Source organism: Ambystoma mexicanum, chromosome 2p, assembly GCF_040938575.1.
Source record: "Ambystoma mexicanum isolate Mex_15411 chromosome 2p, UKY_AmexF1_1, whole genome shotgun sequence".
Lineage (NCBI taxonomy): Eukaryota > Metazoa > Chordata > Amphibia > Caudata > Ambystomatidae > Ambystoma > Ambystoma mexicanum.
Genome location: NC_090923.1, coordinates 296,476,376 through 296,548,464, shown reverse-complemented (window position 1 = coordinate 296,548,464; position 72,089 = coordinate 296,476,376).

Here is a 72,089-nt window from a genome sequence, read left to right as displayed (position 1 = left end):
GTGTAGTGAGAAAATAGTAGAGTGTCAGAGACAGTGAGAAGGGCAGTTTCAGTGGAGTGTTGGGTTGGAAAGCAAGACTGACATGGGGGCAGAAGGGACTGCAAATGACAAAGTTAGAGACCAGTGAAAATACAACAGATTCAAGTAGTTTAGAAATAAATGGGCACAACTTTGAGCTGAGGGAGCCCCACTTGATGGATGTGAAAGTTCTCTTTGAAATTATATATTAGCCAGCAATATAGCAATGGATGTTTGGCCTAACCTTTATCAGTAAGTAGTATTTAATTAACTTAGTCTTCACTTCTGTATTGACTTGCACAACCTTGTGCTTAATCATTTTTTCAAGTTATGCTATCAATCATACAAACATTGGATATTTGAATATTTTCGGAATGCAACCTCCCTTTCACATGGATATATTTATATATTTTGTGTATGTATTTATACGTTTCACTATCTCTCTAGCATAGCTTCTCTCTTCGCTTTTGTCTTTTCATGCCAATAAAGGGTTAACTAGAAATACTAGATGTCTGAGATTTCAGTCATAAGACACTCAGCTATACTATCCTTGAGCATCTTACCTGAAATGTACAGAAATCATGAAGGGTACAGTGGGTAAATGGAGATATACAATGGACTTGGAATCATGGGATGGGTAGATAGTTTGAAAATCCAGCCAAATTAGATGCTACTTACCAAGTTATTTATAGTGCTGAGATTCACACATTTTTGCAGCCATGTAAACAAACTGGGGAAAATGCAGGCTTTCGTCTGTAGAAACAAATATTTATTGATTCCGCCAGGGTGGCAAAGCTATTCTCATACTACTGATGTACAATCCCACCACACAATTCTGTGTAAGAAAACTGAGTGCATTTAAAAACTCAAAATGTATTTAAAATAATTAAGTCAAAATCAAACAAAGGTGGTCTCCAACTTTATACCACGGAAATCACTACCATGCTATAGATTCAAACACTTGTCAACATAATGTATTTTTCCTTGCCCATATGAATCTTGCTCCTTCAATTCATGCATGCATTCATTTCCATAATAAATTCTGGGCATTTTTTGTATCATTTAAAAGATAATATACATTTTAAAAACACTCCTTCTATGATTGATTCTATCCAAGAAACACAGTTTACTTCAATGATACCATTGTCATTTCTCGGCCAGTATGTTCACATATAGATCCATTTCATAATTCTTAAAAAAAATACTAGATTTTTTGCAGTAGCAAAACAAGTATGGTACTATAGAAACGTTAATTGAACAAATGGTATTGGGTTAGGAAACTAAACCTCTCAGGGATTGTGCACTCTTCTCTGAACACGTATGTGTGAGGTAATTTCAGAATGTGTATGTGCACCTTTCGCTGAATATATTTATGTAACTTTCAATCTATATATGTGTATAATTTACGATCTATATATGTGTACAACTTTCCATATACATGTGTGTCACCCTCCATCTCTTCCTATTCATGTGCCTTCTAACCTGCAGGTTTTGAGTTGGAGATTTGATATTCTCCAATAAGGTACCATGTTAAATCACCCTTGCCCTTTTACATTACACCTATATCTGTCTGTGCATTTTGAGTTAAGGGACTGCAGGTAATTAGCATTGTGCATGATTTTTTGAGAATAGGATACATTCTCTGTGCTCATTTATGTTTGCTCAAACATATAATTTATGTCTGGACTCACACAGGATGAACATTTTGCAGTATATCACATTAGGACTAGTATGTCATGACACTACTATGTGCCACATGATTCTATGTTGTCATGAAATGCGGTCAGTGTTAAATTGTGCCTCTCAATACAAAATGCATTGAGTTTGAAGAAAGTTACACCTCTGTTTGTACTCAATGTGAATGGGAGAAACAGGTCACCATATTTAACACTGCACCTGTATCTTTGTCACATTAGCATTACCCTTGGCTCCCTGCTCTCCATTCTCTTTATCTACCAGGGATAGTTTAGAGTTATGTACGGGTTTCAATTTACATTTTAAATGTGGCTTCTCATTTTGGGGACATAGCTTAGTCTCTCAATCTGGATCTGCTGCCTCAACAAATTCCTTTTCAAATGGCCATCCGGGAACCCAGTTTCTAATATGGTCTAATCACCTTTCTCTGGAAGTGCTTCTGTTGCCAGCCTTCCTCAGTATCAGTCATCCAAATGGTGCCTCCTACCAGAAACCTCCTTGCATATACATTCCTAATATTCATAATAACCTCCATTTTGTGCCCAAACTATATTATAATCCCCAGCTACTCCCCACATCATGTGACATGAAAGGAGGGGCTCTACCCTCAGAGTCTTGTGACTGAAAATGTGGGAGAGAATTCCACTCCTCATCTTATGTGGAAACATTTTGTTTAGTTACAATAACTTTTGATTAGTATGACCTAGTTTAAGAAAATACAGACCAATGGAATTTACACATCAGGAGGGATAATTCAAAATTCAGAATATTTTTCCATTAGCCCTAGGGTGAATTTTACGTTAGGTGAAAGACAGACTTATCTACATTTTGCAATTAGTCTCATGCTTCTAAAAGCTTCTATTACAAAGTATGTTTTTTGTTATTAAATTATGGGGCTAAAATGCACACATCTACCTCTCCAATTCAAATTGTTAATGAAGAAATGCTGACTTGGTCCAATAGGAGTCACTAGTGATACATCCCGCATACACGCTCCTTCCTGATATGAATACATGCTAAGGCCAGTTTCTTTGACTTGTTCACCGAGATTAGATTCAGCCAAATGCTTTTTATTTTAATTTGTACGTTTTTGTATTTCATTTATGTAGCACCTAACACAGAACTGCTGTACAAAGAACAACGTTAAATCAGGATAAATGAAGATTAAAGAGAAGAAAGAAGGTTAGTCTTAAAAACAGGGAAGGAAGAGAGAGAGCGAAGTAAGAGAGAGAGAGAGAGTGCTCCAACATTTAGGAGCTTGAAAAGAGAATGATTGACAACAGGAGGAGGCACAAGGATGGTGATGCAGATAAAAGAAAAAGAGATTGTGAGCAGAGTGAGCAAGAGGGTAAGTAGAAAGAGATAAGAGAGGAAAGATAGGGAGGAGTAAGACCATGTAGAGATTTAAAGATAATACAAAGGGAATTAAAGAGGAGACACGTCTCAAAAGAGAGCCTACACAGATGTTTTAGAGAAGCAGACATGGAGTCACAGGGAGAAAGGACAAACTTAACACGTATAGAATCATGGTAAATAGAGCAGAGAGAAGCTAGGCACAAGTCATTAAGGCCAAGAAGAAGACAAGAGAAATAGAAAAGATTGGAAAATAATAAAGAAGAAAGGAGCAGCTTAATAGCCTCAAAAGTAATGAAACAACTGGCCTTGCAGAAATTTAAAAGCTGAAAGTGACAAGACTTTGAGATAGAGGCAATATGAGAAGTGAAAGAGAGGGCAGTGTCAAAGATAACACTCAGATTGTGGGCATAGGTAGAGATACAAAGACAAGACAATGGAAAGATGATAGAGAGGGTAGAAAGTGGAGGAGGAATTGTAGAGGCAGGGAAAAAAGGACTTCTGTTTTGGAGGGATTACTAAAAAGATAGTGAGACGACAACCAAGCTTGGATGGACCAGCTTCAGTTAGAAGATGTAGAACGAATGGTTTCAAAGAATAAGGGAACAGATAGAAGAATCTGCTTACGATATGATCTGATATGATATGATATGGCATTTATAATGTGTCTATAGGCAAGTGTTTCAAGGCGAGACTAGGCAAGGTAAAGGAAACAAAGGGAAGACAGACAACGATCCTACTAGGCCAGGTGACATTGATAGCGTGAAAGTGCGCGGGGGAGGGGAAGGGAAGAAGTACAGAGGGAAAGGGGAGGGGGCAGTGAGTACATAGGTTAATAGTTAAATAAATCTGTAAAAAACAGTAAAAATCATCTGCAGGAAGAGGATAGGTAAGACCAAAAGAACAAATAATAGAAGCAAGACGGAGAGTGTATAGAGAAAAGAGTAAAGCGTCCAACACGGAGCACTGAGACACATCATGAGAAAGAGGGAAAACAAGAAAGGGCTATCCAGCCCAAGAAACTGAGCAGGCACAGTTAGAAAGAATGAAACCAATCAAGCAGAGAGGAGAATAATCCAAGATGGTTAAGAGAAGAAATAAGAATAGCATGATCAACCATATCACAAGCGACTGATAGGTCGAGGAGAATCAGCAGTGAGGAACATTTTGAATAGTGAGGAGGTAGAAGTGTGTCAAAGACAGAGAGAAGAGCAGTTTAATTGGAGTGCTGGGCTGGAAAGCAAGATTGACATGGGGGCAGACGGGAGTGCAAAGAGACAAAGTTGGAGACCTGTGAGTAGATGACGCACTCAAGTAGTTCAGAAAGAAACAGGAGTAGGGATGTTTGGCGAAACTTTGAGGTGAGGGAGACTCACTTGATGGATGTGACATTTCTCTTTATTATGATATATAAGACAGCCATATAGCAATGGATAGTTGGCCTACCTTCTATGAACACGATGAATAACGGCCATACCATGGCCTCATATTTAATGATGTGGCTTGGGCTGTAGGAGGAGAGATGCATTCTATGTCAAATCCAGCTACATATACCGTGGAGATTAATACACAACTTTCCATTTTACAAGAGTCTGAACCAATTCAATATTATTTACATGGCTCATTTTGAGTAAAATATAATATACAGTCTTGTTCAAAGTGAAGTGAACTGCATGGCAAAATACAATGAATTTGGTTATGATGAACAAAATACACCTTTTCCCGATTTTAAAACTATGGCACTGTGGGGAAAACTCCAAACTGTTAATTTGAGTTCTACAACTCTTAATATATGTTCTCGAGGCATGCTAAATTCTTCTGGATGCAAACACAATCTTTTTACATGTGGCACAGTTTCAACTTCCCTGTGCATTTTTTGTTTTTTTGCATGTCTTCACAAACTGATAAGCCGAGTTGGATAAATGTACGATTTTATATTTGTGTATTTGAAGGTGAAATCAGGTCTGTTACATGTTTACTTGTAGAAGGTTCATGTTTAAATATATGCAGTTCCTTGCATGTCCTTAGCATTGACAGGCCATTCTCTGGATTCATTTTAAGGCCTTGGAAATAATTGCAATTGTCTCTTGGTGCAGATGCAGTTATTTTAAACTTGCATTTACAGGGTTCTCCTTTTTCATCACAGCATTGAGCAGTTCAAAAGAAGGCATGGTTTTGTGAATACTGCCTCTTTCACTCTAAACGAACATTTCTGTTGTCAGTTCACTTTAAGCACTGATCCTTTAGGTCCACAGTGCCTAACACATCCTTCGGAGGATGATCAAATGGTTGCCATTGAGCAGTGTGATAAGAACATCTCCAAACAAAAACATCATCTCTACCAATATGTCTGGGCATCATTGTCGTATTAGTGGCCATAGAAATATATTTGAAACCCATAGTCATTTATGAATTAATACAACTGTAGCCAGATTTCAGAACCTGGTGGAAGTGCAATTTTGCACAGCGTTATTGTTTTTGCACCAGGACAATGTTTGCCCTAATGCTAACATCTTCTGGAGTTGAGCAGGTGTTGAAATGGAGTGATTGATCCAGCGTGAGTCAGCATGGAATTAGTGTTGACGCACAGCTCTTTTTGGATCGAATTGGCACCCGTGGCACTGTGAGTTTATGGACACCAACAGGCTTGTTCCTTCACCTCCAGTGACAGGATCCTCGATCCAGTGCAGCCACAGTGAGGTTTTGGTCCAACACAAGTCATCCTCACTGTTCAATGGAGATGGTCAGTGGACACATCCATCCTCTTCTTTGAATGTCTTCTGTCCTCAACTGCATGGTTGAGACTTTGAGACAAACTGTACCTCTGACAGATGTCCAGCGGAATTATTAATGTTCTTGTGGAATTCTAGAGAAAAATTAAACAATGAGGTGGGTCATCAATCCTTTTAAAGGCAAACTGCCACAGGGGATTGGTCCAAAGAAAGCCTTTTGTGAGGGTACAATCATTGTTATATGTATTGCAATTGCCTTATGACATCCCACTCAGAGTACCTTACTTGCAGAAAATGGAGGGGGACAGAAAACAGAAGAGAATCCTAACATAAAGCAACAATATGGTCCCCTTCTCTAGTCTAATCTTCTCACTGTAGCCACTCACTCTAATGCTTCCCCTTACCATGACTGCTAGCTTCAAAGTAACTTCAATGGTTAGCACCCTAGTAAAAGTCTCACTTTGTTATGTCCATGCCGCATCTAAATCAATATTCCTGGGTGATGGTCCTATGCCCTGTGGGAAGGTGTGACCTTTCTTATTAGAGAATCAAAAGGTTAGCCTCCTATCGATTGATTGCTATGGCAGCTGTGGAAACAATCAGCCTGGGCACCAATATAGATCAGTCTGTCATAGTTAAGCCCTGCTCACAGGTGTGAAACTGGTGTGAAATCAAATTGATGTGGTTGTATAATTGTGGGTCCTTAGCAGTCATCATGCCACGTCAGGCATGCCTTATATTTAAAAATATGCCACCAGACTGCCTAAAGTAGGAATCTATATTCTTTGGTTAACCTGATGTTTTACACAGCACCTAACATGATCCCATAACATTGTGTTTACTGGCATGAGTTGATGGGAGAGTTGTCCAAAACATCTGCAGAAGCTGAAGTTGCAGACCCCTGCTCTAAGGCATACAACTATCAGAATTTAAGGTGCAGATGGTTGCAATGCCTCCTCTGCTCATAGCGACTTTATGTCACAGCAGCTGTGAGGCATGCACAGGTGACCTTTGAACATTCTCTATGCCATTGCAAGCTGGCACTGTAGATGTCAGTAGACTGGTTACAGCGAGGCACATGTGCGCATTATAATTATGGGATGGATCATTTTGAAACTGGGGTCTGATGTGCAGACCTTCCTTTCAGAAACATAATTATCTGCATCATTCAAACCAGCTCGGCTATCCAACCCTCACCAGATGGCATACTCGATTGTTCCGTACCAATTGTCTAGTTCGTGATTATCAGTTCAAGTGGGAAAGATGTAGGCGCATTGCCAATAAAATATGAATCCACAACTTTGGTAATTGCAGTAGTAATGTCCTGCCACAAGTACTGAAAAGCTGCTTACATTGGGGTCTAGGCAAAGACACAAAATATTGTCAAAGAACCATTCATAATGGCATACATAGTAACTGTGGTACTATGTTTACTCAGCCATTGGAACATAGCATTGGTTTCTATTTCAACAGACAAAGCCCTTAGCCGTTCTAGTGTGCACGACCATCCTCAGTCTTTCCCGGGTCTCCTATCTTTACTAGCAAATGGGGAAGCTCAGGATGTCCTGCTTAAACCTGCGTATCTCCACCATAGCAGACCATGGCAGGCAAGGCAATACGTATGGGGGCGGAATCCTTCAGATCAAAGGCTCTGCTCTCTTGAACACGCCATTGCGCTCTATTCGAATCCTAAAACATTCTCTTTCGGCTTGCCCTCGTCCTCCCCTTTTTTTACCCTTTGATCCTTTTCTCAATCCACCTCTTAAAAAGAGCGGTCGTTTCCACTCGACTGCAAAAAGCACCGTTTAAAGCACTGCACACAAATGAATAACGCTTGGCATATACATATAAATGATGTCTAAGCTACTTGGACAGTTTCCATGTGCCACCATTACAAGTGAGAAATTAAGGTCCATCTCACTTCTGCGTATTCATTTAACTCATGCCTTATTTTGGCGTGTGTGAGGTATATCTATCCCTGTGATAAATATCAAGATTTCAATGTACACTTGCCGGGAGGTTACTTTACAAAAGTCTTATGTATGTGTGTGAGATCTCTCTGTAATTATTCCTGCAAGTTGGTCTTTGTGCCGTTGCCAGGTTACACTTGTTTGCCAACACTCACAAGCAATGCTTCCCTTTTTTGTTGGTTCTGCATAGCATTACAATCTCAAACATATCATATCTGGTTTGTTTTCTTTTCCGCTGGCTTAACATAACAGCAGAGCACATTGAATATCAAACTGAGATGTTGCTTTTATGAATTATGATGCATATTTATTTAGTGCACGTTACATTATTCGACATCCACCTAGATGTCAACATTTTAAATGAAGCCTTCCTGCTGCAGCTCGAACGATAGACCATTCAGCAAAGTCTTCATGAAGCAAAAATAAAATTACAATACACATTTTAAAGATTTCACATGATAGTCAAATTCAATGTGTCCTTCTGTGTTACCAGATTTTGCTATTATATGCAGTGTTAATCATAGCATTTGTCATCGATTGCCATAATATGAACAGGTGCTGGCATCATTTTTCAGGTATTGCCATTATATGCTTAGCTCCTACTTCATGTGGTACGTGTTGCCACATGTAAACAAGTATTTCATCATATGGGCATGCAAGTACATAATTACCAGTTGCCATCTATTGCCATCACAGTCAGAGCTTTCAAGACAATATACCAGCTATTATCATCATATGCCCAGGTACATAGGACATTTGCCACATATTGCTCCGTTATGGTTTGTAGTTCAAAGCCTTTACCAAATATTGGCATTGCATGTCGCATTTTTTTCTACCTTGAACATTTCAATGTGTGCGTCTATAATCCAGTTTTGTGTCAGATGTGAACCACACAGATGTGTACCTCAACACAATGTCATATCCTGCCGCCCCTCATCAACGCCCATTACCTGTTTCCCCTCCCTTCTCATTATGTAATTCTTGGAGCTTGAAATACATAATTATTTGCAAAACTATGATGGTAGGTCTTGGTCGTCACCCTTAGAATATGAACAGGACGCCATGTTATATGGGCACAATCACTGGAGCAACGCTTTGAAGTTGGAGGAGTCTGTCATGGAACTATATATAAAACAATAATAAAAGGCCATGTTATAATTCACTCATAAGCAAATAAATACATAGACCTGCTCATGGCATAATATTTACAGCCTATTGACTGTTGACCCATACAACTTGTCAAGCCTTGCCGTAATTTGAATGGATTATTTTGTTCTGGTATTCACAAAATTGACCACGTTTTGCCATCATTTTCTCAGACCGTTTGCCTAGTATTTAGAGCAGGAATACTGTTCTCAACTGAATGAGACAGATAGCTTCCTTGGGAGGAGCAGCTGGTAACATGGAGCCAAACCCTCACTCTCATAGTGTTTCTCACATTCCCTTCACTACCAGTGCCTTCATGTGTCAAACAGCAAGAGACACACAGCACATACACAGCCTTGTATTGATAAGCACTTGGAATTGGACCTTTCTTTTCATAAAATCTTAGAGCAATCATGTCTTCATAGAACGCAATAGTGAAATTGATGTGCAGCCTAGGATGTGACACGCCCATGCAATCCTAATAAAAACAAGTACAATGCTTTGTGGTTCGTTTCCATCAAGAAGGCATTAGAAGACACATAATTAATGTCAATACTTTGTGTTGTGGGCTGTCATGCCCTATGCGTAGCCAGGAATGTCTGAAAAAGGGGTCCAGAAGCGAGTTGGGCCCACTGCAGTGACATTAACATCGGCAAATGCCCACACAGCGCTGCTGAGTGGGCATTTACATATTTTGAGTGGGCCTTGCCCGCTCAGGCCCTACCCTGTCTATGCCTCAGTGTGTGGTGCAGTCACAAGAACCACTTGGCTCAAGAAGTGTATTTGACCTCTTTCCACTTCTGAGCACAGTATATAGTTTGGATAAATGCCTATTACGATTAGGGGTTCACCCGAAACATAAAAAGAATATCAATCCTAGGACTGCTCTACATAAAGAGTGTCAGTATGGGCAAATAATAAAGTGTTACAGATTCTGTTTTCTAGGGTTACTGTTCTTTCCAAGGTTCTCCAGCGTACAACTTTTGTCTTTTTGAGAGGTTTGTATTTAATTTTTATTTTTTATTTATTTATTTTTATTTATTAATAGGGCCCTGAAAAACATGCATGTATCAGGGCACCAAACAAGAGATGGGACATCTGAGCACTACAACAAATACAACCAGACAAGACACATAAACCAAGAATAAGCAGGAGGAAGAAAATAATTAAACATTCAGTCAGTTACAATTCGCAAATTCGAAGTAGCCATCATCTTTCCCAGTTTGTGGTAGCGACTAAAAAAAGATGGGAGAGTACTACGCCCACATCTGATAACAATACAGTCTACATCATTCAATAAGGACCATTCCTTGATATGGACCCTCCACAGAAATCTAAAATCCTGGGTCCTGGTACAACTCTCTCCAGCTTTGGTGCGCAGCCAGGACTTTGCTCTGGGGAGCATCTCTGGGCCCATGTCTTTTGGATTTGTTAACATTCACAAGTACAACATTCCTTCGAACCACAACCAGAACTTTTGACCCATGTTGAATTATTAGGCGACAACAAAAACTAAATCAATAGACTGGGTAGATGTGGGGATGAGCTGTCGCCGCCCATCATTCTATCCCAGAACTAAACTAAATCAATAGATTGGGTAGATGTGGGGATTGAGCTGTCGCCGCCCATCATTCTATCCCAGAACCAGGAGAACTGTGCAGTTTTGCGCACACAAAAATGGTCGCCTAACCTGCCACCCACCAGTGCAAGCGTGATGGACCGGAAGCGCCAGGGGTGAAAGGTGGTGCCAAAGGAAAAATAGCAGTGCCTGTTAGATCAAAAGCGCCTTGAAATCACTGCTGTTTCTCTGAAGTGCAAGCTCAAAATGTCCATTTCAATTTGTTCAAAATCCGTTTTTAATTGATGTCAACAAGTTGCTAAAATATGGGGCACAAGACCACTCTAAAGATTCAACCTTCTTGAGGGGGGTTCCACATCACCACTCTACTGTAAGGATGCCCATCAAAACAATGGCAGCAAGGATTAGAGCTGTCAAGCAAAATCCTCCTGTCAAATTCAAGACAACTCCTAAACAAATTGATGCAGTACCAGCGTTGGACACAAACCGGCGCTAGCGGTCTAAACTCTGACAGTAGAACTGTACTTCAGGAGTTGCCAGCCTCCTGAGACAGCTGGAAACTTCAAAGCCTTTTTGGTTCATTAAAAATTTAAGCACCTGCTGCTCCCTGAAGACAGGCTGATTCAATTAACATTGCAAGAGGCTGGGAAACCTTCTCACCTCAGAACTACACACAAGAAGCCAGGAGATCACATGGACATGCTAACCAAATGCAGAGTGGCCCCCTGGCCTGATGACCTCAGCCGACATAATAGACTTTTGCAATTGAATGGGGTATGTTAATTTGGGTGTGGACTGTAAACAGAGCTCTGCCTGGCAGAAGAGACATTTGATCCCTGACTCCCAAGTTTCTGGGGGCGGACCCAAACACTGAAGTGAATTGAATTGAAGGCAAATATATGTTTTATAAAAACACTGATAACTAATTGTAACCAGATGACAGGAATGTACAATTTGGAGATCCTTAAAATGGAAATTGTACCTACAATTTGAGTCTAAACTCAATTCCGTACGATGTTCTGAGGCAAAACCCCATGAATTATGGAGATTGCAGACACGGGGTTCACGTTAGAAAAATGAAAATTTACTGGAATATGGGTAGAAAGGCGGTGTACATGTGTGCCATTTTTGGTAAACGTCCGATATTGGTAAATCAACTTAAAACGAAAATAAGTTGTCATTTTTTAATGCAAGCTCTTAGGAAGATCAGAGTTGAACAAGCATTGACCATAAGTAATCTGTAATATGTACATGTAATGTCAAACAACTGTGTATCTGGGAAATATGTGTAGTTATAAAAAATTATTTCTAAGGTAAAAGCAAAGGGGTGTTTCTTCAATAGATCGTAAATGGCTGACATCACTCTGACACACTATCCTTTCTCAAATCAGGGACCAAAGAATCCTTTGACCTATCAAATCTTGAGAGGGTTGGGCATGCAGAATTGGCCGACCCACCCATTTTCAAAACACATAAAAAGAGCCACTGGAAGCCAGGTAGGAATTTTCTTTTTCCATTTCCTTGCGGAGCACGCTGACAGACGTCTTCACATCCAGAGATCCAGACTTCAAATCCATCAATCTCCAGAGACCGGTGCCTGACAGACCCAGGGAGCAGAGCTGACCCAGATCGCTGTGACTTCAGAACCACCCGCCAGAAGTCCAGTCCAACCTGTTGACCAGATCCGTAAGGAGGCCCAGTCCTTACAAAATTAGGAGTGAGTATCCTTAGGACTGTGCAAAAACCCAATCTCTTAGTTTAAAATAATCTAATTCAAACTATTTTAACCTATTAGAACTGCATCATCAGAAATCGTGTCCATCCTGTTGATTCAAAACCTTCCAAAGCGCATCTGTCATTCTGAAACTGTAATTTCATTTCTGAAAAACTACCTTCACAAAATCGTCCGTATCTCTTGAACCGTTGGTAGGAGCGAGCTTTAACTGTCATTTCAAAGCTAAGATTCTAAGCTTTCCAACGAACCTAAAACCGACTTGCTACTCCTTATAGTTTTTCCGTAATCGTGCTCGACGCACTTGGAAAAATTGCCGCGATTTGCGATTTGGCTCAATTTCTTCACTTGCCAAAATAGCAGCTCCTTGCTTTCCTTTGCTGAAATTCGTTTGCAACCTGACAATCATTCATAGAGCATTGCTAAAGTGATCCTGAACTAATTTAAAGTAGCTATCACTCACCCTGAACCTCCTATAGGGAATTAAAAGCAATTTGAGTATATTATTCACTTCATTGCCACCACCTTTAAAAGGATTTTGCCTGTGTTTAAAATCATACCTGTTTTCCTCTAAGCTTGCTGGGGGGAACTGGAACTTTGTATTGCATTTGTGTGTATTCCTGAGAATTGTGTGTGTTACTTCCATCTCCTTACATTGCATAGGGGGGGAGTGAATTGTCAAAGAAAAAATGATCCCATTATCTTTTCATATCAAGTTTATTTCTGTACTGCCTTTTATTCATCTTTGCATCTCCTTGAAACCATAAGGCATTCTCTGATACCTTATTCTCCTGTTCCTAGTCATAAGTCACCAGAACTGTGCTATTGCAGGATTACCTATTTCTGATTACTGCTCATATTCACAAGTGTGATATCAATTATTAATTTATTATAAAAGTGTGATATATATATATATATATATATATATATATATATATATATATATATATATATATATATATATATTGTTTAATTCTCAATTAAACCTTTTAAATTTCCAAAACAAACTTACTTCTTGGCTCAGTGGGGTCAGGGGGATTGTAAGAGAGGGGTGTTATATAAGGGTGGTCATCCAGAGTACACAAACTGGACATAAAAATATATAAATAAGGGCTTCCCTTGAGCAATCCCAGACAAGGCACTGACTTAGTGGGACTGCTTGATTGGAGTCTTTAACAAAGTAGCTCTCTCTTCTCAGGAGGTCTAATGGAATAAGAGATAACCCCAATCGTTTAGCACTCCCCCCTGCAACACTCACCCTCACATAGCTACCTTGATTCCTTTGAATGGAAGGCAGTGGCATGGAGTAGGGATAGAGAGAGAAAATTGGATTTTGAGTAAATCCCACCACCCCACGATGGGAGGCCAGCAAAGAAAGTGAAAACCCATTTTTGGTGCAAAACGGCAGAATCGGGTTTTGATTATTACTCACACGGCTACTCACAACTGCTATGGGACAGAATAAAAGGACATTTGTGTTGTTGCACTTGAGGTGACAGGGAAGCTTAAAGGCTACTAATCAGCACACCAGGGCAACGTGGAAATAAAGTAGGACAATCGGTTTTGGGGAGAAAGCAAATGCAAAAGAAAAAAAATACAAACAGCAAATGGAAATTCGTTTTACACTGGATTTACAATGACAGGCAGCTCAGGGAAGGGGTTTAGCTCAGAATAGGAAAATCGGTTTCCATTGACACAGACAGAGACACATGACAGATTTGTAGGCAAAAGGGATTGATCTCAATGGGACTACGGTTTGGGTTTTTCAATGGGACAGATGCAAATAGGAATTCGTGGGGTAATGCACACAATGCACGGGCAAATTCGGTTTTCAAGGAGACTAATTCTTTTGAGGCAGTACATTAATGACTATAATTACTAGAGAAAGACACTAGGGACAAGGGGGTTAATTTCGAATTTTAACCATCTTTTAAAAGGAATTTCAATTGGGAATTAATTGATTTACTTAAGAATATGTTAGGATTTACACAGACACTGATAGGTTTTCCAAAGGGAATATGCTAACATAAACAGGCTAAACACATATTCTTCTATGGGAAGGTAACTGAATTACACTTGCAATGTGAGGTTTTCAATTGGGTTTTCAATGAATTGCCAATGTTTTTTAATGAGTTTTCCTATGGGTTTTCAATGGGTGCAATGCTACAAAAAGGAAGGGCGTATGCAATTAAGGGCTGGGGCTATTAGCTACTTACAAAGTAAGCCTTGGTTTGGGATTCTGGGAAGTCAGCTAGATCTCAGGACTCTCTGGACAGCTAGGCAAGGGGTCTAGTCACTGCACTCTCCTTGGTTTTGGATTCTGGAAGAGCCAGCTGGAACTCAGGACACCCTGGACAGCTAAGCAAGGGATCCGGTCACTGCACTCTCCTTGATATGGCTCAGCTGCCTCCTCTCCATCCTCCTTCTCCTGCCTACCCGTATTCTTGTGTGTTCCCTGACCTAGTACAGTCCCCCTTATGTAGCCCAAATGACATCACTCACTTTACAATCTAAGGGGAGTATTCTATAATTACCTCTATCCCTCGGATAGGACAGTTTACCATTCCTCTCTCCACCCACTGGCATGATTGGCCCAAGGGAAGAGAGCACCATCTGTTTATTGGCATTTTATTACCCATTTTTGTTCTATTAGCCACTTTTTGACAAAAAACAGTTATGTCTCATAACTCCATATTTCGACTAGCTCCTGACACATGCATTAGATATGCAGTTTGAGGGGGTAATAGGGAATGAGGTAAGCCAATCGCCAACTCCGTACGAGGTAGCATGGCCCTTTGGCACATTTTTGTCATTTTCATGAAGTGTATGATAGTTATGACTTTGCAAATGATCACGCATATTCCTAATTTCACCTTCCATCGTTCCATCAAATCTCATACTTGTCACATCTTCTGAGCAGCCAGAAACTAGTCTTAACTGACCATAATGCCTAAAAATTGACTCAGTCCTTTAATGTCAATTTGGAAGATCTGTCCCCCTCTGTGGGAAGAGCACTTTATCCCCCACAGCCGGTGACCAGAGATTTTGATTACCCCCTTTGAAGTTGTCCGTTTGCCCTTGTAGTGGGTGCAGGAGGAACTCACACCTCCCAGTTAAGTTTTTAGTCACACTTGTTTTTCTTGAAGTCGCTGCGCCCCTGCCTTCAAGTCTGGCAGAACAGGGAATTATAACGCCCTCCGTACATCACGTCCTTGCAGGCTGATTCACTAGTACGTGTGACATTCAGTGGAGAGCGGGGCTTTCAATTAAGAAGTTCCCTGCCTGAGCTCAAAAACTGTTTTTTCCGGTGTTGTGAACCTCTTCCAATGTGATTGAAGTCTTGTGGTGGGAACATAACGTCCATTATTTAGTCAACCCCCTCTTCACAGCATTTTTCACTGACATTTCTGTGCGAGCAAAGCTATTCTTTCACAGTGGCTTTTTTAAGTCATTTCTTTACTTTTTTTTTGCACATGTACAAGCCGTTTTTGTGTCTGATGTTTGAACTCCTATCTTGTATGTCACAGGATTCTTTAAATTGTTCTTTTTGAGTGAGTTGGCATTTGCTGTTGCTCCGTTGACAATGAGGGGTAGCCCCCCTTCTACAGGGTTCTTTGGTTTGACACTGAATAAAAGAAAAAGCCAAGCCGTTTTTAATTTGCGATGTTTTAAAGGGCAGATGTTCAAGTGAAATGAAAAGCAAAAGCTGTGTCTGGTTGTAGGATTGCAATTCTTGCCCCTCATGCAAATGAAAAGTACAATAAGGAAGTTTTTGATGCAGTGCATAACTTCATGTCATTCAAGTGAGACAAAAGCAATGCAGGGGCATTTTTGAATTGCAGGGTTCAACTGCTTGCCACTCATGTGAAAGGGAAAGACAAGCACAGCCGTTTTTGGTGCAGAGTTTCAATGCGGTTTTTCAAATGAAAGAGATTTCTGTTTAGGGCCTTTAAATGTACCCTACAGGTGCAATCAGAATGAGCAAGTGCACAGACGTTTACAGGGAAGTGGAAGGTGGAGGGTGGGAACAACCTCAGGGGTGGTCCAAGTACATCCAGTCAGTGGAGGCGGGGGTAAGTGAGAGAGATGCAACTCTCTAGGGTCATTCACCAAGTGCAGTGATAATGAGGCTAGTGCAGGTTACCGGAGGCAAGTGTACAGAGAACTGCTGTGGTTGCCATGGCCCTGTGAGACCCTGAGGTACATCAGGCGGCCAGTCATCGAGCTGTAAGGAAAAAAGTATGGAGAGAGGGTGAGAGTAGAGGGATAGGTTAGCTGGGAAAAGGGAGCGAGAAGGAAGAGTAGAAGAGGAAACTTCTGATGAGTTCCAGGAACTTAAGTATATGAGGCTCCATACAGGGGTTGGCAGGGAGGCTATTCCAGAGGGAGGCCCTGCTGATGATAAAGATCTTACTCCAAATCTCTTCACCAAGAACTGGCTTACTCAAAGAATGTTGGAGGTACATGAGGAGAGGGCTCAGGAGGGAGAGTATTGGGGTCTGAATAGTTGCATATAGGTAGTTCACAGGCCCCACAAAGCCTTCTGTACAATGCATAGTTTCTAAATCTTGACCCTTGCAGCCATGGGGAGCCAATGGAGGTATATCAGTGCCAGACATATGCGGTCCCTCTTCTTGAGGGCCAAGGATATTTTTTACGGTCCTATTCTGCATGAGTCATAGAGGGCGTGGATTAGAAGCACAGAGGTTGAGAAAGAGGCAGTTTCAGTAGTCCAGCCTGGAGATAAACAGGGCTGTGGAGACAGTGACCTGCTGGGGGAAAGTGAGAAAAGGTACAGTACCTCTGAGGAGGTGTAGCTGATAGTTGTACTTTCTAGAGATGACCGAAATGTGACATGAGAAAGAGAGAGTGGAGGCAAGATGACTTCAAATATTAATATCCATGCAGGTGGTTGTGGCTGAAGGGCCAAAGGAGTCTGGCCAGACAGAAAGTGGAAAAGCTGGAGCAGGGGTCTCAATGCAAATGAAATCAATCCTGCTGGCATTAAGGCAGAGGTTCTTTGCAGCACACCATGACTGAATCGTGGACATACAGTCAGATATGAGTGATGAAGGGGAGGCGGCTGAGGGTAGCCTGAAAGAAAGTTCAATGTCATCCACAGAACACTGCAATTCAGAGGTGAAAGTGCTAATCACACATGCAAAGTCAGCCATGTACACATAGAAGAACCAGGTGGATAGCTTACATCACTGTGGAACGCCACAGTTTGAAAGAGCCATAGTAGAAGGAAATGCGTTGAGTTCTACCAGGGATGGGTGGTCGGAACGAAAGGAGGTTACCCACGCCATAGCCTGATCCGTGAACCCTTTGCACCATACCCACTGTAGTGGACCCAATCTGCAGTTGTGGATGTGAATAACTAACATACTGGTCAAATGTGTAACATTGCATAACGATCAATGTAGAAGAAGATCCTACCTGTCCCCTTGCCATGCAGTTGACACTCAAATTTCATTACATGAAATAGCCATCATTACCTGATGTAAGGATCTGCATACAAAGAAAAACATGAAACATAGTTCATGTACCACAGAAATGAATACAAAAAGTTGCATAGCCACGAGCACCCCTGAGTGAAATCAAACACATGCAAAGCACAAGTCCCAATACAACCATCAACATGTGACCCTTCACACATGCACAGACACCTGCACACTGAATGTAATTCAAACACACAATGCACACACACTCACACCCAACAACATCACCCACACGCCTGTCCCTCTCAATGACATGCAGCAAATGTGCATTCAACACATCCACAATCATTACACGCCACATACACAATGCATACTTCAATCCAATGCTGCATGAAACTGTGAAGACAGCACATATGCATATTATTTATCCCATCCGAAAACTGGCCCACCCTTGGAAGACTACCAATGTCATGATAATGCTTGGCATCACTTGCGTAGTATATGCACAGTGCACTGCACAGAGTCATGGAAGCACATTATCAATAAACACATGTGTTGTTCATTGCTTAGACATTCATCCAATAACCCCAAAAGTTACACAGGGCAACAGGTTGGAGACAGGTAAATGTAGACAATAATTCACTAACAGAGATCAATCATACAATCAATATTACCATGAAATCATTACATAACTGAGAGGGGTGACAAGCCCACAATGCCTTCTGAGTGTTCACACACTGGGCAAGTGTACAGGTGATGTTATTAAGGTAAAAGTTCAGATTATTGCATGTACATCTTGTGGTGAAAAGGGCAGAAAATAATACACAACCGGAAGTGCTAAATCAGGTGGTGATGCTGATCGTGAGCAAGTCCAGTATATAAACAGTGTATTACATGATACATGTGGGGGGTCAGGGCACCAAGAACACATAAGGGCCATGGACATGAGGCACGCTACTGCATCAATACCATGGAAGAGAGTGGGAGAAGGAAGCAAGGAAGTAGAGAAGAGAAAGGATTTAAGGAGATCATGCCCAAAACGCAGAGGGAGAGTGAGTCAATTACACAGAAGGCATCACGCATAGGAAATGGACCAACCACCAGCCCTTTCAATACCGAAGTGCTTCACACACAGGGAGCAGTTGCCAAAGGAATGCAGGAGTATAGAAGGGGAGTATTTAATCAGAAATCATTCAAGTCGGTACAGAGACACAGACAGCCTTCTGGATGATATACAGGGAGTACAGTGTAATCCGTGCTGAGTCTGTGAGCCTCTGAAGCCTTTATATTGCAGGAGAGATGTGGTCCATGGCCCTGAGTCAAATGATGAGCCTTGCAGACCTAATCTGGGTAAGCTGTAGGGGTTGCAGGGTGGGCCAAGGAACAGTTAGGAGTAGCCTGTTGCAGTAGTGTAGCCTGGAGAGTACCAGAGCATGTGTAACATTGCACCACTGCCCGATGGTGTGGTAGGGTACAGTTACTTTGAGCATCAAGAGCTGAAAGTCGGTTTTCTTGCCAATCTCACGAATATGAGGCATGAAGGGAAGGGGGTAGTCAAAGATGAATCCAAGATTCCTGCCGGATGACGGGGCAGGGAGTGTGCCCATGTAGGAATGACAGATTCAATGCCAGAATTAGGCTGCAGGGGAGCCAATCAGGGCACTGTAAATTTTGAATGGCACACAAGCCAAGGTAATTTACAGTGCACCAGGACGGGATGGCTTAGGGGCAGTCATGATGAATGAGGGTGCAAGTGTGTCAGTAGGAACATTGCTGAAGATTAGTCTGTCATCAGCATAACACATGAATTTGTTGTACAAATAGTCAAAGAAGCATTGCAGCAGGGAAATGTATATGTCAAAGCTGCATGTCAAAAGAATGGACACATGCGTGATGCCACAGGTGGAGGATGAAGTAGGGTAGAAGAAAGGACACACAATGGTTTATTTGGAATGGTTGTTTAGGAATGAGCTATGCAAGTCCACTGGGTGTTCATGGAGAATCTTAATGAGGATGGAAAGCCTCACTGTGTGAAAAGCAGAAGAGATATCAAGGATGATGAGGACAGCGGAGGATTATGAATTGAGGGATGCTACCATTGATTCATGTGTGTCCTGGAGAGCAGTGGCTGTGGCTCCGGACCATTTCAATCCACACTGGTGTCCATGGACATCCCCAACACCGACCTCATGGGTGTCGATTTGTGGAAGGGCAAACCTGTCAAGCAGTTTCCCCAGGAAGGTGTTGAAAGAAATGTGCCAGCAGTTTGCTGGTCAGGAAGGCTCTGCATAGGGTATGGTAAGGATGGTGCGCACAAGGGAGTGCGTGATGGGGGATGGAAACTAAACAACAGGAAAGGAGTGGTTGCAGAGATCAGCAAGAGCAGTTGCGAGAGAGAAGATGTTGCCATTGATTGTTATGTAGGAGCACCGGAACATAAACTTCAGGGGAGACATGAGTGCATGAGGAGAATGAGGAATAATGACGGTTAGTGGTAGGGGGGGCAGGGGTGCGGAGGGTTGTGTTTGAAGAGCCGGTCACAAGCAGGTTTAGTCAGGGATGTGTATTTGCAAAACATATGGGATGCAATCGCATTTCAAAGGAACTGAGAAGGAGCTGTTGCAGAATATACAGTGGATGGGTTGCCAATTACTGAAATACTCACCTCTTGTACCTCCGCCAGAACCATGCTTGATGTCACAATGTACTGCTGCACACTGAGGGAGCCACAATGGAAGACATAAGCAGACAACACAAAGCAATGTGATATATCAATCAACGATAAAATCATGCTAAAAGTACACTGTTAACCACCAGCCCATTGTCAATGGAGACAGCATACCAATGGCCAAATACTGCATTGATTCAAATGCAGCATTACCAGCCGCTTTGCACTAGAAGCTGCAAAAACCATGGTGCAGAATGCATGTGAAATCCATGAAAAACCACAAACACCATTAACCCTAATGTGCTGGTACACAACTTATCCCACAAAATCATACATAGCAACATGTTTGTGGCTTTAACCTGCTGCTGCACACCATAATAGTTGATCCATAATCTAGACAAGCCAAATGTGACACACAGCCATAATCCCCAAACCCTGCTAGGGATCTGAAGTGCCACTCATTACACATGATACAAGTTCCATGAGACACACATCTGCCCAACCATCAGCGCCTGGCACCGGCCACAAACAGTTGACCATGCTACCCACTCCCAAACAACCATGAAAGGCCCACACAGTTAGAATGCACAGTTTTCATAATCAGTGAACAGTGGCCCCAGCAATGCATCTGAAGAACATGGCCATACCCATTACTAGAAGCACCCTGTCAAATATGTCTCCCCATGGACCACTTGCTAAGTCAATTCAAAGTTAACACACACAGTGCTACACTCACATGCAAACACCACACAAGTGTCAGCAAATGCCATTCACCTACCTGTCCAGGGAACCAACCTGCCTTGCATACGATGCACACCATCGGGAGACGCTTCCCCTAAATTGAATTCTATGCATAGTAACAGTAGAAACAACATGCACATACATGACATCACATGATTACATAAAGTAAATATGCAGACAACACCAACATCAGGAGCAACACAGGGTGCCACAGGGTGAACCGGAATAGATGGTGATTTTCCCAGGAGTACAGTGTACCACAAGAGAGTGAGAGCGAGGGAGTGACACAGAGAGGGAATCCCAAGGGAATGGCAGATCAAGGAGTACACTGCCTGGTTTTCTGATGTACAATGACATGCTGTACAGCACAGTAGGTGCTCCCATAGAGGAATACACATAGGTAGGTAACACTACTTATGAGTAGTGAGCACCACTTAAATTCCCATGCCGGCATGTCAGCATGCAAAGGACATATAAGATAAGCAAGACATGCAGCAAACATGCACACTAATGACGCTTGCTCAACATGCAAGACAGTGCTAAAGCTTACCCACTGACTGTGCTGGCATGGTGTCAATCCTGCATCAACTTCACCTGGAACTGTGTTTCCAAATCAGGTACATGAAGGACAGTACCTGGTGCAGGGCATGGGGAGCATGGACGTCAAAGGGTGCAGGGTGTCTCCCCCGGGACAGCAGTCACTTCCACATCACAGATTACTGAAACAACAGTAAGACATTAAAACATCCATTGTGAAGTACTATTGACAAAGCACACATGTGTAATGGAACACCAAACCCATAATTACCTGCACATGCCATCCTGTGAACCACCATGCAAACATGCCAGTTGACTTCACTATGCATGCCTGCATGTACACCACTGCACACGTCTTGGCGTTGAGATGTTGATGTCATACTACAAGTGAAATAAAGTAAAAAATGAAAAATAAAATAAAACCAGGAAAGAGAAAATCAAAATATGCAATGGCAACATACAGGCATGGGGGTGAAACAAATGGAAAAAATCAAAAATGTCCATAATGGACCGGGGTCAGAGGGTCCACTCAGGAGGGGGGAGGGGCAGGGTGCATGTCAACTCCCACATGGGTGGATGTTGAAAAAACAATTTCCTTCCATGTGCTCATGGACTGCATGGCTATGTTGGACCGGGAGGCATGTCTCTGCTGGCACCACCTTCCTGGATAGACACAGAAGGTGGTAGTGGTGCCAGAGGCTCACCACGCAGTGCCCTGGCCTGGTCCTCAGTGGCAGCAGCCAGCTGTGACACTGATGAATGCACCATCACCGTGAGGTTTTGAGGTCACCATGCATAACGTGATGGGATGCACAGAGTTCCTCCAAGATGGTCTGCCTCAATAGTTGCTTCTCCTGTTGGTGCAGTCTCCTGTGGGCTGCCTTTCCCTCTTTGATTGAAGCTCAGAGGCCCAACAACACTTGCCTCAGGGCTTCCCTGTGGGCTCGACCCTCTGCAAGCAGGGATGCCTGCAAAGACCTCAGATCAGCCTGTCGGCTCCTGCTGTTAGCCTTCATGTGCAGCTTGTGTGAGTGGCATGTGGACCACAATGCCTGCAGCTGGTGCTACACCTTTGTTGCATGGAACTGGCCATCCTATCCAAATATCATAGGAAGCACCTTGTTGATGTGCAGAACGTAACATCGACTGCTCCCACAATCTCTCCCCAGCATGCACACGTCCCCCACGTGTGCGGGCACCGTGCTTGCCTGACCCATGGGACCATGGCCCTTGATGTGATGCCACTGTCTCTGGCTGCAGTACTACATTCCTCCCTTGGACATCTGGCCCAGGACCAGAACACAATAATTGGGAGCATGGCCTTGCAGCTGTATGTGGGATGTTTTACCCATGCAGCCAAGCCCTACCATAAAACTGTGCAGTACTGGCATTGAAAACATCATGATGGCCAGAACTCCCCAGAGAGTGCACAGGAAAAACATGAAGAATAGGCTGCCACCCATTTTTGCCTATGTTGTGAGCACAGGAGGGCACTGCCTAAAACCACCATTGGGCTACACACACAGTAGCCGAAAGCCATTGGGAATGGCAATGCTGATTGCCAAAAGCAACCCAGGACTGTGGGGAATTCATTTTCTTAATGTCAAAAATGGATGCAGTACTTGTGCTCACCACTATCAGAAAGCCGGCGTTTTAAAACCACCAGACTTTTGTGTAAAACTGAACAAATGAACCGAAACCAGGCCAAGGAAAGACTTGCTAAGAGGTGGATACAATGTAAAACTTTATTCTGAAATGACTTGAAGGAAGTAATTATTTAATATATATATATAAAAAATAGCTGCATGTAAGTTGGATTTGAATGTAGAAAACTGGGAACTAAAGTGACATTTAGCTGAATTCTGCCTGACAACTACCCCCGACAGGAGAAACCTGCTCAGCACTCTTCCCAGGCTTGGCTGCATCCTGCTGCCTGCACCAAAAGGAGATGACACCTCTCTGAATGGGTTAGGGGAGGAGCAGCTGGGGACTGCAGGAATTTGAACAAAGCCTTGTCCTGGACTCAGGCAAATGTTATATTGGGGGGGTGTCAGGATTACAAAGGCAGCGAATATGGCAAGGGAAATGTGCACAAAATCGCACAGTGAATAACCTTGAATCAAACAACGTGCACACAAGAACCACGACTCATATATACTAAAACCCAGGAGTGCAGATAGAGTGAAACAAAAATACCAATATATGAAAAGGGATGTGGGGTAAGCACTTAGAACCTCCTTATGACTGAAAGGAAAGTCCGCAAACTCCTTACCCACTATGCTATTACAGATACTGACAGCGCTAAGCCCACGTAGAGGGCAAGCAAGGACAGGATCTGTGTGCTGACACTCTGGATGATACTGAATAAGGAACTTAGAAACAGTACTCATGAGAACCGGAAAGACCACTTGAATGTCAGTAAACCCACAAACCCAGTTGATCAAACAGGGACCCAGAAGGCTATAACAGCAATGGGTGGAGGATAACTAAATACCTAAGACCTAAGTCAAGGAGCAAGTAGGAATTGTGATTAAAGAAATAGTGAGGAAAACAAAAGGCATTCACACAGGGACTAGTTACAACAGCACCCCCCACCTAAATAATCAAATGGGAAATAAATGCAGAAGTGAAATGGAAAACATGGAATGGATCCCAATAGAAAGTAAGGATCAGGGGCAGGGAAAATGATATCACAAAAGGAAACCTTTCCCACCCATCCAAGGAGAAAAGGCAGGAAGCTAAATCTAAAAAAGGGAAGACTAATGCATCAAGTTTTTCAGTTGCAAAGGACAGCATCAAAGAAACAGAAAACACAGGCAAATTGGGCTGCATCAAAGGGTAAAGCACAGAGAAAGGCTGCCTGCAGACAGAGGAAGACAGAAAGGGAAATCCAGAAAGCAGAAATCAATTAAGCACATGAGTCTGAAATCCAGGGCGGAGGAACAAGAAACAGGAACTAGGAACTAGGCACAAAGGCTAGGAACAAGGAACAAGGGACTAGTCACAACAGGAACACTGCAACGATGACCAGCGCTGGACTTAAGCAAACTGAGGCTTTTAAAGCTGCTTAATGAGCACACCCCTCAGGTGTGCCGCCTGCTGCACCTGCAGCCCCAGGTGTTGCCTATCCTCCACCCAACCTTGTCCTGCAAGGGAGGAGGTGAAGCAGTGAGCCAGGCATTCTGGGAAGCATAGTCATTTGATTAAAGTAGCATGCTGGCTGCCAAAAACCTGGAATGGATCCGGAAGGGAAGTAACTCGGAAAATAAGGTTTTAGCACTCCCAATTCATCACAGCACTGTAGCATTAGGTTCGGAGGAAATGTCCAGTAGGGAATAAACCCCAAAACATGCCCCCAAGTGGCGGGAACGGGAGCGAAGGGAGCGAATTGTGACAGGGGGCCGTAAAGTGGCTTCCTCTTGGGAGAAACTGGGAGGGGCAGTGCCTCTGTGAGAGCCAGCTGAGCTTGGGGGAAGTGGATAAACCAGTTATTCCACCATGTGATGTGGGAAGCCACACCCCTTTTTGACCAGGGCATAAGTTAAAAAGATGGATAATTCATAGTACAGACTTGTCAGAATTATATAAGTAATATCATTATTCTTGTGATTTTTCTGTGCACGTTTTAAGAGGTGTTAGGACCCTGTGGTGTATTCTGGGGGGTTGCTAGCGGGAAATAGGGTCTTACTCCAAATCTCTGCATGTTAAAAATCTGACACTTCATCAATTAATGTCCATACGCCTTGCGCACATTTGTGTAATTTTGGGTAAATGTCCGATATTGGTAAACCGACCAAAAAGCGCAAAATGTTGTCATTTCTGAATCCCAGCTCACATGAACATGGGGCTTGAACAGAGACCTGTCTTAATTCATCTGTAATATGTACATTTAAAGTTAACCACTTGTGTATCTGGGAAATATGTATTTGAATCAAATATAGATTTGTGGGCAAACTGACCAGGGTAGGATCCTCTGACCCATAAACAGACCTCATCATGATGACAATCCATTTCCTTCCCCCAATCATGGGAGAGGGGAGAATTGGGCCAATGACAAGTAGAGAGGGGCAGGCTCAGTTATGCCAGGCACACACCCATTTTCAAAACACATAAAAAGAGACTGCTGGGACAGGTAGAGAGATTCAATTCCATTTTCTGCGGAACGCTCTGCCGGGAGACTCAGGACTTCACATCCATCAATCTTCAGAGACCAGAAATTTTCTTCAGAACTTAAAGCAAGGGCCTAAACCCACACACTGATAACTCTTCTCAGCAGGCCCCAGCATCCTTAAAATCATTTGCAAACTATTCAACAGCCGGGCGAGCTGTTTGAATTCACTGCCAAGAACTTTTGCCGTAACCGCAGACCAGACCCAGACCGCTGTGAGCAGAACCAGAGATCCGGATCACTGTGAGCAGAACCGGTGCCTGATTGACCCGCCGAGCAGAGAGAACTGCCGCTGGACGTGTTGACCAGATCCATGACGAGGCTCATTCATTTCAAAATTAGGAGTGAGTATCCGCCAGAACTGTGCAGAACCCAATCTCTTAGTTGAAATAATCTAATCCAAACTATTTTAACCTAATTAGAACAGCCTCCTAGAAATCATGTCATCTGTCATTTGTAAAGCTGCACAACTGTCACCTGTCAATTCTGCAGCTGCAAGCTGTCACCTGTAATTTGAGTTTTACTTTAAATCCGAAAATCTACCTTTATTAAATCGTCCGTATCTCTGTAACCGTTCTAGGAACGAGATTTAACTTTCCTCTGAAAGTTTTAACTTTCCCTCTGAAAGCTTAGAATCTAAGCTTTCCAACAAGCCAAGAACCGACTTCCTACTTTTACCGCAATCGCGATTCACGCACTCGCAAAATTTACCGCGATTTGCGATTTGGCTCAATTTCTCCACTTGTCAAAATAGCAGCTCCATTCTTTCCTTTGTTAAAATCCGTGTGCAACCTGACAATCTTTCATAGGGCATTGCTAAAGTGAGCCTGAACTAATATAAACTAGATCTCACTCACCCTGAATCTCTACAGGGAATTAAAATCAGTTAGCACATTTTCCCATCCATTGCCATCACATTTAAAAGCATTTTGGGCCTGTGTTTCAAACCTCTACCTGTTTTCCTCTAAGCTTGCTGGGGGGGAACTGCATTTCGTATTGCATTTTGTTGGGATTCTTGAAGACTGTGTGCTCTCCTTCCATTTCTTACATTGCATAAGGGGGGAGTGAATTGTCAAGGAAAACTGATTACATTGTCTTTTGTTGAAGCCATATCAAGTTATCTTCTGTACTGCATTTCATTCATCATTGCGTTTCCTTGAACCATATAAAGCATTCTTTCCCACCTTATTCTTCTGTTCCTATTCATAAGTTACCTCTTGCTGATTACTGATCATATTCACAAGTGTAATATCCATTATCAATTTATTTATAGAAGTGTGATATATATATATATATATATTGTTTACATTTTCAAACAACCCTTTTAATTTGCAAAACAAACCTACTTCTTGGCTCAGTGGAGTCAGGGGGATTCTAAGAGGGGGGTGTTATACAAGGGTTGTCATCCAGAGAACTGAACTGGACCTAAAAATACATCAATAAGGGTTTTCCTCAGCATCCCAGACTAGGCATTGATTTAGCTGTAGTGTTGATTGAATATCGCTTACATGTAACCACCACAGACTGCAGTGACAACACTAATTGGCCTTGTGAAGGCACCTGACCCCCTGCAGACTCACGGGCCCCAACTGCTTCAACACTTGGTGCACTCACCTCCACCAGCATTGATGATTGGACATCCGGTTCAGCACCAAAGCTTCTGGATTCATACGAGTTGGTGTCATATCTGGACATTCCCAGGATGGTCTGCAACACCAATGGATTCACCTGGGCTGCCACACCACATCCTCCACTGGTGGTCTGGACCAGTACAGACTCTTCTTCCTCCTCTTCATCTGCTGCCTCATCACCTATGCAAGGACATATAAAGACATGAGGATTCATGTGAATTGTGTTGACAGTAAACATCTGTATCACATTGCTGTCCTACAAAAAACACTGTATCACATTGCTGTTCGCCAAAAAACACTCCTCTCATCCCGCACACAGTCAAGCAAACTCCACTCAAACTTTGAACATCACCCAATCAGCCTCCTTGAGTACATCTGAACAACCACTAATCAAGGGCGCCCTTGTCAATGCCCGCTCCCTGGTCGCCCATGCGCTAGATATCGCAGACTTCATCTCTGTCAACAATCTACACTTCCTGGCTATCACGGAAACTTGGCTGCACCAAGCAGCAGGCCCAGCCTTATCCCTCGCCATCCCAGAAGGTTATTCAATACTAAGGAAAGACCGGGACACAGGCAAAGGAGGAGGAGTAGCCTTCATCGCTAAAACATCCCTTGGACTTAGATTAATCCCGCCGCCTAGCTTCCGATCTGCAGAACTTCTGTCAGCTAAGCTCCAACTCTCTGCCACACAAACCATACTATTACACCTCCTTTACAGACCTCCAGGCCCCATCACCACATTTGAGGAAGAGATATCTGACCTCTTGACCACCAACACCAAAACAGGATCTCAAATTATCCTTCTTGGCGACCTCAACCTCGGTCTCGGCGACCCAAACGATACCAATGCGCTCTCCCTGGAAAGCACCATCTCCCAACTAGGGTTCAAGCTCAGAATCACAGACCCTACCCACAACAAAGGCAGGACCCTGGACTGGCTAGCGGATCTCAACTGCTCTACGACCATTACAAAAAACGAGCAAACTGCTTGGTCTGACCACCACGCCATCTCCTTCTCCATTCAAGGGAAATCACAACCAAACTTTCCAACCCCTACCATCCCCCAAACCCTCACCAGAAACAACCGCAACATTACTTTACAAAACCTCTGCCCACTTATAGACAATATCTGTACCCCTACAAACTACGCCAACCTAGATGCAGAGAAACTCGCTGACCTCTACAACAAAACGTTAGAATCAGCAATAGACACCATCGCCCCACTCAAACTCACCAAAGCCAAACCGGCAGCCCATATGAACAAATGGTTCACACCAGAGCTAAAAATCCTCCGAAACTCCAAACGAGCCGCAGAAGCCACCTGGAGAAAAACGCCCAACCTTTCCAACAAAACTCAACTCTCGATAGCAGCCACCACCTACAAAACTGCTATCCTTAAGGCCAAAAAAGAGACATACGATAACAGAATTGAGAACGCCAAATCTAAAACAAAAGAGCTCTTCAATATCCTTAGGGAACTCGAATCCCCCCCCACTCTGGCTGAAACCTGCGTGAAAGATGCAGACTGGTGTGAGAGGATTCAAAAAGCCCTTGCAGACAAAATCACCATGTTACAATCCAAAATCGAACAGAAAAAGCTCAGCCTATCCAAAAAAACAAACCGCCCTCCGCCCACCACCCCCAAAACACCTACCTGCCCCCCCTTCTCCTTCTCACCAGTTTCCACTAAAGAAGTAGAAAGCATCATTAAGGGCCTCAAGCCCTCTAGATGCCAAGGGGACTCATGCCCAGCCCCCATCATCCAAGAAGGCGCCAACACTCTGGCCCCCTTCATAACAGCCCTCATCAATGCATCCTTCAAATCAAGCTCAGTGCCCAGTAGCCTCAAGGAGGCCTGGGTCATGCCACTTCTAAAAAAACCTAATCTAGACCCCAATAACCCAACTAATTACAGGCCAATCACCACCGTTCCCTACATCCTGAAGATCCTAGACAGAGTGGCCTACCTGCAAATACAGAAGCACCTGGAAGACAACAATCTCCTGGGTCTCAGACAATCTGGCTTCAGGCCAAGGCATGGAACAGAGTCAGCCCTACTGGACCTAATAATCCAGATGGACGAGGCAAAGGACAAGGGTAATCTAGCCATTCTCCTACTGCTAGATCTATCAGCTGCCTTCGACCTCGTCGACCATCAGATCCTCACAGAACATCTGAGGACCTCAGCGGCCTTCTCTAACCAGGCGACTGCCTGGATCCAGTCCTTCCTAACCAACCGAACCACCCGGGTCTTCTCCCCAGGGGCATCAGCACTCCCTGTCCCCATCACCTGCGGCGTTCCTCAAGGCTCGTGCGTCTCGCCGACTCTATACAATATCTTCACAAAGCTATTGTTTGACCGCCTAGATAATCTAGGTGTCACTTACACAAACTATGCTGACGATACCCAGGTTCTCATCACCCTATCAGGGTGCTACGACGAGGACTCCACCAAAATCAACAACCTTTATTTAGAGATCCAAGCCTGGATGGCAGAGCACGGCCTATGCCTCAACGATGAGAAAACTGAGCTCCTCATTGTCGGCTCCCAACCGCGGCTAAACAAACTAGACCCCCGTTACGCGTCCATCAACATTGACGGTAACCTAATCACAGTAGCCAAAGAAATTAAAACCCTTGGGGTTTATCTAGACTCCACTCTCTCACTCAAAAGACAGGTGAACGCAACTGCCTCTTCAACAGCTTACACCAATAAGCTCATCAACGCCTGCAAACCTTTCCTATCACCCTCTAGCTGCATTACACTAGCCAGAGCGTTAGTGCTCTCAAAAATTGACTACTGCAACACCCTCTTTCTTGGCTCATCAGAACACAACCTGAACAAACTACAGGTACTGCAAAATAATGCCATCAGAGCAGCCCGCAGTATCCCACGAAACGCCCACATCTCCAGCTTCAGACAAGATGCTCACTGGCTCCCAGTACGAGACAGAATCTCCCTCAGATCCCTCGTCATCGTCCATAAATGCCGCTCTAACGACGCACCCAAATACCTGGCAGACAAGTTCCACAATCACACCTCAACTAGACCAACTAGAACACCATACGCATACTGCCTCTCCGTTCCCAAATTCTCTCTAAAAAAAGCAGGCGGCGCCAGCTTCCCGGTCCTAGCTGCCAAACTATGGAACGCTTTGCCACCACACCTTAGAGCAGAACCCTCATTTTGGACTTTTAGAGCCAAAACAAAAACATGGCTTTCCAACAAAAACGCCGCTTAATGCACTTCCTCTCTGCTTGCCTCTGTTGACCACCTGTAACCCGGTCTACTACACCGTTGTTGTTTTATCACAATCTGTACTGTATATTTTTGCCATGCTGTAACTGTTTTTAAGTCTCCGGCGCCCAGCTACCCCAGGGTTCGGTGCGCGGTACAAATAAATAAACTAAACTAAACTAAACAACACAATGCCGGGCATGTCACCATGAGAGAAATCGCATACACACACTATGTACAGGAATCCATCTCATCATGGCATATGCAGACTTGCAACAACATTTCATGTTCATGACCATGTATCCAGTGGACACATTGCCAACAGACATGGTTCTCTGAAAGCACAGTCTGGCCCATGGCACAGCAAACTATTGACAAATACATGCTAAATGGGTATGGTCATGTGGCTCTGTAACAAGCTATTACATCACATCCAAGTGCACATCAACCACATTCCACACCAGTGTTGAACTGGCACAGGGAGTGCACACAATGTGGATATGGCCTGAGTGTGGAGTCCCAGTTGAAGTACAGCTGTAAGAGTAACACCTAGACAAGGTGTGTGATGTGAAGAGAGTAATTACATGCACTGGGAGATAGGAAGAAAGGACAGTGACACACAAGAGGGACAGGGACATGGACCCATGGAGTGTGTGCTGAGTGTGGGAGGGTAACAGGGATGAGTCCTCACAAATATTTGACACCAGAATCATTGCCACAGCTGCAGCGGGGATGTGCAGTGTTGAAAAATGCAATGTCACTCATGGCTCACTGTGAGACATGCTGGTAGTCTTCATAGAAGTTATCTGTAGCACTCTAGATCACACTGTGCATGAGTCAGTACACCATGACATGGTTCAGCCAGGGCAGTCATTCAAATGCAGGCACAAGTGCAACACATTCATACTTCTTGGTTTAGTTTCCCTACACATACTCAGCATGCACAAGTTTGGTCACTCACCGGATGCACCCTCGTAATCTGGCAGGCCTCCCACAGCTTGCACCTATCCCATATGAATGAACTGGCTCATAGCCTGTTCATGCAGGGTGAGCTCCTGCTCCTCTGGTGACCCCCCCTCCAGTTGTCATAGCAGAGGCAAGATTGGCACCCAGCTTGGACTTTGACCGACGGTTCGGGTCATTCCACTGCATCATGACCTGAGACGCAGTGCGCTTCTAATACCCTAAGGCATTTATCTCATCTGTGACATGCTGCCAATGTACCATACGCTGATCAGGTGTATGTGTGCTCCCTGGTTGCAGGCACATGTCTTGGTGGTGCTCGGTAATGTAGTCCATGAGGATCTGCAGTACTTCATCATTGAAGTGCCTTTTCCTCAACATGCCGGTGTCCTGTGCCGTGCCATGGGGTGGAGCCTCTTCCTGCTGTGCAGGCTTTGCCTTCTTGGCACATTGTGCTGACCCTGTGTGGCTGGGACCACTCAGGGCACCAGATGCTGGGCCACTAGTGGCCTGGGCCATGGCATCACCCACTGAGGCTGGGACAGCAGCATACACTGCATGCCCCTTACCCCGGTGGGGGGGGGGCAGCAGTTTCCACTGCAGGTCCCTCATCCGGGCGGTGGGGCCAAAAGCTTTCACTGCACTTCCCTTACCCTTCGGGACAGGGACAGCACCTTCCACTGTAGATCCCTGACCTGGGGGGAGGGACAACAGCTTCCACTGCAGGTCCCTGAACCCGGTGGGCAGGGCAGCAGCTTCCACTGCAGGTCACTGATCCCAGGGGGGCAGCAGCTTCCAATGCACACCCCTGACCCCGGCCACCTCTGACATCTTTCCCTCTTGGGGTCTTTCCACTAATGGTCCAGGTGGACTTAAACAATGGAAGGCACACCAAGCAATTTTCCTGGGCAATTAGAGTGAAGCAGCACTGTATGTAATGGAAAACGTACTTCTTTTGTCCTGGAAGGCTCAAAAGTACCCCCAGTGACAAAAATTTGGGACGCATAAGGCAAAATTGCGTACACGAGACCTCGATAGCTTCTGTAAAAAGAAGAAGCATTATATGATACGCTGTGGCACCCAGAAACACAAAATATGCATACACAATGCCCAGAAAGCTACTTTAATGGTAAGAATGGAGGTTCGCGATACACAGGGGCACCCAGAGTATGAAAAATGCATGCGCAACTCACCGGTAATCTCTGAAAAAAAGAAAAATAGACACACGTATGCGCTGAGGCAAATCCCCCACCAAAATAATATGTTGGTATTGTCCCAGAAGTGAACAAATTGCGTGTCACCCCAGAAATCGCAGTAATCCACTCATCCATCAACTGCCATTCGGACGTACGGTCTAATTTGCTTCTACGTGCAAGGCATACTTTAGTTTTCAAAAACTGATTAGCAGAATTAGCTAATTAAAATATTTTTGATTAGCAAATAAACGTATTTGATTATCAATTTTGTACTCCTATTTTAAATGTCACCCAAAGTTAGTTTTACCCCAATACAAACAATTATCAAGAATACAGCATTTCTATGTACCTCTCAAGTACAATGAGTGTCTGTAAAATGTAAAGGTTCCACATAAATAGATCTGATTTAAAAAAAGCTCTGACGTTTTTTTTCAGTTCAAGGCTCTGTGCAGCTGGGTCATGCAGCAGTCGGTGGTGCATAGTGCAGTGTCCATCAAATTGTCAACAAGACATCAATACAGATGCAATTGTGAGTGTGCCATTTTTATTTTATTATCAAGCTTCATTTAGCTAGTGTTCTGGCATATAACAGTCACAAGCAACTCCCCAACATGAAGACAGCAGCTACAAGGAGTGTGTGACACATTGAGGACATTAGTTATCTTATTCTGCAAAACCAAATGTCCAGATGCCAGTCTCTTGGTCTGCGCAGGTCAGTGATGCAGCACCTACCAGTTACTAGCGCCGTAAAGTCTCATGAATCTGCGAGACAAATGGGCCCAGCAAGTTAACATGTAATCATCCATTTGTGGTCTGGCTTATTGCAAGTCAGCAAAAAGTGAGATGATTTAAAAAATCAAAATAAATAATCTAACGAGGGAGTGCCACCAGACACCTAAAGGCCAATAGAAAACCATCAGGGTGCCCAAGAGGTTGGAAATCTCTTCTCTAAACCTATAGCACACAGGCACCACATTGTGTTACTCCATGGCATTGTGGGAAGTGTTGAGTGGCAAGTTAGCAGCAAACTGTGCAATGTAATGCCCATCAGGCCACCAACACTGCTGAAGGATAAATAATGCACATTTCTGTTCTTGCCAGCACACTGGTGTGGCTGAGTTGGGTCAACTGATTTGCCCAGGATCAGACAGTTAGGTTAAGCAGTGAAGCCAGAATTTGCCAGAAATTTAAGCAAGTTGCCACATACCTTCCAAGTTCTAATTAGTAGTACACATATTTGTTTTGTTTCAAGAACTACAAAATGGTTGTTTATTTGCAAAGAACACAAATCACTCGAAGCAACCACCTTTGGGGGAGTATTTGCAACACCCTGAATACAGCACGGCCACCTGCACCAATAACACATCCTGCTTGCAGAAGGCCTTTGAATAGTCTACAATTAAAAATATATTTTTAGAATAAAAAGTTAGGCTAGGCTTTGCTTACCTCTCAGGCCCGTTATCAAGTTACAGTGGGTTAGGCCTCTCTGCCTAATCTTCCTCTACACTGCAGACCAATTCCCACAAAATAGGCAAAAAGCAACTCATTACCCACAACAATGCACATTCACTCTGTGGGGGGGCTCGAGAATCAAAACGGCCCCTCAGCACCCGCTATGGATGAAAATAATATTTCTCCCACCCGAACGGGCGGGAGAAATAAATGCCAGCGCAGCCACTTGCTAACACCCAGCCCAGCAATCAGGGATGGCGTTGGGGCCTTTTGCCTTTACAAACAAAAGAGGACTCGAGCCTCTGGGAGGAGGAGGGTCCAGCAAATGCCCCCATGTTTCCAGTCCACAAAGCACAGCAGAAAAAGTCACAATTTTCGTTCTGGGGCTTTTAATATGCGCTTTGCAGTGCTCACATTAAAGTTATGGCCAGTGTAAAGCTTCCTACTGGCTCTGGCTTCCTGCCTCATGATACATTCGGCAGCTAACCTCCATGCACCATTGCAGGCTCGGACTGGCCTATAGGGCAATAGGCCCATGGCTTAATCAAAAATGCAAAATGCTCGTGTGGGCCCATTTTTTGGGTCAAAGTGGGCCACCTTTTATTGCCAATGTGGGCCAGTTTGATGAGTTACTGGACTATATTGTGGCTAATAGCTTTGACCAGTGTTGCTGAATAAATATTCTCTAAAATGTACAATTTGCATCACATTTGATCAGAAACCTCCCCCTTGGGTTATTGAAACAGCGTCACAAAAGGAATTAATTCCCATTTGCAACTGTGGAGCACTTTTTCGTTGGTGCCTGAGACAATTATTGTATGCCCCAGTCTGAGCCTGCGCCACTTTCAACCCTCAGCAGTGGCGGGCCGGGAGGCACACATCTTGAGCCAGGCCTGTTGCTGCTCACAGAAGCCTTTTTCAAAGGGCTTCTGAGAGCAGGCTGCGTTATTACTGTGAGTGTTGGGTGTTAGAGAGTGGAAATGAAAGAATATTTAATGCCTTCTATGAGCATGCTGTGTTACTGAGGGGCGAGGAAGAGGAAATGTAATGGGTGGACCCCGTTAGAGGAACCGTACGTGGACAGTTATGGTATTTGGGACTACAGAGTCGAAAATAGGCCTTTCAGATCAACATGGACTGTGCCTGTAAGCTATGCAATGGTAACATTGCTGCTTGAAACTGCCTAGATTGTCTGGAAAAGCACCTTTAAACTGTACATGTCAATATGCCATGTGGGCGCAGTCAAATGATGACGTCCGCGGACGTCCGCGGCCCTGACGTCTATCCCCAGACACTCTTGGACATAAGCGGACACTCTTGGACATAAGCGGTACCCGCGGACTACTTAAAAGTGTGTCATGTAAACACGAACATGTGAGGACATCCTGCCTGTCCGGGGGCACCTCCATTTCGAGTAGGAACTTCTTGGACAGTCACATGGTCTAATGGGACTTTTTAGAAAAACAAGACAATATCACAAATACTAAAGGAAGCATTTGTAGTACACAAAATATATTTATTTAAGAAAGGGATGGGGTATCGGAATGGGAAAAATAAATGGGAGGATTAGGCATTTTTGTAGAATAATCATGAGGAGAGGAAGGGACTGAGGTCTCATCAAATTGTCTTTGAGGAAAATGTTCAGAATTGGCTGGGGACGACTGCTGGGGCAAGGCTTACAGGTGCAAGTGGGACAGTGAAAAGCACTGGCTGGCAATAATATGAACAGGCAGGAGAAATATTGTCAGCCACTTGCTTAAACCAGCACCCGCAGTAATAACGCAGCCTGCTTGCAGAAGACCTTTTGAAAGGCCTTCTGCGAGCAGGCTGCGTTATTACTGAGAGTGCTGGGTGTTAGAGAGTGGGCGAGAGAAATCATGTTGTCAGCCACTTTCTAAAACCAACACCCGCAATAATAATTCAGCCTGCTCGTAGAAGGGTTTAAATATTCATTCATGAAATTAAAGAATATTTAAAGCCTTCTACAAGCTTGCAGTGTTACTGAGGGGCTGGGTAATAGCAAGTATGGCTGGAATTAATATTTCTTCCGAGGATGGCCACTTGCTAAACACCCAGTCCCCCCATAAAACATTAATGCAAAACGGGCCTGGCTCCCCCACCCAAACCTCTCCTAAGCACTCCTTACCTCAAAAAACACCAGAGCTGAGTGTGAGTGGGGGACTGAGATCCTCCTCTCACGTGATGACGTTGCATCCGGGCTGGCTGGGCTCATAACATTGATCCAATGTTTTTAGCCCAGCCCGGGTGCTTCTGCCTCGCCTGCAGTGCACCCTGTGCACAAACTCACTCAGGCAGAGTAGAGGCAGAGTTTAGGCACAATCTTTTGTTTTGCTGTATATTTAATTAATCATATCGCAGTTTGTGCGACAGGAATCATTAAATATACAGCAAAACAAATTGCGATGCAATACCGCTTATTTTATGCCTTGCCATGCAGTTCTATATCCCCAGCATGAAGTGGGTGGGCTTGCTCCCATTTTGTGCAAATATGGTTCAATTGAAGCATCCAAACATTATTATCATTCATTGTGGTGGAAACAGTTTGGGGAATGTGACTGGAATCTCATTGGGAAACATTGGGAAAGACAATGAGAAAGGTGAAGCAAATGTTCCCTAATTCCAAAATACTTTTTTCTCGAATTGGCCAGAGACAGATGTGGATGCATTCCAGTTCATTTGGTCTGCAAATGGAGAAAGCGAGGTGCAACGTCAATAAAGCTGTGTGTGTGATTTTGGCATGACATTGTTCTATAATGAGAACATCAAATTTGATAGGGCCAACATTTTATGGCGAGGTGGAGTCCCTCTAATTGATGTGGGTAATCAGATTTTTGGGGAAAACTTTGTAAATGCGTTGAAGCAGTTTTGGTGAAAGCGAGAAGAAATAATGAAAATCAGAGAAACGTTTTCTTACTTCAGTTTGTAAAAGCAAAAATAAAAAAAAAATTTAAAAGTCAAAAACCCCAAAAGACGGTTCTTTTTAGAGCCACCCTTTTTTAACGCAAAACAATTACAATGATTCCAATTGTCCCATGCCTAACATTCTTAAATGTCTGTGGCCTACTGTGCTGTCCCCAGATTTTGTAGGGGAAACAGGAGCCTGTAACTTTTTTTGCACTTCTATTTTTTAACTGTGAAAGGTGGATCCTAAAGGAACCTTTTTTTGTGTTTTTTCAATTTTGTATTTCGTTTGCCATTTTTTCTCAGGAGAGGCAAGGCAGGGGAGGGAAGGGAGGGAAGGGGCGCCAACCACAGGGACGAAGGGGCAGGTGGAGAGAGGAGGATGTTGGGCAGGCATTAATCAGGTAGGTGGCAGTGTTTCTCATGCTCCTTGACCACAACCTCGAAAGCACTTCAATACTGCTCCCCCCGACAGATCGGTGCTTCACTGTACATGCATAGCACTGTGGCCCTTGAAAGGTAAGGGTTAACAGCGTTTTTCATGGCCTGTAAAGCCGCAGCTGGATTCCTCTGCCCCAAAGGAGTATCCTTTGTGGTGACAGGAGCAGATGAGGATAATGGGGTGGAGGAAGTCAACCTTCTCTTACCTGAGAATGTATCACCTTTCTCAGAGCACTCTGGTGGGCTGATTTGCCTTTGGCACCTCATGGAAGTAGTCCCATAGGAATACAAGCCAGGTTTCCTGTGACTGAATACAACTTTTCACTAAGTGCATCGTACCTTGCTTGCATGTGCCTTTGAAACATTTCCAATAGTGGTGAAAAATTGCCACACCCAGGACTCACTCGAGTACTGCTGACAGGGGCTACCTCCACTTCATCCTCTTCTTCTTCTTGATAATCCTCTGTATCACCATGCCTGTTCCCCTCTTGAGGCCCCACAGGTTGTTGAGGTGGTGGTGGTGGGGGTGCTTGGGAAGCAAAGATGGCCATAGGAGATGCCATTGCAGCAGGTTTTCTGAGATTGACAAAGCAGGTGTTCTCCAGATGCTCTCCACTGGACAGCCAGATTGAGAATGAGGAAATGTAATGGGTGGACCCCTTCAGAGGAACCGTACGTGGACAGTTGGGGTATTTGGGACTACAGAGTCGAAAATAGGCCTTCCAGATCAACATGGACTGTGCCTGTAAGCTATGCAAGGGTAACATTTCTGCTTGAAACTGCCTAGATTGTCTGGAAAAGCACCTTTAAATTGTACGTGTCAATATGCCACGTGGGTGCAGTCAAATGATGATGTCCGCGGCCCTGATGTCTATCCCCGGACCCTCTTGGACATAAGAGGTACCCGCGGACTACTTAAAAGTGTGTCATGTAAACACGAACATGTGAGGACATCCTCCCTGTCCGGGGGAACCTCCATTTTGAGTAGGAACGTCTCGGACAGTCACATGGTCTAATGGGACATTTTAGAAAAACAAGACAATATCACACAACACTAAAGGAAGCATTTGTAGTACACAAAATATATTTATTTAAGAAAGGGATGGGGTATCGGAATGGGAAAAATAAATGGGAGGATTAGGCATTTTTGTAGAATAATCATGAGGAGAGGAAGGTACCGAGGTCTCATCAAATTGTCTTTGAGGAAAATGTTCAGAATTGGCTGGGGATGACTGCTGGGGCAAGGCTTACAGGTGCAAGTGGGACAGTGAAAAGCAACATTCTTAATCAGGTGTTTTTTACTTATTGTACATATTCATTGACATAAGTAGTAGTGTATGTTTGTGCGGACTGAAAATGATGAAACTTGAGCATGCATTTGTCATGAACACTATGTACTGTAAGAGAAATAGAAATAATTATTTTAGTACGGTGTGTACAAACTAGATTATTTGTTGACAGTACAATATGTATTACATACCATTGGAGATGTTATTGTCGCTCATTTCAGCTCTTGGGAAGTTCTCTTTCAACCATTCTAGTGTGCTTGCCATTTCTGTAAAAAAAAGGGCTTCTGTTTTACAACACATATTTATGTAATGAAAGCTAATAAAAGAAAAATAACTGAAATGCATTTACTAGTTAATAAGAATGTGTTTCCAGTAAGCAGCTGCTGTTTTCAATCAGTTGTACTGGGAAGATTATATGAAGTGTAGTTATGGTTTGTGAATGGCGCATTCCATTGCAATGTGTGTTACCTAAACATTTTAAAACGTGAGTATTCGTACAAAAAGGTATACTTACATATTCTAAATATTATTTGTGATTTTAAGTACATATGTTTGTTGGCTGAAGGTTACATCTTTTTTGGGTCTCCCCTATGATTTTAAGGCTTGCAAATTACGTCCATCGTCCGCGGACTACCATGCTGTTTGCGACCTCCATAGCTGCCCCATTGGGGCGGAGTACAATATAAGGGACTTGTAATATAGTAAAGTTGCACTAACAAAAACCCATGAAATTCAGTGAAAAACCTTTCTTAAAGGGACATTATGGTTAAGTTACAGTAATAAAAACCTATCAAATTCAGTGAAAAAAACATTGTTAAAGTGATGTCATGAGTAAAACCAAAAAACCGCAGAAATGTGCCAGTTATGGTAAGCTAAGCAACCATAACTCGCGCCACCACCGGGCACTGCTAAGACTGTCACTGAGGACATCAAAGTAACATCACAAATATTGTTGGTGACATCACTGATGACATCACATACAACATTTATTTTGACAAAAAGTCCCTACAAGAGGTTGTGTTTACAATGTTGTTAAGAAGATGTCAGGGGTGATCGAGAGACCTATCATGAACTACCTAATCTATTACAGAATGTATTCATGTACACAGAACATTATATTGGAGTGTTGGTAATACAGGAACCTAATCATACATAGACATAGGCAATGGCTGCAGTATGAACCATGGAGGTACAATATTTAAAATGTAATTTTGGATAGTAAACCAATTAATGATACTTTCTCAGATTTTTGAGTAATGTTAAACATACAATAACTAGCTAACAATTCGAGACTTACTACACACTTCTGCTAGTACAAACAATAGATATGAAGATCCACAATGCATACAAATCAGAGGCACCTACAGGAAAACTAAGGTAAGGAAGAAAGAAACAGCATCACTAGAAAATGTTAATAACATTAAAGTGTATCATCATGTATACAAATAAATTGTCTGTTTGGGGCCTGCTTATTTCCCCATGCATGTGCACCATGAGCTGAGACCAAACCCTAAGGAAACTACTTTATGAACATATAAAAAGGTTCATGTGCAGATATATAGCACCTTTTTAAACTTTGGAAATGGTAATTGTCAGTAAAAACAAAAAATGTACCTAATCATGTCAGTAAACAGAAACGAGTGGTCCAGATATGTGATGTCATCAGTGAAGTCATCTTTTTTTTTTTTTAATAAAATACTTTTTATTGTTTTATAGGTACAAACAAAACACAACCAAAATACATAATTCACCCTTAGTCACTTTAGTTAAACACACAGGTATACACTTCTTCCCGCCATCTGGCCTATCTTTGCATGCATTATACAGTTATCTTGATTTCGTTTCGATCACTTATCTAAGTTCATTGCTTAGCGTTCAGTGTTCTATGGCTCTTCTTTATTAGCCTTCAGCTGTCCTGTCATCTTTGCGATATCTTGGTCACTTTCTCTGGGCACCCCCTTGTAGTATACACTCTCACTTCCATTGGCACACCCCCATCTACATCCGTTACCCATTTTTCGTACATGGGTGGTGTGGATGAGCCCCATAATTGAGCAATGTTCCTTTTGGCAAGACTTGTGGTTGTTGCGAACTTGAGTTTTTCAAATCTTGATAGCTCTATCTCCGCATCTATCCCCAGTATTAGGAGTTTGGGATCCATCGGAATTTCGCGGCCAAGTACTGTTGATAATCTACCGCAGCATTGTTGCCAAAAGTCTTGTATCTGCGGACATTCCCATAAAGTGTGGAAGAAGGTTCCTCTCTGATGATGGCATCTTAGACAGTTGGGGTCCGTCGCCCTCCCCCATTGGTGCAGGGCCTCCCCAGGGTAGTATATCCTATGTAGAATTTTTAGCTGGATCAGCCTAATTCTGGCTGAGATTGCTGATTCTCGGGGGTACATAAGAGCCAGTGTCCAGTCTTCTGGTTGTATTTGACCCACGTCTCTTTCCCATTTCTCTTTGAGCCTTATGAGCTCCTTTGTGGCAAATGAATTGATGGCGTTATACATTGTAGATGTTACTTTGTGTTCGATTCGATCCATCACGATGTTTCTCTCGATCGGGGTGCATTCTGGCACATTTGGGATGTCTATTTCGCTTGCCGTGAGTGCATGTCTTATCTGCAGGTAGTGGAAGTGTTCTGTGATGGGGAGATTAAATTCATCTCTCAGGACTTGAAAGGTCTTAATTTCTCCATCCCGTATCATGTCTTCCAGTGTCTTTATCCCCGTCTCCTCCCAGGTTACCCACTTGGGAATATCTTTAAGTTCTGGAAGATTTTTGTTATACCACAGGGGTTGTTTTAATGTGACTTTGCCTTCCCATCCCAGGTGTTTGTGTATCTGTCCATATCTGCGTTCTTTGAGCAATCATTGTAGGTGTGACTTGTCTTGTTGTCTTTTGATAGAGGCTTTCTAGCGGGGTGATCCCATGGTCCGCCTGGGTATCTACTCTATTATGTGGTAGCATTGGATCGACATGTAGGATGTCATTCACCACTGACATTTGGGCTGCCCAGTAGTACGTTTGCAGGTGTGGGAGACCGATTCCCCCTTCCCATATCGAGCGGTGTAGGGTTCTTAGCGCAATTCGGGGATGCCCTCCTCCCCATAGCAGTTTCCTAAGTGGTTCTTCTATTTTGTGAAATTCTATTTTAGGTATGTATCTGCAAGACGTATAGGAATCGGGGGAGGGCCAACATCTTGAAGAGGGCAGCTCTCCCTAGCAGGGAGAGCGGAAGGTTCATCCAGTGTCTTACGTCATTTACGAATCTATCCCTCACTGGATGCAGATTTTTTTCTATATATTGTGTTAGGTCTGTGGTGATTTGTATCCCAAGGTATTGGAACTGCTCTTTCTCCGTCTTAAATAGGCAAGTATCTAGGGTTGCTGCATCAAGCCCCTTAATCGGAAACAGCAGGGATTTGTCATAGTTTACCTTTAGCCCACTGAAGTTTCCATAAGTGTTTAGTATATTTATAACAATGGGACAGGAGGCCACCTGGTCACTTAGGTAGATTAGGAGGTCATCTGCATATAAGGATACCTTGTCCTCCCAGTTTTGTGCCCAGTGGAACCCCTTCCAATTTGGGGAGTCCCTTAGCATTATTGCTAGTGGTTCTATTGCGAGTGCAAATAACATCGCAGAGAGGGGACACCCCTGTCTAGTACCCTTCCCAAGTGCTATGGTGCGTGAGGACCAGCCATTGACTCTAACTTCTGCCTTCGGTGCATTGTATAAGAGTTTAACCCAGTTTGTGAAGTGCTCTCCAAATCCCATTCTGTCCATAATGAGCCATATGGCTTCCCAGTGGACCGAATCAAAGGCCTTCTCAAAATTGATAGTGAGCAAAGCTAGTGGGTCCTGTAGGGTGGGGGATTTTTCAATGGCAGCGTGGAGTCTATGAATGTTCATCCGTGTGGATCTTTGTGGCATAAAGCCGCATTGGTCCGGATGGACCAAGGAGGTTATTACTTTTTGCAATCTGTTGGCCAGTATTTTTTCCAGTATTTTGGCTTCGGTGTTAATTAGAGAGATTGGTACGTACGAGCTGCATGCATCTGGAGGTTTGCCCTCCTTATATATCACTACTATGTTAGCTTTTCTTAGGTCCGGTGGTAGTATGCCTTTCTCTTTCGCCTGTAGGAACATTTTGAGCATGTGTGGTGCCACTTCTTCTGTGCCAATTTTTTTCCATGTTTCCACTGGCAGGCCGTTAGGCCCTGGGGTTTTCCCATTTTGTAGTTGGGAGATGGCAGTCGTCAATTCCTCCTCCGTTATTTCAGCCTCAAGATTCATCTTCTGGGTTTCGTTTAATGCTGGGATGGTCATTGTGTCCAACATGCTGGGATCCATGGGGCTCGTCGGCGGGGAATATAGCCTTTCATAGTAGGTTGCAAAGGCCTCTGCGATGCCCACGTCCGTTGAGGCCCATTCAGTGTCCGTGATTCTTATTCGACGTACCTGTGGGTGGCTCTCCTCTCTCTTTTCTAACCATGCCAGCATTTTGCTGGCTTTGTCTCCTGTTTCATATATTTTTGCACGCATAGTCCTGTGTGCTTGTTTCGCGCATGTTAGCGCAACGTTGTGTAGCTTCTTTTGTGCCACTTGTAGGGATATGTTGTCTTCCTCCGTACCGGAGCTTATGAAGTTCTCCTCTGCCCGCTTCACCTCCACTTCTGCTTCTGTCACTTCTCGTTGGTGTGCTTTTTTGTGTGCTGTAGTCCAGCTCAGAATTTCACATCTTAGGGTCCTTGTATGCTTCCCATACTATTCCAGAATCATCCACGAAATCTTGATTTAATTTAAATTACATTCGCCATTTCGGTGGAGGACGGGGTCTTTCTGTCTCGAGCAGCATCGTGAGTGGGGAGTGATCCGATATTCCTCAGGGCTGAAGAGTTGCCTCAATTACTTTATGCACATTCTCTCAAGGGAGGAGAAAGTAATCAATCCTGGACATCGATCCGTGTGCACCCGAGTGGAAAGAGAATTGTTTCTCTTCTGGATGAAGGTCCCTCCATGCGTCTTTCAGGCCCAGTGCTGATGCAAAGTTAGCCAACTTGGTCGGCAGTGTCGGATTTCTTCCCCTTTGGTGTGTCCGGTCCTTAACAGTGCTCATCACTTCATTGAAGTCTCCGCCCACCACCAGTATATCCGCTGGATTGTTTGATATTATGGGCGTGATTTCCTCAATTAGAGGGGTCATTAGTGCTGGGGGTGAGTAAATTGCCATTGTAGCTATGGTTTGGTTCCATAGTGTGCCTTGCACGAACACAAATCTGCCCCCCGGGTCTTGAATTACTTTTGTTATGTCTATCGGGGTTCTTTTATTTATCAGGATTAACACTCCTCTCGAGCCCATGGAGAAACCTGCGTGGACTGCTGTTTTATATTTGGTTCTCTTGAAGAATTTGCAGTTCGTGCCCGCCAGGTGTGTTTCGGTAAGCAGCACTATGTCCGGATCATGTCGGTTTATATATTGTGTTACTACTCTCCTCTTTATACTGTTTCCCAGGCCATTCACGTTCCATGTCATGAAGGCGAGCTTTTTTACCCTATGTGCAGCTACAGCCATTATTCACTGAGTTCCTTGGTGTATGCGGATACTTGATATTTGTGATCTTCATATACTTCATGTGCGGAGTGGCCTTGATAGGCCAGGCGTCATTTAAATACCTGTGTGGCTCTCTATTCCCCCTCCCCATACTCCTTCCCAAACTGAAGCATCTGTCGCCCATTAAACAGAACATTAAACTTCTCTAACAATTTTTATAGTGCTTAGGTCTCTGTAGCTTGAGAGTACCTTCGTATGCACTTCTTGCTGTGGGGGTTCGTGCCGTGTTGGTCTTCGGGCCGCCAGCTTTGTTGCCGGGTGCTGCTTGTGTTGGGCAGATTACGTTTCATGCTTGCCATGTGTTCTGCCATTTTACATCTTCTGTTGCAGTTATTCATCACCTCTCTGGGGCATCACTTCCTGTTCTTGGTGGTCTGGTCTATCCGGTGGTTCATTTCGGCGTGGCCTGTTCCTTCTCGTTTCTTGTCTTCTGTGTGGGTTCTATTCCTCCTTCAGATTCCTTTCGGCCCAGGTCCATGCCTCTTTGGGATCAGTAAAATGTATTGTGGTGCCATTATGATATATCTTCAATTGTGCAGGGAACAGGAGGCCATATTTTATATTCAGTGTCTGAAGGCGCCTTTTGAGGGGGTCAAAGGATTGTGTCATCTTTTGCACTTCCCTAGTGAAATCTGGAAAGAAGCCAATCCTGGAGCTATTGTATGTTATCTCTCCCTTTGTTCTGGCCATCTGCAGCAACGCGTCCCGATCTCTGTAGTTAAGGATCTTCGCTACAACAGTTCTCGGTTGCTTACCAGGGATCGGGACGCCCGTTGGGACTCGATGTGCCCTTTCTATTGAGAATAATGTTGAGAGGGTCTTGGGCGCAAACAGATCGACAAGCCATTTTTGCAGGAAGAGTTCCATGCTCTCTCCTTCAGTTTGTTCGGGCAGCCCAAGAATGCGGATGTTATTTCTTCTTGATCTGCCCTCTCCCTCCTCCACCCTGCTCTCCAGTACCTTAATGCGTTCTAGCGCTCTGTTCATTTGTTGGCCCATACCTCTCAGCTCATCTTCTGCAACCGATATGCGAGTTTCAGCCTCTCCAGTGCGGGATGATAGTTTCTGAAGGTCATGCCGCAACAGGGAAACTTCTGTTGAGATGCCATCCATTTTAACTTCCATGGATGCCCGTGAGTTGGCAATGGCGGTCATCACATCCCTTAGGGAGAGGGTTTCTTCCGGATTCTGCCTATCTTCCGGGCCATTTGGTTCCGTTGGTAGAGGCAGGGTGGGAGTTGTGAATTGCTCCATAGTGCTCTGATTGCCCACCTTTTTTGTCGTCACTTTATCCTTGCCCATTGTGGCAACTGTTTGCCTGTTTATTATTGCGTGGGGTGTAGACTTTAGTGTGCCTTTCCCGTTTTATGGGGTGGTGCTTTCAGTGCTGGTATTCTATGCAGGAGATTGTTATCTCTGATGGGTGATGCACTATGTGGCTTCCTGTATGTTGTGTTTTGAAGCCGCGTCACCAGTTGGTGTCTTCGGTTGCTGTGTTGGTTATGGATTCACAGCTCCCTTCTTCCCCTGTGTTGTGATCACATGTGTAGCTTGGAAGTGTCGGTCAAACTGAGCGTGGGGCCTACTCCCTTCCCGTTAGGCCAGTTCCTGAGTCTATTCAGCTTCCCTCGTCTCGGTCTTTGGGTTCCGCTCCTCTTAAGGCGCCGTTTGCATTAAATTAGTATATTGGTTGCCTTCTATTTCAGGATGTGCCCTTCTGCCCCCTTCGCCGTTCTGGCAGTCTATTTTCGTGTGTTTAGGTCGCTCTAAATGCAGGGCTATACCTCTACCGTCCCCTCTCCTTACCGGCGTGACTTGCAGGTTTCATGCGGGCGCTTAACGGTTGATCGCTTCAGGCCAGGGTCAGTGGCGCTGTGTTGCGTTTCACCCGCTTTCAAGGCTGCAGTTTCCTGGGTCCTCTCCGCTCCTGGTCTCCTGTTCCAGCCGGTCGAGGCCAGTATGTTCAGGGAGGCAGACGGTGGGCACCGGGTTCCAGACCTCTCTCTCTCCAGGTCCGCGATCTATCCCCAGTGACCAGCTCGTGCACTCCGCTTTCCCCTCACCTCGCCGTCCACCGCCGCTGTGGATTGTTGTGTTGCAACGAGCTCTCGATGATGAACGCAGCGTTCGCAAATGTCCGTTTTCGACCAGAGCGGATGGCCCGCGTCCGGTGCACCTCCAGGAGTCACCCCAATCTTCCAGAGTCTCTCCGATTTCCGCCTCCACTCCTTAAACGCGTCGCGAGGAGCCAGTCCATGCCCCCACTCTGAGCTGCCGGTCCTCTGGTCGGGCACTGGTGCTTATTTCCCGCCCAGCAATGGCGGAGCGCGAGGCAGAGGACCCCACCCCCGACACACGCCGTCCTCCTATGCAGGAGCAGCGCAAGGCGCAGCGGGAAGGACAACGCCACACCTTCCTCGCCACCACAGCGTCTGCCTCCCCGCGGCGCGGTCCGTCCCCAGAGGCGTTGGGTTGGGTGGCAGCCTCTCCTTCTCAGCGCCCGGCTTCGGCGCCGGTTCTCTTATCTTCCTCAGCGATTTCCTCTGCTTCTAACCACCAATTCACCTCCAGAGTCACGCAGGTTATGGCAGTAGCTGTGTGCTTCGACTTGATTTGAGTGTACGTTGGCTTCTTTTCGATTTTTTCCAGGATTTTGCAGGATTCTGCTGGCGGCCCAGGAGCTCGCAGAGATTACGTCTCCATGCTGAGCCCGCTGGCCACGCCCCCAGTGAAGTCATCTTTGATTTTCTTGGTGATAGTCTTAGCAGTGAACGGTGGTAGCGCGAGTTATGATTGCTTAGCTTACAATAAATAGTCCATTTCTGAGGTTTTTCGGTTTTGATTGTAACCATAACGTCCTTTTAAGAAAGCTTTTTCGCTCAATTTGACATGTTTCTATTAGTGCAATTTAACCATAACGTCCCTTTGACAACGTTTTTTCACTGACTATATATATATTTTCTGTTGTATTTATCAGACTTTTGTACACCCTCCTTTAGTCATGTTGTGGCTCACCACTTGTTCTCGTCTTTGACTCACTGTAAAAAAGGAATAATTATTGGTAACCAGGTTGCATTATAGCATGGATGAGAATGACCAGAAGGATGGATTTGGCGTTAACTATTATAACAAAGGTCAAATAACCATGTAATTAATTATCTACCAATATATTGCTAAATCTTAATTGTCATCTCCAAATCATATTAGCACCCTAAGCAGGTGTGTCAGCAAATCAGTGTGCTTCAAACTCACCTGAATTGCACAATCCAAGCCTGGGTCCAGAGCTACCCGAATGCTTGCCGCACCAACCGGCCACCATCCCTTCAGACAGCTGTCACTTACCTCATCTGTCCACATTACTCAGCTCTCCCACGTACTTGTGGCGTGGATGCAACATGCCCAGCACCTACGTGTGCACACTAATACTTGCAGAAATAATCTCTAAAACATTGTTCCACTTCACTTTTAAATCTTTGACTTGAAACCTTAGTTTAAAAAATGTAATCATGTGCTGATATTCTTAATGGTAACTATTTGCTTTTTTCATTACCCTTTATCTTGGAAACATTAATGACGGTTTAGAACTGCACAAATACTCCACAATCTTAAGTAAATACCTTTCTTAATTGTCGCCACCTGTATATATCATTGAGATTGATATTATGTATGGTCTTTTGACTTGAAAAAGCTAGCGTGACCGAAACACGTCTAGGCAAGACCATACTAATTTTAAATGGTACCAAATCTTTACCACACACATTCTGACTATGATCAAGTTGATGCAAATGCATGTATGCATATTTGAGTGGAATATTAACAGCTACACACAATATATATGCTGAATTTCCCACATAGGTCCAACACCATGAATGCGCAGACAGTAAGCTATTCTACAGTTCTGGTGCAGCAAATCTTGAAAAAGGTGAGACAGTTGATGCATGACGTGAGATCCAGTGCTACATAAATTAAAGAAACTTGATCATTTGAAATGCTGGGAGCCAAAGTCCAGACCACGTCTAACACAGTAGGAGGAAAAAAAACTGATACATGCTCAGTCCAAAAGTAAATTGAGTGAATGAACTGCTCAGTCCAAAAGTAAATTGAGTGCATGAACTGTCATGCCTGGGATAATGATGTCATTATTATTCTAAGGCTCGCTGAGACTATGCACTATGATGCTTAAACACACCCTCAATATGCCATTGTGAGGTTGTGTAGATTTGTATTGCTCCTATCTATAATTGTGCAGGAAAATGTAAATTCAGAAAAATTCACGGTAATACATGTATTTTTGTTCCAGGTGTTAAATAAATCAATATTGCCATATCCATCCATTTGGCACTCCTAGTTCATACAGAGTTGCAAGTCATTAGGGCAGGATAAATATACAATTGGAAGACTAGCTAAAGCTAAATATGTACTGTTAAGTAACTAAGATAATAAAATGTACCAGAAAGAATACAATGTGATATGATATGATATTTTATTTATATAGCGCTCGTACACAAGTGTTTCAGAGTGCAACAAGGCAAGGGAGGGGGAACAGGGGAGAACAAAACAACAATCTTACTAGGCACAGTGACATTGAGAAAGCACAAGTGCATGGGAAAAGGGGAAAAGTGCATGGAAGGGGGAGAAGTGGAAAGTGCAGATCAGAGGAGAAACAGATAAATAATGACAAATAAATAAAATAAAATAAATAAATAATAAAGGCAATAACAATGGTAGTGCAGCCAGCAAATGGCAAGTGCTGAGTTAAGTAGATATGGTATGTCTGATAAGTGCAGAAGAAAAGAAAGTGGGTGGGAGACTGTATGGGTACAGTGCAAGGCGTGGCCCGGAGGCAGTGCAGGAGAGTGGCAGGGTGAACAGGTACCTGGGCCCGGAGGACAAAGGGTGGCCAGGTGCACAGTGCTGAGAGAGAAACAGATCAGCAGGGGAGAAAGGGGGCAAAGGCAGAGGCAAAGAGGAAGGTCTTGAGGTGCTTCCGGAACTGGAGATGGTTCTCTTCAAGATTCCGAGTGACAGGGAGGCTGTTCCAAAGGGACGCCCCAGCCAAAGACAGAGATCTACCCCCAGCTCGTTTCTTTGAAAAACGACTGACCTGAGGGAGTTAGGGATAGAGGAGCAAACAGCTTGAGAGGGGAGGTATTTGTGGAGGGCTAGTTGAAGGTATTTTGGATCCAGGCCCCAGAAAGCCTTGTGGACAATGGGGCTTGAGGCCAAGGACAAGTTTCGCAGTCCTGTTCTGGATTAGTTGTAAAGGGCAGAGAGTAGAGGCAGGTAGATTTAGAAAGAGGCTGTTAGAAATAGTCCAACCTAGAGAGAACCAGGATGTGGGAGAAAGTGAGCTTCTTGGGTAAGGCGAGGAAAGGCAGAGTACCTCTGAGGAGGTACAGTAGGAAGTTTGACTTTTTAGAGGCGTCAGAGATGTGGGCGGAGAAGGAAAGTGTAGAGTCAAACATGATCCCGAGGTTCTTAGCCTTGCTCGTAGAGGTAGGAGGAGGGCCAAGAGAGGCCGGCCAGAGAGTGAGGAGAAAGGATGGTGAAGGTATACCAATGAGGATCTCAGTCTTGTTGGAATTTAGACAAAGATCGCTGGTGGCACACCAATCTTGAATGGCAGTTAGGCAATCAGAGATGAAAGAGGGAGAGAGGGTGGCAGAGGGCAGCCTGAAAATGAGTTGAGTGTCATCAGCGTAGCACTGGAAATTTGAGCAGAAAATGGCAATGCAGTGAGCGAGAGTTGCCAGGTATTTGTTGAAAAGCCAGGGAGAGAGGTTAGACCGCTGCGGAACACCACAGGTAGAGATGGAAATAGATGATCAAAAGGACCCAAGTTGTACCTGGGAGGGTTGATCAGAGAGGAAAGAGGGCAGCCTGGTCAGAGCCTGATCGGTGATACCCAGGCTATCACGGAGACAGTTGAGCAGGGTGATATGGTTGACTGTGTCGAAGGCAGAAGAGAGATCGAGTAGGATGAGGACAGAGGGAATATTAGAGTCAAGGTTGAAGAGCAGATCTTCATGGATGTTCAGGAGAGCAGTTTCTGTGCTTCTGGCAGCTCTGAAGACAAACTGGTGGTCATGGAAAGAGCCCACAGAATCGGAATGAAGGTTTAGCTGAGAGATGGCCAGCTTTTTAAGGAGATTACCCAAAAAGGGAGCATTGGAAATTAGGCCATAGTTAGCCAGACAAGAAGGATCAGCTGTGGGCTGCTTGAGAAGAGGATGTACAAAGGAGTGGTTCAGACGGGAGGCGAAGGATCCTGAAGCAAAGGAAAGGTTGGAGAAATCAACATGGGGTGGAGCAAGGGTATCAATGTGGTCCTTGATGGTTTTAGAGGAACAGGGATGAACCTGTTTTGATGAGGCTTTCATAGATCGGACTTGTCTAGTGACCTTGTCAGTGGAGAAAAGAGGAAAGGATGAGAAGGAGGGTGTGGGGGTATCTGAAGGAGGGTCAGCAAGTGCAGACAGAGAGAGGAGAGGGGGGGACAGGATGTCCTGGGTTTTTGAGATAAAGTGAGAGGCAAGGGCATTGCAGAGAGCCTGGGAGGCAACAGGGAGGGGTAGAGACTGCAGCAGGTTTGGCCAGCTCCTTGCAGATTTTAAAGAGTTGTTAGATGCCACAGACACACAGGCTTGAATGTGGACTCTCTTCTTGGTGCAGTCAGAAAGTCAGTATTGTCTTTGGAGCAGGCGACAGGCCAGTTTGTCAGAGGATGAACAAGAAGCCCTCCTTTTCCTCTCAGCCTCCCTACAATTACGTTTAAGTGTAGCTAGGTCGGAGTCCTGCCAGGAATTGCACTTGGCTTTGGACTTCAAATGGATCCTCATGACAGGGGCAAGAGCATCAAGAGTATCAGAAATAGAAGAGTAGAGCAGGGACAGGGCTGTGTCAGGGTGTGAGTCAGTTAAGGGCGGGGGGGAGAGAAGGAGGCAGTGAAAGCCTCAACTGACACACGCTTCATGGGCTGGATGTCCGAGAAGGTAGGTGACAATGTTAGGGTAGGCTTGGCTTGGGGGGAAGAGAGGGAGATATGAGAGGAGAGGAGCCAGTGATCTCTCCAGGAGAGAGGAGTGGTGAGAGCGGTATAGGGGGGAGGCCAGAGGAGATCAAGATATCAAGTCATCAAATGTGTGTCCTGCAGAGTGAGTCAGGCCAGAGGGGAAGATAGAAAGGGAGAGGGAATCGCAAAGGTCGCAAAAGAGTACGGATGAGGAACAGGAAGAATCAAGATGGATGTTGAGTCACTAAGGAGGAGGAGTTGAGTGGTTGAGGCCAGGAGGAAGGAGGAAAGGTCTGCCCACTCAGAGAGAAATGAGGTGATTTGACCATGGGGCAGGTAGAGAGTAGAAACAGTTAGAGAGTGGTTAAGATAGAGAGAAAGCCTGCGGACAAGGCATTTGACAGAGGAGTAAGTCTGAGTGGGGATGATAGAGGCTACACCCCCTCCAATCCGGGTGGATCTAGGCATGGAGAGGATCTTGTAGCCATCAGGGAGGAGAGTGTCAAAGCTTGTGACAGAGCTGGCCGTTTACCATGTCTCGGTAAGACCGAGGACATCAAGTTCAAGTTCTTGCAAGAGGTGGCAGATGTCAGAGGAGTGTTTGACAGCAGAGCGAGAGTTGAGAGTGGCAATATGAAGAAGGTTCAAATAGAGAAGAGAGTGGGCACCACCATGTATTAAAAAATGTTCAGAATATTCAAGTAAAAATCAAATGTTTCAAAAAAGAATATACATCCAATTGAAAAGGAGCTGGCAGTGACAAGTCTGGAGACACCCGGACTTATAATTGCAACACACGCTGGAGACCAAGTAATAATACTGGGTCACACAACCGCTCTCATATGGGGCCCAAGATGGGCACGTATTTATATCTGATTCACAACAATATGTTCAAGTATCCATAATATACCATACTTCTTAGAGAAAGGAAGATGAGTCTTTCCGACTCATATCAAAAATGATTTATCCATAGTAGTTCAAACAGAAAGCTATCACTAATAATCCTTAGTGAGGAAGTAGTTGCCACAATCCACATGTATTAGACTAAAAAAGCCAATGCATTTCGGAAATTATTTCCTTCATCAGGGCGAGTCTGATTATATAAGTCCAGCAAGCAAGTATATAACATAACAAATGCAAGTATGTGACATAAATTCATATAATGGTGACAATTCAAACGAAACATACATTGAAAAAAATGAAAGGAAACATACCAATTAGTAGATGTTACATCATGGGTAAATATCAATAGCAAAAAAGAAAAAAGAAAAAGAAAAATGCCGTAAGTGGTTTATAAGGTAAATAAATGAAACCAAAGAATATTAGGTGTGGATTTACCTCATTGGTGTGGTCAGTGGTAAAAAACAGAACGTCCTGCGTTCATGCCCACTCAGCAGTGGGTTGTAAATGACATTATGCACAAAGGCATGGAGAAAATCCACTCGTGCTTACAAGGAAACCAATCTGCACAGTGGAGGATCGTTTCTCTCTGTGTATTACAAGGTAAGAATCTGATTACAATCCTTCTCTTTGACCAAGTATGAGTGTGAAACACAGTATCTAATTGGATCTTTTATGATCCACAGATTGGTTTCCTTGTAAGCACGAGTGGATTTTCTCCATGCCTTTGTGCATAATGTCATTTACAACCCACTTCTGAGTGGGCATGAACGCAGGACGTTCTGTTTTTTACCACTGACCACACCAATGAGGTAAATCCACACCTAATATTCTTTGGTTTCATTTATTTACCTTATAAACCGCTTACGGCATTTTTCTTTTTCTTTTTTCTTTTTTGCTATTGATATTTACCCATGATGAAACATCTACTGATTGGTATGTTTCCTTTCATTTTTTTCAATGTATGTTTCGTTTGAATTGTCACCATTATATGAATTTATGTTACATACTTGCATTTGTTATGTTATATACTTGCTTGCTGGACTTATATAATTAGACTCGCTCTGATGAAGGAAATAATTTCCGAAATGCATTGGCTTTTTTAGTCTAATACATGTGGATTGTGGCAACTGCTTCCTCACTAAGGATTATTAGTGATAGCTTTTTGTTTGAACTACTATGGATAAATAATTTTTGATATGAATCGGAAAGACTCATCTTCCTTTCTCTAAGAAGTATGGTATATTATGGATACTTCAACATATTGTCGTGAATCAGATATAAATACGTGCCCATCTTGGGCCCCATATGAGAGCGGTTGTGTGACCCAGTATTATTACTTGGTCTCCAGCGTGTGTTGTTAATATGAAGAAGGTTGCCAGCCTTAAAGACCTTCCAGGGAGCGGTACAAATCAGTGGAGGTGTTGTAGGAGCCAGAGGTGGGGTAGAGGAGGAGGGAATAGCAGGCAAGGTATCCAAGGGAGGAGAGGAGGGGACAGCCGGAGATGAAAGGAAGTTTATTAGGTGAGGAAACCACCTATTGAAGAGGAGGAGATTGGCCTGAGGGCCTTGTACCATGACAGTGCCATTTAGGTAGACATTTATGATGACTCTGGAGGAGTCGAAAGGATCCATCAGGACTTCCCAGCGGGCGCCACCATTAATTGGAGAGGAGGAGACAGGACAGAGCACAGAGATCATATGAGGTGTTCAGAGATCTGGTGATGGAACGACAAAGAGGATGTTAGTGAGGATCTGTCTGGAATAGGTGCTGGAATATGTGTCAGTGATGGGGAGAACTGGGTTGGATGCCAAAACATAATTTCTAAACTTCTTCTTATCAGACCTAGTGAGAAGGGAAGGATAGTTGATAAAGAAGCAGTTGGAGTAGATAGAAGAAACAGATAGCGCCATGGGTGAGTAGAGAGAGGAGGCAGTGTGAGGAGTATGCAGAAACAGCGGTGTGGAACAGTCACTGGGGTAGCAGGTTACAATTAATGGCCAAAGTTAAATGTAAAACACACCCATGTTTGACTATCAATGTTAAATGCAAAGCACACCCGCGTTTGACTTACAAAGTTAAATACAAAACACACCCACGTTTGACTATCAAAGTTAAATGCAAAGCACACCCGCGTTTGACTTACAAAGTTAAATACAAAACACACCCACGTTTGACTATCAAAGTTAAATGCAAAGCACACCCACGTTTGACTTGCAAAGTTAAATGCAAAGCACACCCGCGTTTGACTTACAAAGTTAAATGCAAAAACACACCCAAGATTGACTTTCAAAGTTAAATGCAAAAACACACTTCAATGTGAAGATAATACATGAAATGTGTACTGCATTAGTGTCAGCATTACCAGGTTTCCTTGGTCTTAATGATTGTTATTGTCAAGTCAGACGTGTAATGGAAAATTCATAGTATTTGGGCACCTATGAGCAAGAGCAAGAATGTTACTTCAAGAGGAGCAAAGAGGAAACAAAATAACTACTATGTATATTTATGTGTTTATTTATTATTTGCGTTTAAGTTTATTCAAATCTTTTAGCAAACAATACCGTTTGTTAAAAAGGAAAATACATTAATCTGTTTTTACTAAAGGAGTTCCTCTGTTTGTAAAGTTCCTCTATTTGTATAGGAGGTCCGTTTTGCCCATATTTCCCAAACATTATTTTAGGAATTTGACAGCAGCGAGTGTTAAGGCAGTTTTCTATTATATTCTATTAGTATTATAGTCACCATTCCTCAACTGATATTGATTCAAGTTCTTCCAGAAATTTGGTGAAAAAAGTGTCTTTTATGTCTCTTAGAACTGGGCAGAGTGTAAGTATGTATTGCAGGTTTTCAACTGTGCCCTTTTTTTCAGAAATGTATACCGCGTTCTCGAGGCGACCCTTAGATCTGACTGAGATGATCTCTTTTGTTTCAAGCACGTTTAGTCTGATTCTCAAGAACTGGACCTGTATCGTGGGTCTTGGAATCTTCTTAAGTATGCCGCTAAGGTACCCCAGGCTTAGGTTTCCTGCGTTGAGCTTTTAAACAATTTATATTTAGATGACTCTTCACAGGTTATGATTCAATCATTTTCAACCATATATTTATTTATTTAGGCATTTGTATGAGCACACCGGGCCCGTAGGCATCTAGGCGCTGTTTACAGTTAGACAGGAGAACAGCAAGGACAAAAAAAGTGGGGTACAGACAACATTGTCATAGTTAAAGAGGTGGATTTTGATTTTTTTCTGAAAGTTGGTGCATGATGGTTCATCTCGAACGTGGCTGCAGAGCTCATTCCATAGTGTGGGGGCACGAACTGGGAAGCTGGCCCCTTTGCTCTCTTTCAGTTCAATCTGAAGGTTGCGAGGCAGTGTTTGTGGGCGATAATAGGCGCCTTGCTGGTGAGTGTTTTGAGAGGTGTTTTGCCAGATAGGAGGGGGCGTTGTTTGAGAGACAGTAATGCATAATGAACAGGAACTTGAAGTTGATTCTCTCCTTTACCGGGAGCCAATGAGCAGATCTTCTGGCTTCTGTTATGTGATCGCACTTTCTGATGTCAAGTGCTGCTCACAGTGCATTGTTCTGAACTGTTTGTAATTTGCTCAGGTTTTTGGTGGAGGTGCCACAAAGTAAATATTTATAGTAGTCAGGTTTTGAGTAGATGAGGGCACGAGCAACTTAGATTGCTTTTTTGGTGGTTAAAAATCGTCTGCTGGCAGTGATGAGCTTTGTGGCATATCCGATGTTGAAGCAATATGATTTAATTGGTGCATCATTTTGAGGGAGGAGTCCAGGTACACACCAAGGGTTTTTACTGCAGTAGTCACTGGGAAGTTGGGGCCATCGATGGAGAACGATTTGTAGTCCTGGGGAAGCTTTGCTAGCTTTGACAGCGGGCCAATGAATTGATGAGTGTCAGCAAAAAAATACTCATTAATTATATGGGAGGCGTGTAATGACTTGATTTGGAACAGCAACCACAGGCACAAACCTGAGGTCTGTGATATATATGTTTATAGAAGCGAGTGAGTGGAGCGATCATCCGATACTAGCAATAATCTCTTGCTCGATTAGATGGGAACCATGTTTAAAATAGTGCTAGCAGAAGGAGGAAAAGGGTGGAGGGGAGAGAAAAGCCTTGGGTAGAGGACACGCTATCAATATATTGAAAGATAAAATCACAAAAATAATGCCCAGAAAATAACTATGATAACTTGCTAAGCAGCCTTCTGAATGATTCAAATGAGAATCGAAATCTAAATAATGTAATCATTGACAAGTAAATGTTCTTTCCTGCTGAGTTTTTAAGTTTTCTAAACACAGATACAGCACAGAGTGCATTTTGAGTCTTGTTTGGCAGAAATTTAGTCTATTGTTAGACTATTGATGAATACGTATATATGTCTTTGAACCTCAGGCTCTGTATGTGATCTACTTCCCACAGACGTAGTGGCAGATATTCAATGCCCAAAATCATGATTTTACCTGGTTCACCCTCAAGATGCTATTTAAGGGTCCCATGGAGCTCTCAACATACAATTGTTCATAAGTATGGATGATCATGTAGATAACAGATATGGTGAGACAATTCATGAAGCTACAAAGTTTGAGTTATTTACAACTGCCAGCTGCCAGCCATGTCTGAAGGTCCTAGGTAAGAGAGGGAGCCATGTAGAATTGTTGTCCAGCTTGTTAATTAGTAGAAAGAAATGTGGGCTTACAGTGGTTCTGTTTGTCGTCTAAAAGAAATTTCCATTATATATTTAATAATGTGGTCATTGACATCTAAATCTATTTTCAAATATGCCAATTGCCTAAGTGGTGGCTTGATATATAAAGCATTCCTTTTTTAACACCAAATTAATACAAGTGAGAACATGAGATAAGTTGAATAAAATAATTAACCATGTTTGTACCTTTAGTAACAATAGAATAGGCCTCAGTGCACGTTGTAGCTCTGGCCAGCTCAAACTTAACACCCTAAGAATGGACCTCATTACAAGTATGGCGGTGCAGTACAAAATAGCGGCAACAGATCGGTAATTCCATTACCGCCGCTTTCTTTCACTGCCGTACTACAATTTTGGGGGTGATGTGGAGGATTTACCTCCAGAAAAAAAGCTGGAGGTAAATCAGCTGTTTTACTGCCGAAAATCAGCAAAATTGGGGGAATTACCGCCAGTAGAATTACTGCTGCCAGTAATTTTGCTGAAATGGTATGTTATGTTATGTTAGGTGAATTTGTTGAGTACAGCAAAGACACATGAGTATATTGGTACTAGAGGTCCAAAGCTAACCAGAAGGAGGCCACAAAGCAGGGGAAAGTAACCCACTTGACATGTACAATTTAAAAAGACTTTTTTTCCTAAAAGACAAATGGTCCGGAATAGCCCTTAAAGACAAAGGATAGAGTTCCAAAGAAATGCAGCTACCGCTGAAAAAGCCTGCCCACCAATTGTGCTTCTAGACACCATGGGGACATGAAGAAGCAGTAAATCAGCCGAGCAGAGATTGCGGGAATGGGCATATTTAATAAACATTTCCTGGAGATTGAACACTCCTGAGACATAATAGGGCAAGAGGCCTAAACTTAACTGTAGCATCCACTGGGAGGCAGTGGAGGTGGTGTCCAGTCTTTTCACTGAAAAATGTTCACTGAATATATTTTTGGGTTGGGTAAAGGGTTAATTTTGTTTGGGAAATCTTCGGGGTGGGTTTTTACATTTGCAAAACGGGGGTAGGGGCCAACCCCTCAAAAGAATTAATTTTTTAAAGAAAATGGGGGTCATTACGACCCTGGCGCTAAGCGATTACCAGTACCGGTAAAGGTACCGGTATCAGTAATACCTTAGCATCCAATTCCCATAACGGCGGCTGGAACCAGCCGTTATTGCAGGGACCCGCAAAGGGACCCAGGTGATAATTACGGTACCGCAATGTGCGGTACCGTAATTACCGCCTTTCCCCATTCCCATTATTCCCTATGGGGCAAAAATGGGACTGGGGAAGGGCCATGGTGAAATGGGGACGTACCGCCCCGCCAACCTTGGAATGGGGTGGTACTTCCCCATTTCACCATGGTGGACTCGTTACAATACCGGCAGCAACCATGGTGCTAATAGCGCCATGGTTTAGCGCCAGTGTTGTAATGAGGGCCAATGTATTCAGTGAACATTTTTTCGTTAGAAAATATTCTATGAAAAAAGCTTAGGTGAAACATTTTTGCTGAAAAGACATGTAACCAGTGGAGGTCCATAGCACTAGAGAAGTATGGGCACATTTAGGCAGGCCCACAACCACCCAGTCTGCAGAGCTTTGTAAAACCTGCAGGGATTGAATCAAGAATTTGGGTGGTGCAAGATACAAAGAGTTGCAGTAGTCCAGAGTACCTGAGATGGTAGCAGAGACCACCAGGCTTCTCAGATTCTCTGGAATGTATATGTCCTAGGTAAGGAAGGCAGCCATGTAGAATTGTTGTCCAGATTGTTAACTAGTAGAAAGAAATGTGGGCCTACAGTGGTTCAGATTGTAGCATTTAATGTGGTCATTGAAATACAAATCTATTTTCGAATATGCCAATTGCCTAAATGGTGACTTGTTATATAAAGCACACCAAATGAACACAAATGAGATAATGGCCCTCATTACGACCCTGGCGGAAAGCGAAAAACGATGGCGGAAATGCAATACCGCCATCGAATAGCGCTCGGTGCGACTATGACCCGTCACCGTAAAGTACGATGCCATTAGCGACACCGTAGTGAACGCCAACGCTAACTGCACCAAGTACGGGCGCGCGCGCCATGCCAAACCGTAATTAGCACCATGGCGCAAGGGTACGCGAATTCCGACCCTAGCGGACATGTACCTAACGCCATCAAGCACGGCGGAAAGTACCATTCCGCCATGGTGAGAAGTACGGCATCGCGAATCAACCGTAAACGGCCCCACTGAGTGCCTGTACACCGCTCCCTGGCCACATAGTACAACTCCCCGTAGGTGCAACGAAGTCACAATGCAACCAGTGAAATGTACAAGTCACCCATGCATGCCAACGAACAAAAGAATCACAAGAGGGGCCAATGGGAGCTGCAGGGCACAGATGGCACGAATACAGAAGCTATACCAATGGACATGACCTCAGTCTCCCACCAAGAAACGCACGCAAACACAGGCAGCATAATTCCGATAATCACATCATTCCACCAATCCACCTGGCTGACCGGCATCTGTTACACAAAACCTAATCTCCCGCCCCTGAGCATGACATCATCCAAACAGTCATATTGGCAGCCCTCACCCCTGACCTCACTGGGCTTCGTAGGCAAACGCGCCCAGCACAGTACCACGCAACTATACTCCGAAGCTGGAACCCAATGCAGATCTCCTCACAATACATCGCTCCCCAAATAGGAATATGCCACATCACTTGCAAAGAAGAACGCTACACGGCCCATATCAGAATAGAAATTTAATGCACAACAAATTCACCAAGCCCATACAGCCATTAGGCCATGAACTCCAAAACACATTTCACCATTGTGGGCTGCATCCGCAAGAAATGACCAGCTACTTCTTGTGTGACGCCCTGTTCCTTCATGGTACACAGGGTCTACATTCCGTACGAAAAGGCAACATGGAAGCGCCTAGAACCGCAGGGCCGTCCCAATAGGGAGGCACTAGTCCAGCTGAAAGGCCGAAATGTTGCTCCGAGCCACTAGTACTGCGTAAGGGCATGTGGCCCATTGGCGATCGTCCCATAAGATCGTAATGCTGCTCCACTGATTAACACGAAGCAGCAGGTGTCGGGAGTAAAAGCCATCTGCAGGAGTGGCATACAGATGGCAGTGGCAAAAGGGGAGGAGATACCTGTCAACCAAAAGAAAAGAAAAAGAATAGAATGGCCATCAGAACTACATCCGAACAACTCACCTCAATGATCACACCAAATCCACAGCCATATGCATGCAAGCCCACTCCAAAGGATCATCACCACCCCAAAACCACTTGCGACTCATAACTATCCATATCGAGGTGAAAACACCATCACAAACGAGTGTACCTGTGCATGCGTCTGTGAAAACAGAATCCATCAGATGGGATTGGTAACGTGCATGGACACAAGTGTCTGAAGGCGCGTCGAGACAGGGAGGGCTCAACAAGGCCAGATAGACGATGGTCCCACTATGGCAGCCCTGCATCACATAGCGCAGGGGAGGCGGACAGATTCTAAGAAGCCCTGTACATGGCAAACACTGTATCAAATTATCTGCCCATGCATCCATTCATCATTCCCTCATCCCGTAATGAGAACGCCTGTTACCATACTCACATAACATGTGAGAATTCCATTGAGTCTGTGCGTTATGCAGCCTGCAAAATCCACTGTGCCCCAGCCCGTAATTCCAGTGTTGTGAAGTAACATGTATTTGGGAACGTCCGGCCTCATCATCCACTTCGCTATTGCGCATCCCAAACTATTCATATCAATCATTGCATCCTCGCCATGGCCCCTGTCCCAAGGACACTGAACAATAGAACGTTATATTTGCAGTCAGACCTGTGGGCATCTCCTCGCCGCTAGCTGAAGACCGAAAGCGCCGCCCTTCGAATTCCTCATTTGCAACATCACATCGAAAAGGCATCTGTGGCCGCTTGAAATCACAAATTAAACCATCTAGTGCGGCTGTGTGTGAAAATGGCAACTGCCTTCACTCACAAATGGCACGCCCCGCCCGTCGGTGAACCTCGGTACAGTGATGCATGAGGGTCCACCGTTACTCGAGTACTACGTTCCACTGACCCTTCACAAGTCTGTTCGCCACTGCAAAGAATGCATGTGAAACAATGGGACCATAGCCGAATGAACATATCAACCAATGTTACACGGCCATCGGGTACTAATACATGATTGTAATAGCAAGATGCCATTCCTCGAATTGCAGCGTTGTGTGCGGGACGTGCTCGCCAAAAGGGGAGAGCAGCTTGCACAGGTGGAATGAATCACCACAGGTGGAGGCCATACAGCCTGAAAACACATAAATTGCACGCCCAGTCTCCTCCCACAACCACTCCGAAATGCTACCGGCGATGTTGGCCCTGGGGGACCTGATAACACTGCAAGTACTCCAACTCCAAGAAGAAGACGAACACCAACTACAACCGGCCGCACGGAGGAGACGCAGGAGGAGGAGGAGGGCAAGGCAGGGCCAGCAAGGGCTGCCAGCACAGCCACTACCACCACGCAGGCAGCCCGCAATCCCACGCCTCCGAGCACATCCGTTCAACCTCACTGATGAGCAGATCCACACCCTCTACCGTTTGGACCGGGACACCATAGCCGCCATCGTGGACATGACACAGGCTGACCTTGTCAGCATGATAGATAGCCCAACCGCCATCCCACCCCTACTGAAGGTGGTGTCTGTACTCCACTTCCTGGCCACAGGCACCTACCAGCACACAGTCGGACAGTTGCATGGCATTTCTCAGCCACTGTTCTCACGGACACTATTGCAAGTGCTCGATGCCCTCCTGCAGCACGCAGACGACTACATCTCTCTACCACGCTCGGAGCAGGAAATTACCAACACAAAAGTGGGATTCCATGCACTTGGCGGCATACCGGGTTGCATTGGTGCCATCGACTGCACCCATGTGGAATTGGTCGTCCCACATGCCATGGAGGCCCAGTACCGCAACCGAAAACAATTTCATTCACTGAATGTACAAATGGTGTGTGACTCCAACAGGATCATTACACATTGTTGTGCCCGATTCCTTGGATCAACCCATGATCCTATGGTCTTGAGGAACTCTACAATACCACGCTACATGGAGCGACACGCAGGGAACAGATCCTGGCTACTCGGTGAGTCTCATTTCATGCATGATGATGTGGGGTATGTGATGCGGCAATGACCTGGCAGGAAGGGGGGGGGGTGCGTACGTAGCAATGGCATTCCACATAATTCGTTTATCGTCCACATACAGGTGATGCCGGATATCCACTGAAGAGATGGCTCCTCACACCAGTCCGGAACCCACGGGACCAGCATGAGGAGGACTACAACCATGCCCCCTGACGCAGAACTGCAAGCACCTGAAGATGGTCATGATGAGGGTGGGGATGTGGCAGCACCTCAAGGAGTCTGCGAGGCACAGGAGGGCCGTGAAATTCGTCAGCATCTCATAGATGCATGCTTCTAGCACTCACGCCTGGTGGCTGATACATGGACACGGGACTCGTGGCACTGTGTGTGTCTGGTACATGCACAATATGGACTGTACGCCTATGATTTATTTATTTTAAAATTTGTTTATTGGCATTTATGGTTAAGAGCGTTTTACATTAATACTAGTCCGGGCCTTTATTCAGGACCCCTGACAGGCTTATTGCAGTTATGCCTTGTTTATGAAACAAAATAACAACATTCGTACAACAAACTTAACATTAACAGTCTCCTTACAATGGCCGAGTGGTGGTTGGTATTGTCGGGGAGGGCGAGTTCAATTTCCACAGGGGAGCGGGAGAAGTCCTTTCCGGAGCAGTTCAAGGGCTGGGGGGTATGGTGTTTAGTGTTCTATGCCTTCACGTTTAGCAGTGGGATAAACATCTGCGTCATTCAGGGAGGTTTATCATCCGAGGATCTGAACAGTTTGGATAAGGTGTCCTTCCATGCCTCCAGTGCCATGCTTGAGTCTTCAGTGGACCTAGTTACACTGTCCTCCCAGGCTCTGGTTTCGGCGTTCGCCCACCTTTCCAGTTCTTTGCGCCAGGCTTTATGGCTTGGTCCTGTGGGCTTTTTCCAGGCCATGGCGATGGTTCTTTTGGCCGTTATGCACAGCAGGTCCATTATTTTTACAGCGTGTTTAAGTTTGGCTGGCCTAGGATAGCTGCCTAGGAGGCACTCAGCTGGAGTCCATTTGTATCTTGTGACTTCTGCTTTTTCGCAGGTTTGCTTTACTTTCGACCAGAGGTTCTGTGCCTTGGTGCAGTTCCATAACATGTGAATCAAGTCTGCCCCATCTGTCCCGCACCAGGTGCATTGTGTCTCAGTGGTTCTTTTGAACTTCGCTATCCTGCTCGGGGTCAAGTAGGTGCGGTATAATATATTGATTTGTATTGATCGGAATCTTTGGTTCCTGGTACACAAAGATCATTGTCCACACATCTCATTGTTTGATCGTGCATTGTTTATGGCATATGTGATATCATGTTGAACACCCTATCGACCCGCCACCCAAGTGAGCCCAACACACCCCCTCCACCCTCCTACCTCCCCCCCGAACACCAGTGTCCAAAGATGCTCATTGTCAGTGGGCAGTCGCTATTGCAAGCCCCCTCTGCGGGTATCAGGGGCACCCCTGCCTGTGGAGCGCAGGTTCCTCCCAGATCTACGTTGGGGGCTGCCCTGGACGGAACTTGCAACGGATGATGTCTCTGCCTGCTCACGTCCATGCATGTCCCTAAGGGTTTGTGAGAGCTCAGTGAGCACACGGCGCACTGCGGCAAGTTCGGCACATACGTCTTTGGACGTCGCATGCAGTTCCCCCCTGAGGCTCTTGGTGCTTCTCTCCATTTGGACTCTCAGGCTCTCGGTGCTACTCTCCATTTGGACTCTCAGGCTCTCGGTGCTACTCTCCATTTGGACTCTCAGGCTCTCGGTGCTACTCTCGATTTGTGCCCTAAGTGTCTCAGTTGATGTTTCTATGTCTGCCTTAGTGCCCCCACATCCATCGGCATGGTCCTTGAGGAGCGTGGCCAGTTGCTGCTGTTGCACGATTAACTGGTCGAGGGACTGTTGCCTGTGCTGTGCCATGGCCATTTGCGGTGGTGTCACAGAGGGGCTGTTCGCCTCATGTTGCCCTGCCACAGGGCTTGTGGGGGATGGCCAGTCGTCGTCTTGTGGGTGCCCCTGTGTGGTATCCTCATGGTGTACGGGATGGAACAGACAGGGGGATTGGGACAGGTCATGGATGGATCTGACTTCGACATCCCCGTCTTCTGTGTCGGAGCATGCTGCCATTAATGGGGTGTCACCTATGGTGCTGCTGCCACCAGAGGCAGTACCTTCTTTGGCATCCATTGGGGGGACCTGTGGTGGTGCTGTTGTGGGCATGCTGGCTGCTGGGGTGCCTGTTGATGTTCCCTCCTGTGTGCTGCCACTTGATATGTGCTGCTGCCGTGTCTTGATGCGTGCAGCTGAGGTGGAGGGTCTTTGGCCGTCGGTCTTGGCCCTCTTTGCAGGTGTGCTGGTAGGGGTGTCCTGGAGCTCGTCGTTTGGATCGGACCCTGTGGTGGAGTAAAGGAGGGCGAGCGTTATTAATGGGTCTGTGGGAATTGGAATGGCAATGTATCACATGCATTGGGGTGGTACCTGAGGGTGATTTGGGTCGGGGCCTTGGAGGTGCTTTCATTTGTGTGTGGAGTGAGGGTGCAGTTGTTTGGCAGCCTGCAGTTAGGGTGTGCCTGCTGCACGTGTAGTGGGTGTTTTTGGGGTTTTTAATTATTTATGTATTTATTGTGGTTTTAAAGTGCGCTATCAGGCCAATGTGTGTGGACGTTCTCCTGGCCATGTGTTACTGTTGCACTATGTGGGCACGTGGTACTTCACATGATTGTACATTGTGGTTTTGGCATTGTTTTATTTGGGCCACCTACCTGATTCTCCGGATGTCTGCACTCCTTTCTCCATCCCTCCGACTCCCTCTATGCTCTCCATTCCAATGGTGGAGGCACAGATTTCTTCCCAGGGGGTCAGCTTGATGGGTGATTCCGACCCTCCCCCGGTGGCTGTGGCAATGTTGCGGTTGGCAGAAAGTATGCTACGGACGCGTATCCGCAGGTCGTCCCACCGCTTCCTGCATTGCTGTGGGTTGCGGGGTGCGGTCCCCACCGCACTTACCCGCTGTGCCACCAGGGCCCATATGGCCTTCTTGTTCGCAAGTGCCGTCCTGGTCATTTGCGTGGAGAAGACGGCGGCGGCATTCTCCTGGAGGGTCTCTGTTAGCACGGTGAGTTCCTCACGGGAGAAGTGGACCTGCCGCTTGCGGTCGCACGCTTTCTTCGCTACTTTTCCCATTTTTCTTGGTTTCACTAGGGTGGATGACGGGTTGGGATGTGTCTCAGGGTGGTGTTTTTAGTGGTTGTGTGTATTTTGTGGTTTTATAGGTGTACGGGGTGTTGTTTCCCGTTCCGGGCCCATGTTTTTACTTCCGTTTCCGTATATTTACGGTCGCCGTACTTTCCGGTTGGCGCTCACTGCGGTGTCCGCTATGATGGGTGGCGGTATTGCACCTAGGGCGCCGTACGGCGGCGGTGTGGGCCGTTTTGGGGTCATTTCCGCCATCGCGGACTTTGCACTTCCGCCATGGCGTGGTGCTCGTGCCCGATGGGTCGGAATGGGCCGCACTTTGCTCCATCGAGCAATGGCGGAAACGCTATTTACGCTGTGGCGGTCCGGTCAGTCGCTTTCCGCCAGGGTCGTAATGAGGGCCAATGAGATAAGTTGAATAAAAAAATAACCATGTTTGTACCTTTAGTAACAATAGAATGGGCCTCATTACAAGTATAGTGGTGCAGTACAAAATAGAGGCAACAGAGTGATAATCCCATTACAGCCGCATTCTCTCACTACCGTACTACAATTTTGGAGGTGAAGTGGCGAATTTACCTCCAGCAAAAAGCTGGAGGTAAATCTGCTGTTGTACTGCCAAAAATCAGCAAAATTGGCGGAATTACCACCAGCAGAATTACTACTGCCGGTAATTGTGCTAAAATGGTATGTTCTGTTATGTTAGGTGAAATTGTTGAGTACAACAAAGACCTGGGAGGTATCTTTGTGTTAGAGGTCCAAAGCTAACATGAAGATGCAGTAGATCAGCCGAACAAAGTTTAAATAAACCTTTCCTGGAGATACAACACTCCTGAGCCATAATAGGCCCAGTTGACCAGACAAAGATATTTAAACTTAACTCTACCATCCACTGGGAGTCAGTGGAGGTCCCATAGCAATAGAAAAGTATGGGAAAATTTAGGCAGGCCCACAGCCAGCCTGGCTGCAGAGTTATGTAAAACCTGCAGACGTTGAATCAAGAATTTTGGTTGTGCAATATACAAAGAGTTGCAGTAGTCCAGAGTAGCATAGATGGTAGCAGAGACCACCAGGCTTCTCATATTCTCTGGAATATAGGGCATGATTATCCTTAGGGTGCTAAGTTTGAACTGGCTAGAGCTGCAACGTGCACTGATCTCAGATGACGTAGAGAGCGAGGAGATGATCTTAACTCCCAAGTTCTTTACTGTGGAAACCAGAGGAGGCAAAGGGCCCCAAGAAACAGGCTACATAGTAGGATCCACTTGGGATCTCCCTAAGACCATCACTTCCGTCTTCTCAGAATTTAACTTGAGCCAGTTGGCATTCATCCAACTGCCTATATCAGTAAAACAGGGGCTCAAACGATAGGCCACCAAGTCATGGTCACGGTCAATGCGGAGAATCAGTTGGTTGTCATAGACAGCCGTGAGCATGAATACGTTTAGCCAAAGGAAGGACATAGATGTTAAACAACAGAGGTGAAATAGCTGATCCCTGTTGAACCCCGGTAATGGAAGATGGAGCAGAGGAGAAGGGAGGAAGGAAGAGCATTTGTGCCTGGTCAACAAGAAAGGACCTAAACCAACCAAGTGCTTTCCCACCAATACCATTCTCCTCAAGGCGTTGACACAATATAGCGTGGTTGATTGCAACAAACGCTGCTGAGAGATCCAACAGTATTAGAAGTCCAACACCACCCTGGTCAAAGATCAGAGACAGGTCATTAATAACAGAGGCTAACACTGACTCTGTTCCCATTGCAGGGGAGAAGCCTGAATGACAAACATTCAGAGCAGCAGACTTTTCAAGGAAGTCTCTCAGTTGGGGAGACACTATTGCCTCCAGCACTTTCATAAAGAGTCCCAACAAGGAAATTGGCTGTAAATTCGCTAACACAGCAGGGTCCAAGTTGGGTTTCTTTGGGAGCTTAGAAACCACAGCACACATAAGCGCTGGGGAAATAGAACCAGAGGACAGAGAACAGTGCAATGCTTTAGTGAGAAACTGAGCTAGCTCACTGCTACACTTTTTTATATCATCTTGAGTGGGTTTGCATCCCTGTGGGAGGTTGATTTAAGACTAATTATGAATTTCAGATGCTGATTTTTGGTTGCAGGAGAGAAAGCTGGAAAAGTGCAATCAACACAGCCAGGGAAAGGTACAGGAACATGATTAACAAGCGCTGAGTCAACAGGAGCAGCAGAAATATTCTGTTGGATCTTATCTATCTTTATCATTGAAAAGAAAGTCGACAATGAGTCACACAGAACTTGAGAAGCCGTGATGTTAGAGGCCAACAGGGGAGAGATCCCATGCATAACTGTTCAATTAAAAAATAATTCACACAAGCCCTAAGCAATCTAAAGCATAATCCATTTAATGCAAAAAGCTTTAAAAATACATCAAGCAATTTTTATAGCACATGACACATAATAGAAACAGCACAAATAATTCATGCAAACTAAACATGTAAAAACTCTAAACCTACCCACACAACCTATACTTCAATCACACCCAAACAATCTTACACACAGGTAAACCAGATACAATTATACACAAACACATCTTTAAAAAAGCACATTTTGCAACATTGAATAACAAAGAAATTGACAGTAGTGATTCTTGTCTAGTTCTGGTTTAAGGCCTACGATGGAACCAACAAAGACTGTTCAAACCTGTGGTGAAAAAATCCACCTCTTGGGTACACCATTTCATAAGGTGATAATCGTGTGTTTCAATGAATGTATCACTTAATACAAGCCAACTCGAGTTTCGGCTAGGAGGTCAATTCATTTTCAGCAGACCTCTGCCTTCATCAGGGCCATGGGACACTACTTCTTGTCGGGGGGTTCTGTCAATGAAGGAATCACATATACCCACAAAGCTATCAAACACTGCATGTTCCTACATTACAGTGCCTGTGCATGCAGACTCAGTGCTACATGCTCTGCCTTCCAGTAAGCAGACAATATTTAAATCAAACCACACTGCCCATGCCCATGTCAATTGTCCAGTATGGACCGTCCCATGCATCTAGGGATGCCTCCATGCTAGGGCACCGTGCTTATCTCAGACCACCCACAGATGTCTATTGGTGAATCAAGTGAGGGAAGGTGAACAATCTCACAGTGCCTGTTTAATGTATTCCCCATTCTTACCAAGTCAATGGGACTATTCAGCTCACTTTCGCATCATGCTGCTCTTCCATGCTGGGGTTGGAGCGATCAATATACATACCGACCTGTGTAAATAAACAAATGGTGTTATATAGGTGAGCTCACTGGTTTACAAGAGCCTACTGTTCTAGTGAATGATTGTTTACCTCTAAAAAGGGACATATACTGTTACACTTTGTAAAACAGTTTGATGTAATCTAAAATTATTTTACTGTGCTATGCTGTCAGTGTGGGATGCAATAGACAGAGTCACTGTCTTATTTGGCTCTCGTGGCTGTGGGGTTAAAGAATGTACAAAACATGCCCTCAGACATGAACGGTAATGTCCACCATGCCACAGTCATATGTACGGCTGTATTTACAAGTACCTGGTGGCCATGCTTGCTTTGTGCTTACCGTTGTTATGCAGCTCACGCACCCACAGTGGGGCTCTGCATTGCTTTTTCCTTTTAGCTTTGTTCTGTGTCTGTCCACCACATTAAAGCAAGACTTTTAAAACTAAAAGCCAGAAGTGTGGGGGTTTGTCACATGACTGGCTCCCATGCGTGCTGGGGTGCAAGGGTCTCACTGTCACAGTCATGTAGGAGTGGGGTAAACCCCCCAAGGCAATTTAATGGAATAGTGTCAGATGCACCAAGCTGCATTTCAATATTTGTTACTGGACGTAGTCAATGTCCTAACAGTGGACAATCTAAAAAAGTGCAATATACAGAAAGGTAAAGTGACACCAGTTGACCCAGTCACACCTAGTTCAAACATATGTACAAAAGCACACCTACAGGCTTGTCTAAAATAAATCAATAATGCAGATCATTGTATTCCATCATTGAGGCCCTCTTCATGGGTCCTTAAATGGTGGATCCATTTTTGTTCTAGTGTCAACAGGTGGTTCATCATGGGGTATCCCTGAATGTCTGGCTTTAATTGATCTACAACAAACCACACAAACTATTTGTGGCCATGGCTTTTGTCCACAAAGTGTACTAAGGGGACACTGAGGACCTTTTTCCTGATTCTACTGTGATGTTCCCAGATCCTCACAGCCACATTTCTCCACATCATGCCTATGTATACCAGGTCACACTGGCACTTGATGCCATAATTGACACTGGCAGTGTCGCAGTTAGAAAACGTGCTCAGTGTCCAGTGGAATGATGGACAAAGACCTTAATTGTGGTGATAAGCGCACATAAGCTGCAATTACCACATTGATAGTGGCTGACCAGTGGCACCGGCTGGGATGTCAACGCTGTTTTTATGGTATTCTGTACCATGTTCTCTCGTGTGGAGCCAAATTCCATATGCACGAGCCTGTCTCTGATGTTTTTTCCTCTCTTATGTGAGAAGTGTGTGTAAAGGGGTGCCAACCCCTCCCCCCTCAACTGAGTAGAGCCATCATGAGAGGCAGATCAAATGGTTCCATTATTGCAGAAATCAGGATTATAGTGCCTTCAATTTAATGTAAAAGGTGCACATGGCACTGCGCATATTTGGTTAAAAAGACCCAGAAAGTGAAAGGTGCTTTAAATATCACACACATATAAAGATATATTATGAATATGGGATACAAAGTGAGAAATGCTTAAATAAATAAATAATGGCTCCCTGAAGGATTAATACAGTGGCAGACTGAGCTATATTTCCAAATGGATACCTCAAGCACAAAATGGTGTCTAGTGTTAAGGCAGGTGTGAAAACCCTGACTCATGCTGAAAAGCAATGGAGGCCGACATATAAAATGGTCTTTGGCAGCATCTCGCTGTGAGATAATTGAGTCTGGGAGGTTAGACTTGGAACTTGACAGGAAAAGCAGAGAAGATAATGATGAGATTTGGATACATTTATCTATGTTGTTAATATGGAGAACATACTGTACTTTATGTAGACTAATTTGAGGGACCAGCTGCATTATTGAACTGGGTCTGTGGCTCAGTGGACTAATTCATACACTACAGGGGCCTCGGTTTGACCTGGTCACAGGTTGGAATCCTGGCAGGTTCACTCAGCTACTCAGCCCTCCATCCTTCTGAGATTGATAAAATGAGTACCATTAAGTTGGGTAACAATAAACATCTGTTATTAGCACCAAGATGCCCCTTCGGGGCTTTACAAATATGCCTGTTATGTTGTTATGTTAGTATTTGGCATCATATAATAGAGGTTATTTATTTCTCCATGGTATAAGGCACTAACTAAACTTGGCATGACCTCGAAAATCAGATAAGGGGTAGACATTGGTGTAATGAAGGGGTTTTTGGCAGGAGTTGAGAACTGTTATAATGGGCCTCATTCCGAGTTTGGAGGTAGCCTATTAGCGCCATGGCTGCCTCCAAAATCGGTCTGACTCCGGCCTGGTGAAGGGAGTAATTACTGGTCCAGTCCGAGCTCGGCGGGACCGGTAATTCCCCATTCACCAGACCCATTCCCCATTCCCATTTGAGCCACCATAGGGCTCAATGGGAATGGGGAAGTTGCAAATAACGGTACCTTAATTTGCGGTACCGTTATTTGCTCCTTGGTCCCTTTGCGGCTCCCGCTAAGGCCGCCTGGTAAAACTAGGTGGCCCTAACGGGAGCCACAAAGGGACTTTGTAGTAGGGTGCAAAGGGATTACCGGCACCGGTGTCATTACCGGTGCCCGGTATCCCTTTGCGCCCACCTTGTAATGAGGGCCTATGTGTCCAGGTGGGTCTAAAATAAGTGTATCAGTTTCATGTATCAGATTAAAGTGTGGATGCCAACTATGCTAATGTGGGCTTGGTGTGCATCAGATAAGCCATCCAATCACAGTACAGTGAGGTTTTTGTTTCTTTGGCAAAAAGGATTTATCAGATACATGCTCTAACAAAATAGTGATTTGCATGAGGATGTTGCATCATCCAAATAGCCTATATAAGCAGGTTGAAAGCTAAATGTTGCTGAGTGCTTTTCCAAAGTGTCTTGTAACCTCATCTAATAAAGACTGCTTTGAGAACCTCCTGGGCTCCTGATTTTCTCCTTTGCCTTTGTCTCTGAAAAGTATTCATAGATGCCAGAAGCTTGATGGGAAGAGGGCCCCCTGTTCAAGTTGTTTGTTAGTTATGGATCCTGTATTGGTGACCAGTGGCCAATATTTGCTCACAAGCTTTTTGGTCCATGTGGTATTTCTAGAAAAAGTGGGGTAGCAAACAATTCTGTCTTGCACCGTGTCCCTTTCATTGGGCTAAGGAGAATATCTCTATTTGGAAACCTTGCTCATTTGGCTGCATGCTTTATAGTATTTATCCATGCAAAACCATTCAATTCAAAATGAATTCACAAAGTCCTAAGCCATCTAAAGAACAATCGATTTAATGCAAAAAGCTGTAAAAAACATCAAGCAAT